The sequence below is a fragment of the Callorhinus ursinus genome, unplaced genomic scaffold (assembly GCF_003265705.2).
Source record: "Callorhinus ursinus isolate GAN/ISIS: 27379988/994484 unplaced genomic scaffold, GSC_fseal_2.0 scaffold82, whole genome shotgun sequence".
Taxonomy (NCBI): Eukaryota; Metazoa; Chordata; class Mammalia; order Carnivora; family Otariidae; genus Callorhinus; species Callorhinus ursinus.
In genome coordinates this window covers 2,817,739-2,883,249 of record NW_027397144.1, presented here as the reverse complement: position 1 = coordinate 2,883,249, position 65,511 = coordinate 2,817,739, and the positions used below count along the sequence as shown (strand labels likewise).

The window sequence follows — 65,511 nt, the reverse complement described above, 5'->3', positions numbered from 1 at the left end:
TAAATAAAATCTTAAAAAAAAAAAACTTTTAGTAGCCACATTTTAAAAAAAGTAAAGAGGAACAGGTGAAATGAATGTTAATAATATATTTCATCTCACCCAATAGATCCAAAATAGTATAATTTCAACATGTAATCAAATAAAAAATAGATTGTTTACATTCTTTTTTTTTAAGTCATCTCTACAACCAACGTGGGGCTCATACAACCCCTAGATCAAGAGTGGGGAGCTCCACCAACTAGAGCCAGCCAGGTGCCCCTGTTTACATTCTTTCAGGAAAAAAAAAAAACCCACACTTAAGACACATCTCCGTAGCCCCGTGTGACCAGTGGTAACCTCCCTGGAAGGCTCAGGTCTAAGCAAGACCCGATTTTGCCCACTTATGACTCACCTCTCTCTCATCTCCCTAATCCCAGCCCTATCAGATCCTGTCTTTACTTAAAATGTTGATATTTTGGGGGCACCTGGCTGGCTCAGTCACTGGAGCTTATGACTCCTGATCCTCAGGGTCATGGTTTCGAGCCCCACGTTGGGTGTAGAGATGACTTAAAAATAAAATCTTTAAAAAAAATTATTGATATTTTCTTCATCGTGGATTTTTCACATTAATTTTGATTTTCAAAAATACTGCACTCAAGGGCCACCTGCTGGCTCAGTTGATAGAGCATGTGACTTCTGATCTTGGGGTGGTGAGTTCAAGCCCCTCATTGGTGGTAGAGGTTACTTAAAAAAACACTGCTCATAAATCTTATTTAATCTGCCCCACAAAACTTGCACAGAATATTTACAGCAGCGTTATTCATATCAGCCCCAAAGTGCAAACAACCCAAATGTCCATCCACCGATCAATGGATAAAAAAATGTGATGTATCCCATCCCACCGCATAAAAAAATCACAAAGTAGTGATACATGTTCTGACATGAAAAAGCCTTGAAAAGTGAGTGAAGCCAGTCCCGAGTGACATTGTAGTCTGGGATTAGGGGGGCCAGGGGCTAGGGAAGGTGGAGGGGAAATGGGGGATGACCGCTGATGGGTACCAGGGTTTCTTTTTAGGGGGATGAAAATGTTTTAAAATTGATTGTAGTGGTGGCCGCACAATTCTGTGAATATACTAAAAACACCAAATTGTATACTTTAAATAGGACAATCATAGGACATGTGGATTTTATCTCAATAAAGCTGTTACAAAAATGTTTTGGGGCGCCTGGCTGGCTCAGTCAGTAGAGGATGTGACTCTTGATCTTGGGGTTGTACGTTCAAGCCCCGTGTTGGGTGTAGAGATGACTTAAAAATCTTAAAAAAAAAAAGTTTCATCTTATGATTACTGAGTGTTTGGGTGACCCTGTGAATTCTGGGACCCAACCCTGCAGAGTGCCTCACTCTCCTTAGCGGGCAGGACCCTACTGCTCCTCCCACACCAAGCTCAAGAAGGACAGCTAAGGTGGGGAGAAGGCCCCACGGTCGGCAAGGAGGGAGGCCTGCGCAGAGAGGTGGTAAAGCCGGGGAGACGTGGCCAGATGTGCCCACAACACCCCTTGTCCTGCCAGAGGACGTGGGTTTCCCTGAGCTGCAGGTTCCCAAGCAGGCGAGGGCAGGGGGCAGGAATGCTGGCTTTTCCTGGGGTTTCCACAAAGCCTGAGTTCAAGGACCCCTGCCTGCCGGCCTTACCAAACAGCCTGACTCAGTTTGTCCACTGTGTGCATGTGACCCACTGCTGTCCCGGGAGTGACTCAGGCGGCCTGGAAGCCCCTTGGCGGGGGGGGGGGGGGGGGCGGACATACCCGGCTGCCCACGGTGACTTCTCACAGACAGGGTGGAAACAGGCTGTGGCCTCCGGGGCCGGGCAGGGCTCCTGGGGGTAGCCCATCAGGGTCTTGGCCCCACATCCCAACCTCCAGAGGGCCTAAAGGACCGGAGGAGGGGGTGGGGAACTCTTCTCAAAGGGCCTTTGTGGGAGCGGCTGGGGGGGTTGCCGGGGGACCCCACCCTGCGTGACTCACGCCTCATTGCTGGGCAGTGACTCACGCCCAGGCCCCCCTCTGGCCCGCCTGCAGCAGGTGCTGCCAGCTCCGGCCTCAGGATGGGGGCCTCTGCAGCCGCGTTCATGCCATCCTGCCCTGGGCCTGGGACCCACACCCATTTCCATGGGCCCCTGCCCTGCGCTGACCTCCTTGCCCTACCGGGAGGGCTCAGACCACTGAGAAAACTTCCTACACTCCCTCCCCTCCTTAGGGGGCAGACCCCCGGTACTGAGATGTGCCAGCCGTTGTCTCACTACTGAGTCATGGACCCTCGAGCCACTCGAGAGGTAGGGAATTCTTGCCACCTCCTTTTAAGACGGGGAAACAGAGGCTCCGTGAGATTATGGAGTTTGCCCAAAGACACAGGAGATCAAACCGAGTCGGGGCATACCACAACTGCTGCCCTGGAGTGTAACAGGGTAATAATCCCAGCTGCCTTGTGCGCCAGTGGAGGGTTATTGCATCCTGCAATGTCGCCTCCATTTTAACGACGAGCAAACTGAGGCAACGAACGCACAAGTCACAGACAAAGAGTGAGAAGCTGGGTCAGGATTCGAACGGAACCCGAAAGCTGGGGCCTGGCTCCGCCGCTTCCCCATGGGCCTCGGGCACCCACTTGGGTGCTGGGACGCCCCCGCCGCCGGGCCCCTCCAGCCGCGGGGACCGGCAGAGGCCTGGCCGCCCGCCAGGCTGCCGGGCGCGTTGCCCGGCCGCATCACGCCGCTGTGAGTCACCGCGCGCGCCGGCCCCGCCCCCCCGCGCTAACAAACAGCGCGTTGCCGGGCAACCGCCGCCGGGGGCCCGCCCCGTCCGCACGCGAGAACCCGGTTCGAGCCTCCTGCCGGGTGGAAGCTGCGCGGGGCTCCGGGACCTGTGGCCTTACCGAGATTAAGGACTCCGATCGGGCCTGCAGTCCTGGTGGGCGCAGACACGAGGGCTCAGGAGACAGCTGTGGTTCAATGGGGGTCGGGGGACAGAGGGTGTGTCGCCGCAAGCCAGACGCTCCCTTGGTTTTCCGGAGGCGGTGCCGGGGTCAGGGGATGGCCCCGTGCACTCGTCGTGGGGTGAGAAGAGCCCTGAGGAGCCGGGCCGGAGCTGTGACCAAGGGGTCGAAACCAGTTTTGTAGAGGGACTTAGGGTGCCTGCCTGGGGTTGGGGGATCAGGAGGGCTGTAGTGGGATATTTTGGCTTCTCCTCCTCTTCCCCGCCACCCTCCCCCCACAAAGGGGCTAACACTTAATACATTCTGTCTTCCAAGCTGGTCTACACCCATGTGTACCTACGTGTATTAACTAACTTAATGTTCACAATAGCCCTCTGACAGTTCACAGGTATTATTCCCGCTTTACAGAGGGGGAGACTGAGGCACAGAGGCACAACTCTTTGCCAGAGGATGCAGAGCTCCCAAGTTTGAATCCAAGCGGTTCACGTGGGCTCCCATGGCTCTCTCAGCCAGGTGCATGCGCCATCGTGGCCGTGGGCCTATCTGGAGGAGTCTGGAGCCTAGGTATGAGCCCCAAGCCCACCTCGGAGTTTAGGTGGGACATGCAAGGGTGTGGTGGGGGCTGTCGACAAGACAGCTGAAGGCCTTGCCCTCCAGAAGCTGTACCAGGCTCCCTCGCAGACTGCCAGGCTATTTGAGGGCAGGGAGAAAGTTTCCAGAAGCCAGTTATCACTCCACTCTGGCTCCCCAGGACCCCATCAAGCTGCCCACAGGAGACCTGAAGGGTGGGAAAAAGAGCAGGTACCAGCACCCGAGCAGGGTGGGCTGCACATGTGCCTCTTCCTGCCCCCCTCACCTCCACTGGGAAGTGACCATCTGTCCTGAAAGGGATCACCTCTGCATCATTTAAGATAAATATTTTACTCAAATGGTTAAGTGGGGAGACAAAAGAGTACAGGGTTCCTGGAGAGTCTAAAGTCAAGAGGGTCATGGTGGGAGGTAAGGAAGGCTTCCTGGAAGAGGTGATGCCCTAGGCTCTGCAGGATGCTCCTGAATGGGCAGGTGAGTGTGACCGGCTGGGGAGAAGTGGGGATCTGACAAGCAGCGCCTGTGGTCAGAAGAGGTGGGGACTATGGAGGAAGTTTTTGCAGGGGATGGTAGAGGGAAGATGTGATTTGACTGTCTCTGGAGAAGGGGTGGAATGGGTAAGGGAAGAAGCAAAGGAGACCGGGGAGGTGTCTGTTGGGAGTGTTTTCAGGCCAGAGATGATGGTTGCCAGATTTAGCAAATAAAAATACAGGAGACCCAGTTGAATTTGATTTTCGGATGTAGAACAAGTAAGTTATTTTTTAAGTATAAATATGTCCTAAGTATTGCATGGGACATAACTTATACTAAAAAAACGATTCCTTGTTTATCTGAAAATCAAATGTAACTGTCTCGTGTTTTATCTGGCAAGAGTACTCGAAGGTCTCAAGCCCCCTACTCCCTGCCTCCCCAGGGATGGGGAAAAGAGAAGAGCTAACAATATTGAGCAAATGCACTTCGAGGTGAACACTATCGTCCCATTTTACAGATGGGTAAACTGAGACCCAGAGAGCTTTTGGTAAGTCGTCTGTATAGTTGTGAGTGACAACCCCCCTCCCCCCCGCCGGAAGCCAGGCGTGTCGGTTGCAGTCCACCAGCGGGTTAGAGCTGGCACACCCCCTCCTCCACGGGGTTGGGAGACCGGGCCTGGGCACGAAGGTTCCCTCGGTTTCTGGTGGCCCGAAGGCCCCCTCCCGCAGCCCAGGATCCGTGCCACCCCCCCCCCCCGCCTTGCGCCCCTCCTCCCAGGACACCGAGGCAGTGGGAGGGACGGGAGGCGGCCTCAGGGGGGCTCCTCTCCCCCGCTGCGGCTCGGCCTCGCCCTCCTCCAGGCCGGGAGGAGCCGCCGTCTGCGCCCGCCGGCAGGGGGAGGGGGAGGGTTATTTTTACCTCCCTCCAGGCAGCCGGGGCGACAGGAAGTGAGCGCGCGGCCCGCCAGATGTGGGGAGCCAGGCAGCTGGGAGCAGCCACAGCTGGACTGGCGGCCGGCCGGGTCGGGGCGGGGGGCGTGGGGAGGCGGGGTGTGCGGAAGGCGGATCCCAGCCTCGGGTCCCCCCTTTGTTCCCCGCCGCCCTAGCCTCGCGTCCGAGGTCCCCCCTCCCCCCCCTCCCCCCGCTCCCCCCGGTGGTGGCTTCGCTGTCCCCCATCTGTGCGCCGGTGCCCTCGCTGCTCACGGACTCTCGGGTCCCGGGCGGGAGGGGGCGGGGATCCTGCTCCCCGCCGTGGGGACCCCCCGGGTCCCAGCGGAGTGAGGGGTGGGAGGGGGAGACGGCCCCTCGTCGGCCCCGCCTGCCACCGCCATTGTTTACCCGTCGGCTGCCTCCTAGGAAACTTAACCCGCCCGCGGTAATTTTATTTGGGAACTTCAGCCAGTTGCCATAGCAACCCCCAGTGACGTCAGAGGGGCTGGGGCCCGAAATCCCCGGGAAAGGGGGGGGATGGGATTACGGGGGAGACCCCCAGGAGGGCCCCTCCTTAACCCTGCGCCTGCCAGGCCCCAGGCAGAGGGGAGAAGGCAGCCAGATGTGACACCTCTTGGGCGCCCCCATTCTGGCGCGGTGCCAAGTGAGGGTGGCAGGCCAGGCCCTGATGTCATCCGGTGCTGGGTGGGTGGTGAGTCAGTCCTCGGATGGGGGCTGGGCCGGGCCTGGGGGCTATTCCTGTCTGACTCACCCCTCCAGTGCCCCGGAGCAACACCCAGACCCTGCCCTAGGGATTTCAGGCGCCAGGCTGGGGGGTCCCCACAGGTCCCTGGGGCCTCTCCTACTCTGAACTCTAGGTGGGTAGGCAAGGGCTTTCCAGGTGCTCCCCCACGGGTCTAGGGTGGGCTGAATGGAGGGGTTAGCGGCAGTGAATTGGGGCCGCCTCATAATGTCTTTTTCCGGATGTGGGGAATCGCGGGAGCCCCAGTGAGGGGGCAGGTGGTGGGATCCCTGCTCACTCCGTAACACCGCCTGTCACCAGGGCGATGGGAGGCCGGGGCCCAGACTGGCAAGGAGGAGTGCGAGCGCCAGGGGGGCTGGGCTGGGAGGAGCCACCCTAACCACAGTGACGTGGGACTTCCTCGGCAGGGCCTGTTTGATGTCTCTGTGTGCAGCGTTGCCATGGGCCCCGGCAGGCAGCCCTGCGTGTGAGCTGGGGTGACCTACCGGGCAGCTGGGTCTGTCAGGGTCCCTTGACCCAGCACCCCCATCCCAGGCCTACATGACTGCGTAGACCTGGTATACCTCTGTGCACATGCTTATCCAACTTTGACCCACCCCAGGCCCTGGGCCAGGACGTATATTCTCATCTCTCAGAGCCTTGTGACAACTGCAAACTGCACATTTTCAAGATAAAGAAACTGAGGTTCAGAGAAGTGTGATCACTTGGCCAAAGATAGTCAGCTAGAAAGTCGGGGAGCAAGCATTTGAAACTCAGATCTTCTTCCACTCTGCTCCCCTCCTCCCTCCATCACGCTGGTCTCCTCATTGTTTCTCAAATCCTCCAGGCATGTTCCTGCCTCGCACAGGCTGTTCCCTCCACCTTGGACTTTTCCTACAGATGTCTGCATGGCTCCTCCTTCACCTCCTACCAGTCTTTGTTCAAATGTCACCTCCTCCTCATTTTTTTTTTTTAGAGATTTTATTTATTTATTTGACAGACAGAGACGCAGCAAGAGCAGGAAGACAAGCAGGGGGAGTGGGAGAGGGAGAAGCAGGCCCCCCACCGAGCAGGGAGCCCGATGCGATGCGGGGCTCGACCCCAGGACCCCGGGATCATGACCTGAGCCGAAGGCAGACGCCTAATCGACTGAGCCACCCAGGCGCCCCTCACCTCCTCCTCATGCAGCCTTTCCTGACCTGGCCCCCACCGGCTCCATCATCATCTCCTTTGCCCCCTTCTGTTCTCCCTTAACACCTAGCACCCGACACACAGTATATCTTTATACCCATCTCTCTGTTTTTGTATGTGTTTATTTCCCCTACAGATGTCAGCCCCATGAGGGCAAAGATTTTTTTCTGGCTTGTTCTCTGCTGTGTCCCCAGTGCCCAGAACAGTGCCTGGCACACAGCAGGCACTCAATGAATGTTTGAAGAATAAACAAATGGGGGTGTGTGATCCCTGTGCCACTTGACCACTTAACCTGGCCTCACCCTGGCCCTGTACCCCTACCCCTCCCTGTCATGACAAAGGATCGGCTGGCCAGTTTGGAGAGCTCCTATCCTTGTTGGCTGCTGTCCCTGGGTAAATTGGTCAGCCCAGGACCAGGGCATGTGGGGCAAACGTCGGGGGATCCAGAGGGAGGGTTGGTGGCACTGGGAGCTCCCTCCAAGCTTGTGCGATGCTTAGTGAGCTGGGGTGGTTTGAGCCACGTGCAGGTAATGGCGTATACAAGGTCGTGGCACAGGTATCACTGGAGGACAGCGTGGAGGAGGCATTTCTCCTAAATATGTGCCCAACCGGATTACTGACAGGAGAGGGATGGTTCTGGATGGGAGGCCTTGTTCTGGGGTCTGAAGGAGGCATTCTGGAGGGGCAACGTGGAGGGGGTGCCCTGTAGTAATTTTGGTCGCTTTCTATTTCTGCAACGACAAGCCTGTGTGTGTGTGAGACCCTGGACCCTGAGAACTCCATTCCCCTGTTTGTAGCTGCTCAGGAGGCCATGTGGCAAGTGCCCCACCCTTCTCTGGGCCCCGCCTTGAGTTGGGGAATTCTGTGCCACCCCAAATCTTCCCCCAGGGCCCCACAGGCTGCTCTGCCCCCTCCTGCCCCAACCTGCCAGATCCTGCTGCTTGGGCCAGCCTGCCCCTTGGGCCCCACAGAGAAGAAAGACCCAGGAACCCCCCAGGCTGGGTCCCATGGGATGGTAGCTAGGTGTGGCTTTCACCCGCCTCTCCCCATCCCACTAAGATCCAAGGTGGGAGCCTGCTGAGCTGAACCAAGGAAATGAAGGACTCTGGAGGAATTCTGGGGTGCGAGGTAACCCAGAGGCATCCAACCAGTCCTCTGGTCCCCTGCCTGGGCCTGCTGCTGGGTTCCCCACTCCCCAGCATTACTCTTATTGCCCAGGAGGAGGGTGGTGAAGAATCTGACCCCCAGCCCCAATTATATGACTTCAGAAATGTCGGGAGTGGGTGGAGAGAAACAGTCCCCCAAAGCAATGCCCACACAGGTCTGAGAAGGGCCCTTTGGCTCCAGAACCCCACCCGCTGTGGTGGTGGTGGTGGTGGTGGTGGTCTGTCGGCCAGCAGCTCCTGTCCCATCTTGTAGAGGGCAAAGTGGCAGTCAGGCATGCCCGAGGAGGCTGTCTTGGCGGCAGAGGGCACCCCGCCCCTCCTTTGCTTAGTTTTGTTCCTGGCCCCCCACCTGGGCACAAGGCCAGGCCCCAAGGCAGGGCCCCGTCCTGGGGAACAATGCAGCCGTGTTTCTCTGGGTGGAGGGGAGGTCGGTGGAGGATGTGGTGGGACAGACGCAGGCAGGGAGGGAGGGAGGGATCCAGGGACGGACTCTATCCCAGGGATACTCCAGGAGCTGGGGAGTTTCCCAGAGCCCCTGGGTAGATGGGGGGGGGGGCGGGCACAGCGATGCTGGGAAGCCAAAGCGGGGAGGGAACCTTGCTCCAGGACTGGGAGCAGAGTCTTCAATGGCCGCAGGAGACGGTTGGGTGGGATAAAAGGAGGGACTTCCTGGGGTTGAAGAAGACGCTGTGGAAGAACTGGAGGAAGTGGGTATTGGTGTTTGGCAGGAACCCAGAATACCCAGGCCCATTGGCAGGAACCCAGGATACCCAGGCCCATGCCCTCCCAGGGAAGGTACACCGTAGCGGTGTGTCCTCGGTCTGGGGCCGCGCCTCCCACCCCACATCTCCCTTGCCCCTGCCCACGGCCTCCTGTGTTTCTCCTCCTGCGCAGGGGCAGGACTTTGCCAAGAGGGGTTTGGGGGTGCAAGGGGGATTAGGACCCCTGCTTCTGTCCTCCCTCCCCGCGGGGAGAGCCTTCGCTTAAAATCTGGGGCTGCTTCCAGAGTCCAGGGCCGGGAGGGGGAAGCTGGGCTGGGTTTGGGGCCCCAGGTAGAGTCGGGACAAGGAGGGAGAAAGTTGGGGCTGAGTTGGGGGACCGGAGAGAGAAAGTGGGGGCGGACCGGCTCCGGGGGCACATGACGGCGGCGCCCGCCCCGCCCCGCGCCCGCCCCCTGTCCGGCCGGGGGGAGGAGACGGGAAGGTTTTAAAAGCGATTCGGCCCCGCGGCGGGCCGGCCAGTGAGTGGGATGGAGCGCGGCCGGCGACCGACCCCGGCCCGTCTCGGGCCCGCCGCCCGCCCACGACTCTGCCGCCGGGCCCCGGGCGGCGGCCGGAGCCCCGAGTGCCGGCTCCCCTCCCCCGCGGGTGAGTCGGGGAGGGAACCGGGAGGGAGGCGGCGGCGCCGCGGCGGCGGCGGCAACTTTTCCGCGCCGGACTCGTGGGCGGAGTGGGGGGGGTGCGCCCGGCGGGTCCCCAGCCCTTCGCGAGGGGGAGAGCGCCGCCCCGCCGCCGGTGGCTGGTGGGGGGGGCAGCGGGGATCGTGCATCTGGCGGCGGCGGCGGCGGCAGAGTCCCGGGGCGCCCCCTACGGAGCGGGGGAAGGGCGGCCCAACCTTTACCCGCTCCCCGGGAGCCCACTGGGGACCCCTAGCCACTCCCCCCCCACAGGAGACCCATGAGACCCATCAGAGCGTGGTGGGGAGGGCGGGTTCCACAGAGACTGGGGCAGGTCAAGGTGGGCACGGAGTCCGCGGCAGGGTGGGAAAGGGGAGGGCATATGTCCGGCTTGGGGTTAGGAGGGATGGATATACTGTGCCTGGACTCCTGGGGTACCTATCTGGCCTTTGGTGGGGATGGGGTGGAGAAGTGGATGGGGGTCTCCCAGAGTTCCATGGATGGTGGGTGACAGTGGTTCAAGTTCTCGCCATATCAGCCAATGAGTGGAGGGGAGGCCTGCCATTGAGGAGATGGGGTGGGGGCCCAGCATTGTAGCCCCAGCTTCGTGGAGACTGGGGGACCCCTCTCCTCCCTCCTGGCCCCTCCTGGCCCAGGAGAGAAGAGCTCATTCAGGGTCCCTTCGGAAGGGGGCCCGGGGTTTGGAAGACTCCTGGAGGGCTGACTCCCAGCCTTGTGTCACCGCAGTCCTCATGCCCTTGGGCTGTGGGAGGGTGGAAGGGCCCAGACTAAAACCTGAACCTTGCATTCTAGCCCCACACTGACCTCTGACCCCAGCACTGGACTTGACTGCCACCAAAGCCCCCAGCCCTACACTGACTTGCCTACCCAGCCCAGCCAGGCCCAGCCAGACCCCGTGGCCTCCTGAATGCCTTGAAGGTGCAGTTGGCTCTGTCACCTGTCCCCTCCCTGCCTCGGCCCTAACCAGCTGCCCGCTTATGATGACGGGTGGTGGATGAGGGTAAGGCTGGGGGTGTGTGTGTGTGTGTGTGTGTGGGACCCCTGGCATGAAGAGTGTCCTCTGGCAGCCCTGCCCATGCCAGCCGGAGCTGGAGGGCAGTACCCAACAGGTGCCCCGGCTCAGAGGCGAGGTGATGTGGGACACACCCTGTCCGCTCGCCCACGCACCCTGCCCGGGCCAGCCCGTGCGCATGTGTTCACACGCCGCCGTCCTGGGAAGGCACGGGCCCTGGGGCCGGGTGCCAGCTCTGTCCCAGCTCCCAGAAGGGCGCCCATTGGCCTCTGCCCTTGCAGGATGTCCTCTGGGAGCTCCTTCAAGACCCCAACTGGCAGGCCTCGTCTGTGGGCCTAAGAGGGGGCCCGAAAATAGCTGCGGGCCTGGCCCAGGGCTGGCACGCGGAGCACATGCGTGACAGGGCGTGTCCAGGGGGGTCGGGCCTGTCTGTGCTGGCCCAGCCTCCAAGTCTCCGCAGACCCTTGCTCACTGGAGAGCCACAGCGGAAGCGGATGCTCCAGGGTCCTCCCGGGGACCCCCGTACCCACCCCTGCCTGTTGTAAGTGGAGGCCAGATGTTCCGTGGAAGCTGCAGCTGCTGGGCAGATCCCTGTCTCATCTGCAGTCCCAGGGTGACTGGCCCTATGCTCAGGGTGGGGAGAGTGGGGTGACCGGATTGCTGTGGACTCAGGTGGCGCTTTGATATACCTTAAGGCATTTTTCAGAGTGTGCCCTTCGCCTTGGGAAGCTGAGTAGAGGGGGTTCTGTTTGCGGTGAAAGAAACCGCCGGGAACCCTGGGGTGGGGGTTCTTAAGAAAACACCTTTCTTTCCCGCCCCTCACTGGGCTGGCTGGCCAGCCCCTTCCCATTTGGATACACTTTCTGCCAGGAGCAGTCCTGGCTTTACCTTAGATTTACTGCCTGACCTTGGGCCTGGCTCTGAATTCCTGCGGGCCTCAGTTTCTCCATCTGTAAATGGGGAGCGTCGGAAAGCAAGCGGAGAGAAGCGCACTTCCCCTTCCTGTGGCAGATCCCTTGTGGGACGCTCTGGCCACCTTTCCTCCTGCCTTCGGGTGTCCTGGGTGGACAAGGAGGTGTGTCTGGAGAAGGCTGGTCACCTGGGAAGGACGTACACGGAGGGCAGTGGGCGTGGGCGTGTGGGAATCCTTGGGCAGAGAAGGACGCCGCCATGCTGGGCACGGCTGAGTCATGCTCCAGCGGCGCCTTGCCCCAGGGTGCTGGAGCTGGCGCCACCCTGGGTGTGGTCACTGAGCTGTGGCCCTGGGCAGAGCAGGCCTGGGTGGTCTGGGATGGGGGGCCTGGGTGGTGAGCCGCCAGGAAGCTGACTTCTGAGCCTCTAAGACCCTTGGCCTTCCCCTGGCCTGGGTCTGGCATCACCATCCAGGACTGTGGTCACCCACACCCTTAGAATGCTTTGGGGATCCTGGGGGCCCTAAGCCTTGGGCCTGGGAATTTTGGGGGTGTTGAGGAAGGAGGACATGATCCAGAAGACAGTGATTTGCCTTGAGGCCAGGGGCCCCCCAAAACACAGGCCAGGACCGGGACGTGGACCCATGAGGACACGGCAAGGGATGAACATGGCAGAAGGGTGTGCCCCTCAGTTAAGGGCTCTCAGTGTGGACGTTAAGGGGACCCCGGGAATTCTGTGACTGACTCTAGGGGGATTAAAGTTTAGGGCAGGGGTTGGAGTTTGGTGTGGCGTGGCTGGGCGCAATGGGGGCTGGGATATGACTTGCATGGTTCCCCTATTTATAACAAGTGATTCAGTCCTCACTTACTCACCCCTTCCTGGGCCTGCCCCCTCCCCCCAGCCCCGGGTGGGCAGCGGGGGCCCACCCACTTGCCACTGTCCTGCCCTCTTCCACCCAGGTGCCAGCCTCTGAGGGCTTCCCATCGGGCCCGTTGTTATGGTCGCTTTGCTGGGACTGGGGTAATGGATGGGGGGCTGGTGGTCAGGCGGCACTTGGCTGGGCAGCCCAGGTTGGCGGCTGGCTCTGGGCCCGGCCCAGGGAGCCTCTGCGGAGAGTCTAGGCCCATTAGGCAAAGCGTTAGTGACAGGCTGGGAGGGCGGGCGGTGGCGGGCAGGGCGGGGCCTGTAGCCCTTGGTATTTTCCGATCCCAGCTGCTCCGAGAGGGTGGAAAGTATTTGGGGACCAGGCTTGGGGGCGGTGGTGGTGGTGGCGCCCCCGGCGGAAGCTGCCCCTGATTCATTCTTGGAGCATGGGGTTGGGGGGTAGCAGTACGCCTGCCTGCTTCTGTCTCATGCCTCCACGCCCTGTCTGCAGAGCATACTCCAGCATACATACATACATACATACATACATACATACATACATACATCGGTGTGGCTCGGGGCCTGCTTTGCTCCCTCGGCCCAGGGGCCCATCTTCTCCCCAGGCTTCCAGCTGCCAAGAACTTGGCCTTCCCTGGACACCACCTCTTGTGAGCCCGAGAGGCACACCATTGGTAACGGGGGTCCTGGCTCGTGGGCACCTGCGTGGCAGTGCCCCATCCATGAGAGACCCAGGCCTTTTGTGCCTTTAGGGATGGGGAGTGGCCTTGGCCCCGGCCCGGGGCTCTGTGCAGGGGAAACCCCACAGGAAACGGGCCTGGCCAAATGGCCGCCCTTCCCGTTCTCGTCCCTGGGACACGAATGTGCTGTCTCACTTCCGGAGGCGGCCCAGGGAGGCCGGCCGCCCTGCAGGGCCTTGTCTGCTCCCGGTTGGTGCCCCCAGACCCTGAGGGGACAGGGTTGGGCTGGGGCCTGCTGGGAAAGCGGGTGGCCAGTGTCTGTGTGTGCGTGTATAGGACGGGTTGGGGAAGAGAGCAGGACATCGCTCTCCACCTGTCTCCCAGTGGTGGATGCCACCAGCTCTGAGCACTGGGGTTCCACCAGCGTTCAGAGTCCTCATTTCTACCGTCTTTTCTGTTTCTGCCTGATGATAACAGCCCAGCCCCATCTTAATTACACGTATCACTTCTGAGATCCTTACCACGACATCCCTGCTTTGCGCATGGGGAAAGGGAGGCCCAGAGAGGTTGAGTGACTTTCTAGGAGTCACCCAGCTAGGAAGCTACAGAGTCAGGGTTCAGATCTGCCCAAACTGGCTCCAGAGTTGGGGTGTCCTAGCCACAGGGCTCTTGACATTAAGGAGATCTCCATTTACTGAACATAGGGCGGCTTCATGGGCTTGTGACCATGCAGCTCACAGAGTCTCCCTTGCTTAGAACGACCTGAAGCCTGGATTAATGTTCTGCTGTCAGCATCTTGACATTCTTAACTTGTGAAGAATGGGTCCCCCAATTTCATTTTGCACTGATTCCTGAAAGTTCTGGAAGGCAGTCCTGGTGCTGGGCACTTGCTGAAATGACATATGCACTCTCGGTGAAATCTCCCTGTGCTATGCAGTTGAGGCCCTTGGCTCTGATTTACAGATGGGGAAACTGAGGCTTGGAGGGCATTTGGGAAATTGCTGAGTGGGGATTTGCACCTTGAGCCTGGGTGTGGTGCTCTTGGGGATGTGTGTGCCCAAGGGGAGAGCTGGACACCCACTGCAGGCATCTGCTCTGCTGGGGTGCAGGCTGAGGCCTGGCCACTGAGGAGACGGGGCCACGGGGGGAGGCCCTGGTGGTTTCCTCCTGCCCTTCAGGCTTCTAGGAAGTGGCGCCAGCTGGGGTGAGATCACTTCCTCACCCGCCTGCCCGCCACCCCCTCGACTTCCTCTCCTCATGGCCCCATTTAGCCCGCCCAGGGCTCGCTGGTGGGGGGGGGGCGGGAAAAGCAGGGGGACCTGGCTCTGGGAGTCTCTGCAGCCTCCTTGGCCCAAAGGGATTTGGGCATCTCTGCCTCTGGGACTGAGGGCAGGGCTGCGGTGTGGGCGTGCATCCTGATGGTACAGCATTCTCTTCCGTGGCTGCTGCGTGCGGGGAGGAGGGCTTCCCACCGTGGGCAGCAGCAGGCAGGGGGCACCTGCAGGACAGACGTCTTCAAATCTCATTACCTCCTTTGCTCTCTCTCCCCCCTCAGGTGCCAGCCGCTGGCCCCACCCGGTGCCCCCCCACCCCTGTGCCATGGCCGGCTGGGGTTCCTGGGGATGGGATTTGCTGCCTGTCACAAATCACATTGCCAGGGATTTCCAACCGACCCTGAGCCCTGCCTCTGGGGCTTCCACCACCGCCACCACCGCTGAGGACACTGCCCGGGGATGGGGGTGGGGGTGGGTGGCACAAGAGGCCCCAGCTGTCTGCGTCCGGCCTGGGGAGCAGGGCTTAGCTGCTTGTGAGCAGAGTCCACACCAAGTCGTGTTCACAGTGGCTAAGTTCCGCCCCCCGGGACCCCGCCTCCTCCGGCTCTGCGGCTGTGCCTGCCTGTCCCACTGTGGGGGCCTCCCTGGGCTCTGCCTCCCGTGCCTACTGAGCTGAAACACAGTTGATTTGTGCAGACTGGCTCAGTTCAGCAGGAACAGGAGTCGAGCCCCCTCGGAGCCTGTGGCACCTGCCTTCCTTGGGTGGGCTGATGCCTGGGGGGTGGGGGTGGGGGGAAGACCCAGACCTGTGTCTGGAGGAGGGACTTGGGGAGGGATGTAGCCTGGAATGGGGTAGGTGGACCCAGCTGTCTGCTGCAGGCCCCCTCCCCCAACAACGTACTTGGGGAGGGCCTCCCCCTGCACAGTCCTACCTGGAGCTGGGCTGTACTCCTGGGGAGAACGGGCAGGTGGGTGGTTGCCCCTCCATGAAAAAGGGCAAAGCTGTGTCTGCAGCCCCCACAACCCCCCACAACCCTCCCAGCCTGGAGCCTTTCTCTCCTAAGCCTGGTGGGGCATGGGCCAGGCCTGTGCCTTCCCAGCAGCCAGTTACTCAAGAGGAAGCTGCCTTGGGTCCCCAGACCGTTAAATGCCAACTCCAGCTTCCGGAACCAGGCTGGCCTGACCTGAGTGGGCCTGGCCCCTTCTCCCTGAGCCCTGCAGCTTCCTAACTTGGGGGGAGGAGCCCTGACACCCTCCTGGCACATGGGGCAGGGAGCAAGGTCCCTGTGAGTCCAGAAAGGACACAAACGGGCCTTTTCAGTCCTCAGGTGGTGCCAGGCTGTCCAAAAGTTGAGACTGTCCAGTATCAGATGGGATGGGGCTCTTTTTGGAGTGAGACTGGGGAAACAGAGAGCAGCCCCCTAGGGCGTCAGAGCTGGCCCAGCATTCCTGTCCCACCTGGGGTAGGGGCGGACATAAGCTTGGGGCAGGGGTCTGTGTTGTGTGTGGCTCCTGTTGTCCAATTAAAATAAAAGCTGCCCCCTGCCTCATTCCTGAAGGTCTGATAGTTTGTGAGTTTGTGGTTTACTCCTTCCTCCCATCCCTGCAGTTTTGGCCTTTTGGGTGGGGAGGGTTGATGGCCCTGAATTTACTGTTCCTGCACCCTGAGCTCCTGACCTCACAGGATCTTCATCTCTGTCCCACCTGTTCTGAGGAAGGCCACAATTTAGTCACACAGGCAGAGAAGGCTGGGTGACCTTGAGGGGTGTCCTGGGATTAGGGGGTGACCCTGAGGGAAACCCTGACTTTCAGGGCTAATGCAATGACAGAGAGCACTGTTCTGGGAAGGACCTAGATGGGGGTCATCATGAGGAATGACCCAAGCCCAGGACATTGACCCGAGTGTGCCTGGCCCCAATGGAGGGGGGCGTCGAACCCAACCTCTGGTGGCAGCCAGTGGTGACCCTGAGGGAAACACTGGGCATTCAGAGAGAACTGGGACCTGAGGGTCCTGAGCTAGTGATATTTGGGGGTGGCTGAGACATAAGGGAGAGCTCTGGCCTCAGGGAAGACTTGGGGTGCTGGTATCTGAGAATGCCGGCAGGGAACTTGGGCTTGAAGTGTGCATGTGTCACGAAGGAATCCCCGGGCCCAAGGGGGACATTTTTCGATGACTTTGAGAACTGAGGGGCACAGTAAAGGGGAGAGGCCCAAGCCCGAGGACGGCGTCTGCAGGCAGCTGAGACTACAGGGTGAAGGAAAACGCCAAGCACGCCGGGACTGCCACCTCTACCCGAGCAGGCCTCCAGGCGGCGCAAAGGAGCAGGCCGGCCAGCTGGAGTCCGCCGGCACATACCTGCGGGAAGGGGCGAGGCGGGGCGGGAGATGGGTCCATGTCCAATTGGCCCTCTTTGGCGGAGGGCGTCGCCACGAGCCAATCGCTGTGCCCAGCGCAGCCGATACTCCGCCCACGACTGCGCGCGCCACCTTGGCGCCCTCTAGCGGCCGGCCCCGCCCACTGCCCCGCCCCTCCGGGAAGCTTGTCCTCGCCTGCCCCGGCCCTGACAGTGACCCAGACACTTTGTTCACCCGTCTGTCACTCTCCAAAGACAGGCAGATCCCAAGGGAGGTCCTGCTTCTCAGGGAGCCAGGGAAGGAAGGCAACCGAGGGCCTTCTTCGCAGTCCCCCAGGCCACACCGCTCCCTCTATTTGGGGGCCTCGAAAAACCTCATCCGCGGCGTAGGAGTCCAGGACCGCACCCGGGCCGCGCCCCTCACTGACCACGCCCACCCGTCCTAGCCAACGCCAGAGCCCGCCCACCAAGGCCTAGCCCAAGCCCAGGATTCCCATCTTTGGTGGGTGGGGAGGGGTGTGTCTTCCCCTCCCAGGTGCACCGAGCACCTGACACGGCCCCCGTGCTCAGCAACTTGGGAGACAAGTACCCCCAGTAGCGGTGTCTGGAGCCAGGGCACCCCCTAGTGGCCACTGCCAGCACTGTAAGGGCCGTGAAGCCTGAGGTGGCCAGGGTTAGTTGGCTCCAGCATAGTAAAGCTCTGTCTCTTCCTAAGATTGGTACCCTTTCCTTAAACTTCGGAACCCCAGGTTTCTCCTCTGTAAAATGGGAAGGATATTCCTCCCGACTCGTAGGGCTGTTGGGACAGGCGTTGTAACAGGTGACAGTTATAAAGCACTCCTCTTGGGGGTCAGCCCTGAGTATCTCCACTACAGCCACTGGGTGAAACCAGCAGTCTGCACCCTTCCATCCCTCGCGTGAAGTTGTGCCCCGAGCAAGTAAGGCTGGAGATTTTCTGTGGAGGGATCAGGGAGCCCTGGTCTGGGGTGGGGGGAGGGGACATACCTCAGTCTCAAAAGCTGTGTTCAATATTTAAAAAAAAAAAAAAGGAAAAAGGAAATACAATATACAGTTCAATAAATAGAAAAAAAGTTACAAAATGACATGATTTTGTCCTTAATTACAAGAGGAGAAAAGACAGAGGGGGTGATCGGGGTGGGACACTCTCCCTCCTCGTCCCTGGGCCAAGGTGGGGCAAGGGAGACCCAAGAGAGACAGCAGCTGCGATTCAGAGCCACAGATAGGCGAAACAGAGGGAAATATGGAAAGGGAGAGTAAGATGAAGGGCTGGAGCAGGGACATGGAGGAGGAGGAGAAAGGCAGAGCCAGAGCCAGAGCCAGAGCCAGAAAATGCCAAGATGCCAACCTTTCTGCTTTCCAGATCTGGGGTGGGGGGTCTCTGGCTCTCCTGGGCTTGTCTCCCCCCAACACCAGGTTTGGAGGACAGCATGAGCCTGGCTCAGTTCCTGAGTTGTATGTCCAGTGACTAGCAGGTAGGGGGAGGGACAGGAGTGACCCCTCAAGCCCACCCTGGGACCTTGGCATCCTCGGGAATGGGAGTCCTGGCGGGACTGGGGGGGGGGGGCGGTGAGGTATGTGGCTGAGGCCTGAGGCCTCTTTAAATCCTTCAGTGGGGATGAGCCATTGGTCCCAGCTGGGCAGCCTGGCAAGGGCATAGGGCTGCGGAACGGGGCCCCTGAGGCAGTGAGGGGAGGGTATAAAAGGAGATTTAGACGCCCTAACACAAGTCCCCTGGCCACCCAGAGTGGGGTGTGGGGAGGGTCTGCTACATTGACTTTAAGAGCCAGTTTCTGGAAAGTCCTGCCTTGCAGCCCCCACCCCCAGTCCAAGCCAGGCCTGCCAGTTTGGGGAGGGAGAGCTTGCCTATTGCTTTTGGGGTGCCCAAGGCGGGTTCATACCAGCTGCCCAAGCACACACCCCCTTCCAGGCCTCTGGGTGGTGGTATGGCTTCTGATCCTTGCGTCTCGCACACTCGCTCGCACACTCCTAGGCACGCATGTGGCAGGACGTCACCCCCCCCCCGGGGTGGTCCCCCCTCCAGTAGGGCTCGGGGGGATGGCAGGTAAGACCACCTAGCTCCGGCTGGGCTCCTTCCCTGACTTAATACTGAAATGCCACATGGGCCCCCAGTGTTGAGGCCCCTGATGGAGGCTGGTGCCACAGAAGCGGGGGCCAAGGGGGTCCCCGACGCGGCCTGCTGCCCCTCAGCCGAAGCGCTCCCGCACCAAGAGCATGAGCTTCTTCTTGCCCTTGTAGGTCTGTTTGAGGTTCTCCAGGAACTGGGCGAACTGCAGGTGCCCGTCAGGCGCCAGCAGGAAGGTCTCCCGGGCCTGGCCCAGGAACTCGATGAAGTCGCCATAGTGCCGCGGGCTAATGTGCGTGAGGCGGGAATGGCTGGTGGCGATGTAGGCGGCCACTGCGGCGTCCAGGAGCTGGCAGAGCGGAGCCCGGTCGGCGCCCAGCGGCTTGGTGGCGCGGCGGGCCCCCAGGGGCCCCAGGCCAGGTGCCGCGAGGGTCCAGCGGCGCAGGATGTCAGAGAGCATGGGGGCGCAGTGGATGCTGCGGATGATGAGGGGGACGATGGCGGAGAGCTCGTGCCGGCCCAGCGAGTGGCTGAGCGAGCAGGCCCAGAGCACATCGTTGACGGCGGGGTGGCTGTCCTGGTTGAAGGCGATGCTGAGCTGTGCCAGGGCCAGCGTGGCCAGCTTGTAGGCCCGCAGCGGCAGGCCGCGCTGCTCCATGTAGCGTGCCACCGGGAAGAGGTGGGCGTGGCCCAGGCCGCCGGCCGCCGCGTCCAGCACGATCTGGTAGGCGGCCTCGAAGGCTGCGCGGTTCTTCTCACACAGGGTGAGGGCGGGCAGGGCGCAGTTCTGCGGGTCTTTCATGGCGCACTGCAAGGCCAGGGTGCGCGCACAGGCCCAGAGCTCCTCCCGCCGGGCTGCGTCCAGCTGCAGCCGCGACAGCGTGGCGTGCGTGGTGCCGGTCACCGCCACGATGGTGGCAGCCTCCACCGGTGTGAATAAGGAGTACCAGTTCTGCATGATGTTCATCAGGGCTTGCGGGCCTGGGGGCGGCAAGAGGGCAAAGCTGGCCAGGAAGGAGGGCAGGGCCCAATCGAGTGCGCCCGGGTTTGCCCTCACGCCGCCATCCCCGCCCGCTGGGGCTGAAGACACAACCCCTCTGCTTCCGCCCCCAGCTTGACACAAACTGCACTTCATCTTCCAAAGTGGGGGGGGGGGGAGAGTGCGTGGGGGGGGTTCTATGTACCGCTTCAGGGCTCCTGTCCCTTCTCCAAGCCACTTCAGCCTGGCCAGCTTCCAGGCCTTCGACCAGCTCTGTCCCCCGCAACCCGCCTCCCCACCAGCATAGCCCTGACCTCGGGCTGGAGCCAGGGAAAAGGCTCTGCTTCTCTCTCCACAGGGAGAGGGGTGGCAGGTTCCCTCGGGGACTCACCGATCTCTGTGGCACAGCTGACCAGCCACCGCACCATCTCCCGCCGCCGCCAGGTCATGGTGTTCAGGGTCATCCGCATCACCTGCGGCCCGGGGAGGGGGAGAGAGAAGGGGATCACCCAAAACCTCGCGCTGGCCTACAGAGGGGATCAGGGATCCTGAGGGGCCCAGGAGACTCGAGCGTTAAGGGCTGAATCGGCCGTGAGCCACGTGATCCGGACAAGTGGCCTCACCTCCTGGGCCTTCATTTTCCTCCTCTGTAAGATGGGGATTCAAAACCTCTACCTCAGGGCTCTCTTCTAAGAATTCAGTGCAAATTTTCAGGTAAAGATCTTGCACAGGGTGGCTCAGTTGGTTGAGTGACTGCCTTTGGCTCAGGTCACGGTCTCAGGGTCGTGGGATTGAGCCCCACGTCGGGCGCCCTGCTCAGTGGGGAGTCTGTTTTGACCCCTCCTCCCTCTGCCCCTCCCGCTCGTGCTCTCTCTCTCAAAAAAATAAAATCTTAAAAAAATAATAAAATAAAAAATAAAGTTGTTTTAAAAAAAAGATTTTTTTTTTTTTAAAGATTTTATTCATTCATTTGACAGAGAGAGAGAGAGAGAAAGCTAGAGAGGGAACACAAGCAGGGGGAGGGGGAGAGGGAGAAGCAGGCTTCCCGCGGAGCAGGGAACCTGATGCGGGGCTCGATCCCAGGACCCTGGGATCATGACCCAAGCCGAAGGCAGAAGCCTAACGACTGAGCCACCTAGGCGCTCCCTTCCAAAAAAAATATCTTGCACAGTATCTGTTGATTCAAAGTGCTCAACCCATGCCAGCATTACTGTTACTGCTATTATTGTGGGTGTTATCCTGAGGCTCCGTGGTGCCTACCGCAGACAGCAATCCAACCTGCCCCTTCTCTCTGGAAAAGTTCCATGCTTCATGTCAGCAGATTTCCCCCTGTAGTCCCCAACAAAGCACCTGCCCTACAGGTCCCTACCTTCTTTGGGTCCTATCCCCAATAAGCACCCTCCCTGTTTGCCTCCCCCGAGATCCTGTCTGGTGGACTCTGCCTACTGGAAGCTCCTAAGGAGTGGTTCACCTCTCTAAAGATCCCTCCCTCATCTCACCTCCCCCAGACCCCCTACAATGATTCCACTTCCCCACAGCAGAGTGTTCGGGACTAATTCTGCCTTCTGCAGGCCCCCTGGAGGCAGGTTCTACCTGGGAAGGTCCCACCCCATCCTGCAAGCCTGCCCCAAACTGTTCTCCATTCTTACTTTACTTTGGCCACACTCTGAGGCCCTGCCCCCTCCGGGTCCCACACCCTGCAGCTGACTCCTCACCTACAGGCAGCACCCATGTTGGTCTCTGACTTGCCCCAGCAGGACAGCCCTTGCCCGGCCCCTGGCGAAGGCCCCAGCTCGCAGGCCCTGCCTCAAGGACTTTCAACCACAGACCTCATCTGCAGAGGCGGCTCCTCGCCTTCAGGACCCTCCCCCTCAGCAGCAACTTTTTCTTCTAGGGCCGGTCCCCCACAGGCCCTGCCCCCAAGCAAGCTCCTCATCCGGAGGCTCTGCTCCCTGGGCTTCAGCCCAACCCACCCAGTGGGCACACCAGCTCCGGGCCCCACCCCAAGGCCAGCACCCTAGGCCCGGCTTCTTCTTGTGGCCCACCCCCTCACCTACAGGACCCGTGCCCCGCATCCTCCTCCTCAGCCACACCCCCAGGAGGGGATGCTCACCTTCAGACTACCCGGGAGTCCCTCATTCACAGGCCCATCCCCCACTGGTGACCCCAGTCCCCCATTCCCGGGACCCTTACTCCCAGGGGTGCCACTCCCGCTGAGGCCTGTCCTCAGGCAGCACCCCCCCTCTGACCCTCACCTGCAGGCCCAGTTCCAGCGCAATGCCCAGCAGCGTGGTGTCGGGAGGCGCACTAGCCGGGGTGGCCGTTTTGCAGGCGTCCTGCGCCAGCTTGAAGAGCAGGGCAGGCGAGTGGATGTTCTGCTGGATGGAGCCCAGTACTGCATGCAGCCACTTGGGGTCTCCTGGGGTGCAGGGAAGGAGGAGGGCATGGTTGGCACAGTCGGCACACTGGGCACCAGGCCTGCTGCTGCCTGACCTGTTCACCCAGGTTCCTCCACCCAGGTGCCCACATGTGAGGAGGCAGAGGTAGCTGGCAATGGCTCGGGGAAGACCCAGACCACTTCTGGCACTCCCTCTCTTCTCTCCTCTCCTCTCCTTCTTACCACCCAACAGGAGGAAGCCACCTGGGGACCCCTAACTGTCAAGGGCAGTGATTCTGGACCCAGAACACCAGGGTTCAATCCCCGTCCCGCCATTCACCAGCTACGTGACGCCGAGCGAGTCACTTGACCTTTCTGTGCCTCAGCTGCTTTATCTGTAAAATGGGTCAGACTGGCGCAAGGGTACCTGCCTCCCAGGGCCACGGTGAGCCCGTACTCGAAAGGCTTTCATGGGTCAAGAGCTTTGATTGCTATTATCGCTGGCCCAGAGCCTATAGTTCTGTCACTGCTCTCCTTCGCTCCTCAAACATACTAGGCACGGCCCAGCCTCGGGGCCTTTGAACTGGCTGTTCCGTCTGCCTGGAATGCTCTCCCGGCCTGGACAGAGCCCTCCCCAAATTCACGGGGAAGCCCTCATCCCCAGCACGATGGCATGAGTGTCCTGAGAAGAGGAAGAAATCGGGAGCGCTCTCTTTCTCTGCCTTGTGAAGAGGGTGGCAAGCCAGGAAGAGAGTCCTCCCTGGGAACCCACCACACCGGCACCCGGACCTTGGACTCCCAGCCCCAGAGCAGTGCTGTTATGGTGGCCTAAGGTGACAGGGACACAGGTGCAGGCAACAGCTCCGCCCTCTTGGCTTAAGTGTTTGTCTGCTTTTCCCCCTCCACGGCCCTTGTTCCCTGCTGGCTCACTGCGCGATGTCACTAAGTGTTTGGTCTTGTTTAAGGTCTGTCTGCCCGCCCCCAGAATGGAACACCACAGGGCACAGGCCTTGGAACAGTGTTGGTCACTCCTCAGCACCTGGGACAGTGCCTGGTCCATCTAGAAAGTGCTCAAGGAAGACTGGAATTTGATGAAAGGATAAAAAGGAGAGGGAAGGGATGAGGGAAGGGAGGAAAGAAAAGGCAGGGGCGGGGGAGCGGGGGAACGGGACAGGGGGCAGCCTCCGTCCTCACCCTTGGCAGCTGTCAGCATGGCAGAGGCCAGCTCGCACTGGCGCGTCTCCAGGTGGCCAAGGATGAACCAGCGGGGGAAGCGGTTGCTCATGATGGAGTCCAGTGGGTTGGGGTGAGCTTCTCCGGCTGGAAAAGCTGTCTCCAGTACAGGCAGCCTGGTGGGGGCGGAAGGGGGAGAAGCAAGCCCATGCTGAGAGGAGGCTGGGGCCTCCTGCCTCAACTGGAGCCTCCCTGCTTGGGCCAGCAAAGCCACGGGCATGCAGGAAGACGGAAAATGTGTGTGCCAGATGTTCACTGGAGTACTGTTTGCTCATCACCTGGAGGTTGATTAAATAAACAACGCTCTATTCACGCACCAAGGGCTGATAAAAATGTGAGGAGACTGTTTGTGTCCTGATGCAGCCCCCAATAGTCCTTCTGTCACCCCCCTTCCCATTCTCACTCTGCTCCAGCCACTGTTCCCCTCGATGTCCCTCAAAGACAACCAGGCACAGTCCTACCTCAGGGCCTTTGCATATGCTGTTCCCTCTGTCAGGAACACTCTTCCCCAGACGTCCTTGCAGATTCTCCCTCACCTCCCCCGAGTTTCTTTTTTAAAGATTTTATTTATTTATTTGTCAGAGAGAGAGGGGGAGGGTGCACAAGCAGGGGGTGCAGCAGACAGAGGGAGAAGCAGGCTCCCTGCCAAGCAAGGGGCCCGACGTGGAACTCGATTCCAGGACCCTGGGATCATGACCTGAGCTGAAGGCGGATGCTTAATGACTGAGCCAGTCAGGCACCCCTCACCTCCCTCAAGTCTTTACTCAAATATTTTTCAGTGGGTTCTTCCTTGACACCCCCACATGTGAAATTCCCATTCCCAACTTCTCCCATGCCTTTTTTTGCTATAGGTCACCACCTGACACACAACATAGTTTACCTATTAATTCTTATTTAAAAGAACTTATTATTTCATCTCCCTCACTAAAGTGTCAGCTCCATGAGGGCAGGCATTTGTGACCATTCTGTTCACTGCTGGACCTCCAGCAGCAGTACCCAATGGGTGGATAGACAGCAAACATTTTTGGAATGGCTTTACACGCCCACTAGGGGTATATTGCTAGACAGCCCACTCGATGGGTCGTCTAGCCCATATATATTTTGTATGTAGAAAGTTCTTCAAAGTTGTTAGATGTGATCAACAGCATGCAATAGGAGTCAAGACTATTCTGGTTTCAAATATTATCGAAATTTCCTCGACATGTGACTCTGGACACACCTTAAGCGTGTTTATGTGTAAAATGGGGGTAAACATGCTTATTTCTCTAGGTTGGTAAGATTACATGAGGTAGGGGCACCTGGGTGGCTCAGTCGGTTATGCATCTGCCTTTGGCTCAGGTCATGATCCCGGGGTCCTGGGATGGAGTCCCGAGTTGGGCTTCCCTGCTCAGCGGGGAGTCTGCTTCTCCCTCTGCCTCTGCCCTGCTCGTGCTCTCTTTCTGTCTCTCAAATAAATAAATAAAATCTTTAAAAAAAAAAAAGAAAGATTACATGAGGTTAATGTGAGTCATGGATTTGGACCAGGGATCAGCACCATTTTTTTCTTTTTTTTTGCACACGTTCGGACAGTAAATATTTTCGGCTCTGTCGGGGGGGGGCATTTGGTCTCTGTCACAACCATTCAGTTCTGCCTTTGCCACGCAAAAGTAGCCCCAGACAATACATAAATGAATTGAGTGTGGCTGTGTGCCAATAAAACTTCATTGCCGGACACTGAAACTTGAGTTTCATATTACTTTCCATGTGTCACAGAATATTCTTTTGATTTATTTTTAAACACTTAAAAATGTAAAAGCTTGATCTGATCTCATGGGTTTAACACGTGGCAGGCCACATCTGGCCCAGGGGCTGTCATGTGCTGGTTCCTGGCTTAGAAATCACAGCTCTTCACAGATTACTCATTCCAAATATTCTGGAAAGATGCACGCTAAATTGTTAATAGGTATCTCTGGATGATGGGATCAGAGACCGGGGACAGAATTCACCTTATTTGTTGGGCATGGTGTACTACCCAGGGGGCCTTTAAAAATTCTGCTTCTGTGGTCAGTTGGTACATGAGAAATGATAAGGTTATTCACAGCAACATTTTTGGGGAAATAATGTCAATTGTCTATCAACTCTAAATTGGTTCTTTTATGATACATCCTTATAGCAGTTCACATGCTATGTGATACAACCAAACCTTTAAGGTGCCAAGTTCACTGAAAATAAGGTGCAAGGAACAGACACAGGATGCATCATGGGTGTAAAAGGAAGATCAGCCTTGAATTTCCAGATTTTGGGTTTGCAGAAATCTTGATTCTTGTGGGATAGATAAGGAGAAAGTGGTGACATTGCTGGTCTCCAGAGAGATTTGGGTAAGCGGGGACAAAAATGTTTGGACAAGAGCTCTGATTCTGTGCCATGTGGATCTCTCTCAAATTCAAAATAATAATATATGTGTTTACTTCAGAATCAAAAACACAGGGCAACATGGGATGCCAGCCTGGGGGAGACGGAATCAACCAGCTTGTGAGTTTCTGGCGGGAGGATGGGGCTCCAAGGGCGACTGTCACCCTCCAATCCTGCCCAGTCCCCTGGGCCGAGTCCCCAGCGGCCCATTCTCACCTCATGGCCCTCAGCGCGAGGCGGTAGGCCAGGTCGGGGTCGTGGGGCAGCAGCGCCATGAACAGGTAGCGGGCACAGGTGTGCATGGGCACGCTCTCCCGGAAGAGCCCTTCTCCGAATCCGCTGAAAGGACCCCCTGCAGGGGCATCCTGAGCTCAGCTCCCCCGGCGAGGGCTCATCACCACCCCCCCCCCAGGTCTCCTCACACCCCAGGCTCTGAGGAGGGCATGGGCTGGTCCCCTGATAGATTGGCTGGCGCTAGGGGCTAGAGAGGTGGGCGGGGGAGGTAATGCAGGACTGAGACAGAAAAGCCCTGGAAAATCCGAAGAAGAGACCCTGGGCACCCCTTGGTGGGCGGGGGGGCAGGATGCAGATGCAAGGCGGGGCCGGAAGATAGAGGTGGGGCTACACCTGCTCCAGGGGTGGGGCCTCGGCAAGGGGTGGGGCCTCGGCAAGGGGTGGGGCCTCGGCAAGGGGCGGGGCCTCCCCCGCCCCCCGCCCCCGGCCCTATTGGTAGCAGGCACTTTCTAGGGCTGATCTCACCTTTAAGGTAGCAGCGAACTGTAAGGGCCAGGAGACACGGCCTCCTGATCCAGCAGCCACCAGGCCACTAGAGGGCAGGGGCAGGACCCCCCCACTCCCCACCCCCCACCCCCCACCCCGCTGGCTTGGGCCGGGCCTCACCTTCCAGCAGCAGCCCCGCCTGCTTGCGCAGCACCTGCACCAGCCGCTCGTCCAGCTCCACCTCCTCCAGCAGGGAGAGCAGCTGCTCCTCGCTGCGCACCACCTTGTCCTGCGCGTACAGTCCCTCGGGCAGGGCCCGCTGCTGCCCCAGGCCCAGCAGTGCCACCTCAAGGGCCAGCGCCAAGTAGGACTCCCCGGGGCTCCCGGGCACCGGCACGTGCTGGTAGGCTGTCTTCCGCTTCTCGGGGCCCGAGTCTGTGGGAAATGGGTTCCAAGGCTGCTGGAGGGGGGGCGCCCCCTTCCGGGGACCCCGGGGTCTCTTCAACTCAAACACGGGGACTGGGGGGTTGGGCTTATGGGGAACCCAGCAGCTCCCAGCACTGACCAGACACCTTCTACCAGCAGAGAAGTGGGTCTGTGGTGGCCTCGCTTTCAGGAAAAGTGAAGTCTGTTGGCTCCAAGTGTGGAGACGTCACCAAGGATAAGAGTGTGGCCCCACTTTCTTGGGGGTACTGGGCTGGGGCGGGGGAAGGGGAAATGTCCCATTTCCTCGCAGGGGCCCCAGTGCGGGTACCTGGGTAAAGGGTGAGGGTCTCCTCCTCCAGGCGGCAGGCTTCCAGGAGCGCCCTGCAGAGGCAGCCAATGGGGTCCAGGGGGTGGCCCACCCATCCTTCCGTGTTGGTGATGCAGGTGTTACCTTTCTGCAGCAGCTCTGCAGGCAGTATAAGGGGCTCAACGCCTGTCCCCCACAAGTCTAGGTGGGGGGGCGCTTCTCCCCTCGAACCCCAGCCCAGCCTCCTAGTGCCTGCCCACCAACCGCCCACCAGGCGGTCATCCTCTCTGCCCAGGAGCTCTGTAGCAGCCCTCACCTCCACAGCTTGGCCTCCTGTCCCACAGCCAGACCCTGGCCTGGCAGGGACAGAGGGGGTGAAACTGGGCGCTTCGGAAAACATCTAGCCCCTGTCTTTCTCCTCCCTCCCACCTCTCTTGAGCCCAACTGGCTTTCAGGGCCCCATGTGGCCACCTGCGCCACCTGAAAGCCCATTCTCCAATCTCCTCCCATAAGCTGGCCGTCTCCTGCCTCTGGGCTTCTGCCCCTGCTGTTCCTTCTACCTGGTACATTGTTCCTCCTTCTTCTTCTCCTGGGAAACTCCTGTACGTCCGTAAGATCTCAGCATAGCTCTCACCTGTTCTGGGGGGCTTTCCCTGTGCCTCTAGGCCAGGGCAGGACTCTGCTGGGGTCCCAGGTCCCCCAGGGTCCCATGACACCCAGGGTTCAGTTTCCTGATAACTGACCCATCAACCCAGACAATGAAACTGGTGGCCTCCCTCCTGCCTCCCCATAGCTCATCCACAAACATGTTCTTTTTTTGGCCCATACAGTGTGGCTTTTTTTTTTTTTCCTCTAACACAAATTTGAATTTGTTTCCCATGTTTACAAATCAGTAAATTGTACATCGCATAATACAGATTTTTGGCCTGTCTTGGAAAATTGAAAGATCTGGCCACACTGGGTCCCCATTCCTGAAAGACTTGTGACTGGCACCCACCCCATACCACAGGGGCTGGAAACTTAGAAACTACAAGTCCCAGGCTCCTTTGTGTGAGATACGGAGGCTGGGACAGGAGGCCCTGATTCTCCTGCAGCCTCCGTGAGCAGGTGTGTGGCTGTCTGCAGGGCACAGACGGGAGGGTTTTCGAGCAGATTCCGAGTATTCTCTTGGGAGCGGCGCCCCCTGCCAGGGCTGCAGGCTGCTGAGCTCACTGTCAGCAGTTTGCTGCAATCCCTGTGCTTCTGAAGTTCAAGTTCTTGAGCCTGAGCAGTGGCTTCTCTGACTTTCAATCCTACAGCTCTTCCGGTACTTTTGTGAGCCCTTGATCCCCCGTATTAAATTCTTTTTGGCTCAAGACTCCGGGTGGCCTGGCTTTCCTGATGGGACCCCGAGCGGAACCCACAGACGTCAGGGGTGCCACAGCGCCCATCAGTCGGCATCTGTGCCTACGGCCCAGGGGCGCAGGGCGGTCGGGGCACCCACCTTTTTTCTGCTGCTTGTAGCTCTCGAGCTGATGCCGCCGCTGTAGCCGGAGCGTGTTGATGATGGCACCTGCCAGCCGCAGGGCCTGGCGGGGGTATCCGTGGGCACGCAGGGTGTCCACGCGGGCGCAGGCGGTGGGGAAGGGCTCGCCCAGCCACAGTGGGCGGCCCTGGGGGTCAAAGGTGGGCTTTTCACTGCCCATGGTGCCTGTGAGGCTGGGGCCGTAGGAGTCGCTGGCCAGGATCCTCTGCAGGTGGGCGTCACTCCAGTGCAGCGACCCGGCCTGGAGGGCGCGGCCGAAGACGGTGTGGCGGGAACCTGCAGCCGCTGCCTCCTCCTCTTCCTCCTCCTCCTCCTCCAGGCCTGTGGGAGGGGCGCCCACATGGTCTGGTTAGGGGGCCCTAGCGCTCGGGCTGAGGCCAGCTCCCCTGACCGAGCGCCAGCTTGGGACTAGACTCCCCTGGGACACACAGCGATTGCGGTGTGTCATCTGCCCAGATCCTTTAAACAGCCTTTCAAAGATGCATGTGTGCGCGCGCTGCGGGAGCTATTATAGCCCTTCGTGTCAACGGACAATGGAGGGTGAATAACTGTCCATATGTCTGTCCATCCTGCCCCCTCCCCAGACTTCATCCCTCTTCTCCTCCCTCCATCTCTCCCCACACCCCATTCCTTTCTCCTGTCTGTCTCTCCCTTTCTCTCTCTCTCCATCTCTGCCTCTCCCTCCTAAATATCTTTTTCCTTTTCTCTCAGTCCCCCCCCCCCCATCCCTGCCTCCACGGCCAGGAGGAGGCTGAGTGGGGGGACCAGCCCAGAACTACCGGCATCTTAAGCCTTTCACTTCAGGCACCTCGAGCTGCCCGCCGCCCTGGCCTGGGCACTCACTCCCTCCTGGCGGGGAGGACAGGCAAAGGCCGGGGGCCCCTCTCCCACCTGGGCTGAGGGCCACGGTGGGCTGCAGGCTGGGCCCGTCGAAAGAGTAGTTGCCCTCTTCCAGCGGGCACACATCCAGCTTGTCCCATTTGCCAAGCAGCTGGAGCCAGCTCACCCGCTCCTCTGGTTTGCAGTGGGGGCTCAGGACGACACACACCCACAGGGCCCCTGGGGAGGGAGGGCGGCCAGTGAACATGCGCATGAGGGAGACTCGACATTCACGCCAACAGTAGCCACACACACGTGTGGAGTGCCTGCTGTGTGCTGGGCACTGGTCTCTGCTTACCCCTCATCTCGAGCCTCTGAGGTTGCAACCAATAGTCTCTTCACGTTACAGCACAGAGAGGCAAAAGCAGTTGCTCAAGGTCACACAGCTGGGGAAGTGGGAAGGCAGGATTCGACCCCAGGCTGTCAGACTCCTCTTGCTGTTTTCTTCCCCCATAGCACTTACCACCCTGTATTACAGGGGTCAGCAGACTACTGCCCGTGGATAAAACTGAACCCGCCACCTGGTTTTGAATGGCCTGCAAGCTAAGATTTACTTCTCCATTTCTAAATGGTTGGGGAAAAATACATCAGAGGAATATTTTATGACTTGTGAAAATTACATGAACTTCCTATAAATAGTGTCTCTAAATACGATTGTATTGGAATGCCGCCATAGAAGCCGTGACAGAGACCAATGGCCCACAGAGTCAAAGGGACTGACTACCGGCCCTTACAGAAAAGGACGTCTATAGTAGTGTCTTGTCTGTCTCTGCCGCCAAGTGTCAGCTCCGCAGCTCCGGGAGCGCAGGGGTCAATCCCTTGTTTCCTGCCCAGCCCCCCCCCCCCCCCCCCCCCCCCCGCCCCGGGCATCAGAGGTGCTAGTGAACATGGAAGGGATTCGGGGGCCAGAGGCTCATGTCGGGGTGAGCACGACCTGGCAACCAGAGCCCGCCGCGCGCCGCGCGCCTCGGGCCAGGCCTTACCCAGCTCATCCCACAGCTGCCGGCACTTGTCGGTCATGCCCGCGCCCTGCTGCCGCCACAGGGCCAGGCGCGGGTCCTGCAGGAACTGCTCGGTCATGAGGATCAGCATGCGCGCCCCGTTGGAGTCCCGCATCCGCAGCATCTCCCGCACCTGTGCCGGGATGGGGGCAGGGACGGCGTGGTGAGGAGGGGGCGGGGCGCCAGGGCCTCGAGTCCCGGGCCGCCGCGTGCCCGCCGTGCCCGCGCAGCACCTTGCAGAACATGGAGCGCAGCTGCTGGCTGGCGCCGTAGTAGCCGCCGTTGGACAGCAGCTGCTTCACCTGCTCCTGGATCTGCTCCTCGTCCAGGTGCCAGCAGTTGGCGTCCTCGATGCCTGCGCCCGCCGTGGGGTCTGGGGCACCTGCGGGGAGGGAGGGACAGTGAGGCTGGGGCTTCCAATTTCCCTCCGGCCCCCTCTGCCCACCCCCGCCAGTCCACCTTGATCCCGATCAAAGCCCCTCCCACCGGAGCCCCGCCAGCTCCCGCCAGCTCCGCGTTCACCTGCCGTCCTACTTGACCATCCATGGGCTCAGCGCATCCGCTTTTGCACACGCGCAGGTCACCCCAACACCCCATCATCCACCCATCGCCGTCCTCAATTATCCACCGCTTATCCATCGCCCCCACCCTCCACCCTCCCCCATCGTCCCACAGCCTCTTGTAGCTCCGGATCCTCCCAAGAGCTCCCGGTCTATCCCCCACCCACCCCCCACCCCTGCCACCCCCGCCCCCATGGGCTACACATACCCTTCATGCCCTCTACCCACCCACACTCAGGCCGGCTCCTGTGCTCTTGGGGCACCCTCACCCTGGGGCTGAAGCTCCCCGTGTCCGGGGCCAGCGAGGTCAGATCCAGGACCTGCCACTTAGTAGGTGTGTGACCTCGACTTCAGGCAAGGGCGCTCTCCCCACCCGCACTCAAGGATCAAGGGGAGGGGACCTGAGGATGCCGCCACCATCAGGTCCCCGGGGGGCCCTTACCATGCACCAGGTTGATCTCGGAGCCCAGCAGGAGGATCTCGTCAGCCAGGCGCTGGGCGGTGGGCAGCACCTCGGTGTGGTGGGCGCTGATGAGGTACTGCACGAACTTCTGCAGCTGGTCTCTGTTCATCTGGGACAGCGTCTCGGAGATGGGCAGCCGCAGCTCCACTTGGCGGGCGTGCCGAATGCGGTACAGCGACAGGGCCACCACATGGGCGCAGTAGAAAAGGTCACGGTTGTCGCAGCCACAGCTCACAGACGTGATCTTGCAGCGGTCAAAGCTGATGGAGACGTGGTAAAGGCGCTCGGGCTCTCCAGGGCCCCCCAGCTCCCGGATGTTTCCGCTCAGATGGAACCCTAAGACCAAAGCCAAGCCAGCCAATGCTGTGTCACCCCAGGACAGGGGTGCTCGTCCATGGTGCACAGCAAGACCCAAGTGCAAATCCCATGAAGTAACCTAGCATGCAAGCCACTTAACCTCTCTGTTCAACGGGAACGGACAGTGACATCTTCCTCATGCGTTTGTAAGAGGATTCAATGAGCTAGTATTTGGTAAGTGCTTAGAACCCTGTAGGCATACAGTCAAATGCTTGCTCCTGTTCTAATTCTGAAGAATATTATAGTGATGATGCTGAAGGTGTTTTTCTCAGCCCTTGGGTTACCGTGAATACCGCCTGGGCTCCAGGAGTCCCGTAACTTCCTGGGAAGATGCCCAAGGCCTCCTGCGACACTTGGGGGTGAGGGGCCAGGCCACTCCATCACCCCTCCCTGGCCCCTGGGGAGCCCAGATGCCAGGCTTATCCAACTGGTTGGGCAGCTCAGGCCCCATCTGGCCCTGACTGCGTCATGCAGAGAGACGGCAGCTTCCTCATACCGGCTGAAGATGGCCAAGCCTGTGGTGGGCTGGGCCATGTCCAGGCAAGGGGGCCCCCAGGCTGACAGGGTTCAGGGAAGGTCATCTTAGCCAAGCCCCTGCCTCCAGCTAGGAGGTGTACTCTTCCTGGGCTTACTCGCTTTCTGGCTCAACCTCTACTTGTCCCCTTCTGAGCCCCACTCCCTGGGGTCTAGAATCCTCTCTCGCCTCTAGTTCCAAACCTCTGCCCCCTACCCTCCCTCACCTGGACCCCACTGGGTCTAAGACCATCCCTCATAGCTGATCTTAAACTTCTACTCAAGGCTCCCACCTAAGCCTCTTTGCCTTAGATGTGAGACCATCCCTAAACATCTGGTCCCAACTTCCACCCGAGTCCCTCTGCCTGAGGTCTTAAGACTGCGTCTCACCTCCGGCTTGAAACCTTGGCGCCAGAACATCACCGGGTCCCTCCGTTTGAGGTCTGAAACCTCCTCTCACTTCTGGTTTACAAATTGCTCCTCAGCCCTCCTCCCACCACTTCTACTCCCGCCCACCAGGCAAGCGGTCTTGAGGACTCTAGGACCACCCTTGCCTTTAGCTCAGAATCCCGTACCCAACCCCCATAGTGGCCCTCCACCTAGGATCTAGAAATAGCCTCAGTCCTCCACCCTTAGCTGGCTCTTGCCACCTAAATTCTGGGACCTCCCCTCCTGCTTTCTGGTTCACCATCCTTCCCCCAAGCCCCGTCTAAGCCCGCTGCCTGGGGTCTAGGCAGATCTCTGATCCTAAGCTCACAATATCTTGTAAAACCCTCTCTGGGCATTGAAGCCAGAGGTCTGGAACCACCCTCCCTCGCCTTGGCCCAGGCCCCCCTCTACTCCCTTCTCCTCCACGCCTGCGCTGGACCTCCTGGCCTTCCTGGCAGAGGTGGGGGCAAGCACTCACCCACTTGCAGCACTCGGTCTACGGCCCCGCTCTGCAGCAGGTGCAGCCCGCGGGTGAAGGGCACCCGGGCGTCATGCTCGCCCTCCGGGGGCTGGTAGCCCAGGGACGAATACATACAGATCTCTCGTTCGCTGCGTGGGAATGACCAGAACACAATGCGCTTCTGGACCGGCTCTGGCACCCGGGAGAACCGCTCTTCCACCTGTGGGAAGGGCGGTGGCTTAGAAACCCGGCTTGAATCCTGGTTTTGCCACTTAGGAGCAGTATGACTCTGGGCAAGTCACTTTGCCTCTCTGAGCTTGTTTTTTCAAGTGTGAGGTGGGGATGTTAACAGCACCTGCCTCCTGAGTATCGCACTTGCAATAACACCTGGCCTGTACTCAGTGTTCTAGAACTTTGTGCTACTTCCCTCCTGGATGTCAGGTCTGGGGTCCTGATGTAACATAGTCTCACCTCCCAGGCTTTGAAGGGGCAGGAGAAAGGGAGACAAAAATGATAAGAATAGTGGTCAGGCCTCCATATTCTAAGCCTACACTATGCTAAATGCTTTGTGTATGTGATTCTCCATAATTTTCATAGTAACATCTCAGTGATATTAGTAATCACCGCATTTTGCAGCCTGGATACTCTGAGGCTCAGAAATGGGTTGAATTCACTTGCTCAGTCTCACAGCTGGCAAGCTTGGACTCCCAAGACAGGCTCCGTTCTCAGCCTCCAAGGGCCTGCAGGAAGGGAGGGATGTCTTCACCACCCCTGTGGGCTTTGGGCAGTGAACCAAGCTGGTTGAACCAATGTTCCAATCTGGGCTTGCTACTCACTGGCTGAGTGACCTTGGGCAAGTTTCTCAACCTCTCTGTGCTCCAGTTTCCTCAAAGTGGGAGGGAGAACAACAACTCCAAAGGGCGGCAGAGGATTCCAGGAGCTTCTGAGGGCCAAGAGCTTTCCTAGCACCAGGCCTGATCAGGGCGGGTACATGGGAACCATGAGAGATGGTTTCAGGATTATGCTGGGTGTCTCACGCACAATAAAGGGGCAGCGACCTCCCAGAGCTCCCAGGCCTGGGTTTCTGGGGGAAGTGGGAGGGACAGTGACTGGCTTAGGCCTCAGGGACAGTTGGCAGATGACTAAGGAGGGATTTTCCAGGCCGTGATTCAGAGCCTGCCCTGTCCACACTTGGCCCAGATTCATCGGTCCCAGCAGGCTTCCTAACTCTGGAGAGGCTAGGGAGCAAAGAGCACCCTCCAAAGCCAGATAGAGGACAGAGCCTATGGGGACTGCAGAAGGCTTGGTCAGAGCCAGGCCACATCTCCACTCCCCAGAGGCACACTCTGAGGCTGGAAAAGGGGACTCTAGCCGCCCCAGCCCTGAGGCATTGTGGCAGAACCCCCAGAAACTACAGAGGTAGGGTTCCAGGTGCACCTGTACATGGACTATGACCCAAGCCTTGCCCTTGCCGCCGACCTATGGAAGGACTAGAATGGCTGGGGGACAGAGGGAGGGTGAGCATCGGGGAAATAGGAGGAATGTAGGAGGGTACCCTGACACTGGAGGGGTTGGGCAGCCCCAGGTGGGAGGTGGTCCCAGAAGTACTGAGGGAGGGGAGCAGGACTCCAGGGAAGGATCTGGAGGAGGGGAGTTCCCCAGGGGACAGGTGGGTTCTGGAGGCATGGGTCGGGGACAGAAAGGAGTATCTTGAGGCTGGGGTCTGTAGAAATGGGGGAGTTCTTCACTGGGGGTGTGGGGCAGAGATCTGGAGTCTCTAGGGGATGAGATGGGGGTGTCCCCCCAAGTGGGGGTGGCTTGTAGAAGTCGGAAAGAGAAGTGAGGATTGAATGAGGTGCCTTAATTGGGAGCTGAGGATGAGGTGGGAAAAGAGGGTACCCAGGGTTGTGCGAGGACCCTGGGGCAGGAGAAGAAGGAAGTGTCCTGAGCTAGGATCTAGGGCGCTGAGGGCATCCCTGTGTCTTGTGGGGTGGAGGGCAGGGATGGCAGGAGGAATGGGGGTGGGTCACAGGGCTTGAAGGCGTGAAATGGGAGGATGAGAGGGTGTTTCCGGGCGGACTTAAGGATCCTGGAGGGAACCTCTGGGGGTGTCTCGTACGCGGGCAGGTCCGGAGGCTGGGGGTTGGGAGGGGAGGAAAAGGCAAGTCGGGAGAAGGGGTTGGGGGTGCGTCCCTCCCCCCCCCCCACCCCTCGTCACCTGCTCGAAGGCCCAGGTCTCGGCTACTCGCTTGGCACTGAGGTCCAGCAGCGCCTCGGGCCGGCCCCGGCCGCGCACGGCCCCGGCCCCGGCATCGCGCTCCTCCGGTCCCGCGGGGCAGCCCCGGCTCCGCTTGGCCGCGGGGGGGTCCATCGGCCGGGCCGGGGCCGGGGCGGGGCCTGTTGGGGGGTCAGTCCGATGCCCGCTTTGCGTTGCCTGCTCCCGCGCCCCCTACCCGCTTTCCAGTTCGTCTTCCGCGCTCGGCCGCCCCGGGACCCCAGCCGCACCCACCCCCGCCCGGCGCCGGGCCGGCCGGGTGATGCGGCCCCTTTAAGACTCTTCACAACAATGAAGCTGCCTCAGTCGCCGCTTTATCCTCCGCCGTCGTCCCGCCCCCGCCGCCCGTCCCCATTGGGCCCCCCTCGGCCTCCGAGGCTCTCCTCCGCTATTGGCTACACCGCCAGACTCGTCGCCAAGTTCTCGTTGTTCATTCGTTGGATATGCTGCCTGTCCTTTGCGGGGAAGCCCAATCAGAGCGCTCATCGGGCGGTGCTGTCAATCATGGGGCGCCGGCGGCCAATCACGGTGGGAGGACCCCCGCGGCGCAGGCCTTATGCGGAGTTTCGGGGCGGGCCCTGAGTTCATTCACAACATTCCTCTCCCGCCCCCCTCCGGCTGGACAGCGCGCCCCGGGCAGCTGGGGCTGCGCCCACACACGGCTTTGTTTACCGAGGGTCGCTTCCGGGCTCCGCAAGGGGACAATCAACACGGCTCGGCCGGGAGCGAGACTGAGCGGCGGGATTCCAAGGCGGCAGCTCAGCCCCTCCTCCCTCTGGGCTGCGTGAGGCGAGAAACTCTCTCAGCCTCTCTGTGCGCGGAGTCAAGTTCTGATATTTGGGGGCGTGGCGGGGATCACAGGCCCCTTGTAGAGCTCTTGGGGGCTACAGACCTGTTCTCTAGCAATAGGGCCCAACCCATGCCCCAAGCTGAGAACCCTCAATCCATTCTGTGCCTTGAATATTACGTTGAGTCATATGAAATTGCTGATTTTCCGACCTACTAAGATGGCAATTTCATAAGATTCAACTAATACTTGTCACATCCGATCACCTCCACAATTGTTTTTCTGACCCATTTTGTCCAGGCCAGTCTCTCCTGCCCGGAAGCCGCCCGTGGTCTTGATCGCCGGCCCCGCCCCGCCTCCCGCCCCGCCTCCCGCCCCGCGGCCCACGCCATCCTTCCTCTCCCCCTGTCCGTGGAAAATCCTACATTTCCTCTTAGCCATACTTTTCTCCAGGATCACTACATTTCTTTATCTGGTTCGGCAGTTGCTTAATTTCGGTCTCTTCCCTCTCCACTGAGACCCCCAGTGGCAGTAGTATGTGTAATCCGAGCATTGCTTTAGGGCCCGCACACGAAGAGCGCCCGGCATACAGCAGTCATTCAATGTGTAACTTAGTGACTGAATCAACTCGTACTCTGCTCCCATTCCGCTGAAACGTCTACAAAGCAGGAACAGCCCAAGTTGGTCCTAAAGTGGCCTGATGGCTGCCCCCAGTCTCCCCACCGCGTATGGAAACTCAGCTTTTTCCTTCCAGGAATTTCCAGCTGCACTTTCTGGCGGGTCCCCAGCTCACCATTCAGGAAACTCCCACCAACCTGTGCTGTCCAGTAGGGTGACCACTGGCCACAAGTGGCCTTTGTGTCCTTGAAATGGGGCTGGGCGGAATTGGGTTATGCTGTAAATGTAATTTTCAAGGACTTAGCTGAGGGGAAAAAAAGGTAAAATAGCTCATTAAGAATTTTTGATATTGAAAAAAATTTTTTATCTTGATTACATGTCGAAATGATAGTATTTTAGGTAAGTTTGGGTAAATAAAACACATTATTCTAATTAATTCCACCTGTTTCCTTTTATGTTTTATATTTTATGTGGTTATCAGGATGTTTAAAGTTATATACGTGACTTGCATTGTAACTTCTGTTGGACAACGGCGGTGTTGAGACAGCCTGCCACAGTGACGACAGAAAGGACACGGATAATGGCAATGGCGTACTCACTGCTCCCACGCATTTATCACGCTTAAGCCTTCCACCAGTGCTGCAAAGTGGGGATCGCAGGCTCCATTTCTCAGATGAGGAAACTGAGGCTTGGAGAGCAAAGTGCTTGCCTGAAGTCACCCAGACTGGGAAGCCCTAGACTTACGCCACGTGCCTTTCTTGCAAAGGATTGGAGGCAAAGACGGACGGATGGGGAAGGAGTCACTGGCGTGTGGGGAGAGGCAGGGAGGACTTCAGCAAAGCCCGCGTGTCAACTGCTCCCCTCGCAAACAGGACCGCGGGGGTGCCCTTACCAGCAGTCCTCTTCAGCATCTGGTGTGTGGCTGTGTCAGCTAAGCCCGGGTCCCGGTCCCCGAGGATGCTTCAGTGGGTGTCCCGAGATGTTGAAGTCACTCAAGGCTGCTCTAGTCGGTTGACTACTGGAGGAGGAACTGAGACTGGGCTATTACAGAGTGAGGATGTTTATTGTCTAACAATAGATGCTAACACGGTCATCATCCCCAGCTCCTGGGTGAAAAAACAGGCACAGAAATGTCAGGTGACATGCTCCAGGCCCCCAGCAGGGTTAGGATAGGGCCAGCATTCAAGCCCTGTGGGTGGGCTGGGTCTGTCGCATTGGCTGGGAATCAAATGCACAGTGTTTGGGAAGCACCAACATTCTATTCCATTTTCCTGATTTTACGAATGAGGGGAATGAGGCCCCAAGAAGGTCAGGAAGTTGCCCAAGGCCATACAGTGATCTCTGGGGAATCTATGAGGTCAGAAAGGCCCCGGGAGTCTCTCTCGGCCAGCTCTCCTCCTGGGAGAGGTTGGGAGCAGAGTTTCAGCCATCCACATGTCCTGCCTTCTCCATGCAGCCAGTGAGCTTGGGCTGCAGGGAGATGGAAGCCGCACTTACCCCGCCAGGCCTCTGTGAGCTCACTGTCTAGGCATCCACAGCTCCTGATCCCAAACCCACATGTCTTTGAGACCCATGGGAAATAGGGTGGCCCTGGAGCCTCAGTTGGAGGGGAACAGGGGCCCCCAGCTCTGTGGCCACCCCACCCATTTCCAGGGTCCCTGTCCTCTGCCAGCTGCGCCCCCCCCCCCAGCCCCCTCCCCCCCCACAACCCCTGCCCTTGCTGACTCAGGCGGGAAACCAGCCCGGGCAGTTTCGCTTCCTGGTTCTGATGCAGCCCCTCTGGCCTGCCCAACTGGCAAGATTTACTTCTTTCATTTCTTTTTTTCCCTTTTGGAACACAGGTTCATGGGCTGAGCGTCAGGGCCCTGCCGGGAGAAGTGGGCATTCAGGCGGAGGGGGATGGTGGAAGCAGAAGAGGAAAGGCTTGGGAAGGAATAACCGTGTCTCAAAAGCCGTATTTAGTGGCTGCCCTGGCCGTGCAGAGAGGGCCAGTGTGACAGGCAAGACAGGACAGGCTGAGTGGCTAGTCTTGGGCTCCACTCTTCGGACAAAAGCAGCCCTTACAGCCCTCACAGCCCTCAGGCTCCAGAATTCTCCACACTGAGCGAGGGGTGTTAGGATCCCCATTTAACAGATGGGCAAACAGAGGCTCAGAGAGGGGACAGGACTTGCTGAAGATCACACAGCCAGGAAGTGGCAGAAACTGGCACTGAACTCAAGGTATAGTTATTTTCCAAAGTCTGGGGCTCTTGGCTTCCGCACCATTGGTGGGCTTTTGTGGGCAGCTGGAAGGAACAAGCAGAGGGAAAAGTCATGCGGGCCGTGAGGCTATTTGGGGAGGCCGAGGGGGTGGGGCCGAGGGGGAACAAGTGGGTTGACATTCCAGACCTCATACCTGTTGCGCCTGAATGCCTTTCCTCGCCCCTGGGGTCCTCCTCCAAAGGGCTGGTGTCAGAGGGACAAAGGAGCCAGTTTACAGGAGTCCCTGGCCCGCCTGGGCGCCGCGGGACCCAGTAGGGTTGGCCTGGCTTCCAGGTACCCTGTCCCAGTCCCCGCTCTTCCGAGATTCCAGAAAAAGGTTAACAAATAATTTCCAGAAGAGGGAGAAATCATGATTCCCGTAGACACGTAAAGATGGACACGTGTTCACGTTTTTATTGAACTCATGTGGGAACCAGGCAGATGTCATACGCGGCTCAAAAGAGAATCTGGAGAACAGGCACTTTTACATTATCAGACTATTTGTGCAAATAAACGTGCAGATGGGGGCAAATTGTTTTTTTCCATAGGGAAGGAGGACTGTCAGCGAAACCCCTGCTGGCCGGGATGGAATTTGCATGTCTACAGATAAGTGGTTTATATTGCTATCAGTTGCTTACAATTTACAGAGCTGAGGTCGAAGACAATGCTATGAATCAGATAACCCGGAAGGGCGTGTTGTATAGAGATGATGCCCTGAATAATCAGAACTGATTCACTGAAATGCAAGATTTTCCTTGCAAAAAAGGGAAACAATTCATTACTTCCTTCATTCAATGAACACCTGTTCATTAAGCGCCTCCTGCGCACTGGCCTAGGTTTTGGAGACACAGCAGTGAACAAAGACGCAAAGGAGACCAGTCTAGAGCGAGTGCCGAGTGACCGCTCCTGGGGCTGGAGGTTCGGGAGGGCAGAGGGCTCTCGGAGGTGACATCCGGGAGGGGGAGGGAACCACAGCAGGAGGCAGGACAGAGAGGAGGTGGGGGTTTGGAGGGGGCAGCCTTGGCGGGTTTTCCTGGTTTTCTGTTTTCCCCACTACAATGCCAGTTCTCAGCTCTCCTGAGCTGAGGTTGGCACGGGGCAGGCATACAGTAAATGCCCAGTGGGCAGAGGGGCTCCATCTCAAAAAGCGGAAGCCCCTCGCTGCCTGCTTAGGGGAGACATTGCTATGCTGTGGGCAGATGGCACGGGCGTCGGGGTTGCCCCAGTGGGGCTCAAGGAAGGGCGCGTGCGCGTGTCACACCCCTGAACGCAGCCCTGCCCTCCAGTCCTCCAGCCCCTCTTCCCCCACCCCTGCCCCCGCTGAAACCCCAGCATCGGGCCTGGGGAAACCCCAAGCCAGTCTTTCCATTGAATTTGGGTTCTGCTGCCACAAGTTCTGATTTTTCAAGATATAAATTAGGATTTTTTTTGGTGTGAAATTGCTCACATATAAAATCCATCATTTAAAAACATACAGTTCAGGGGCACCTGGGTGGCTCAGTCGGTTGAGCGGCTGACTTCTGATTTCAGCTTAGGTCATGATCTCAGGGTCATGGGCTCGAGCCCCAAGTGGGGCTCCAAGCTTGGTGGGGGTCTGCTTGGGATTCTCTCTCCCCCTGCCCCACCCCCCTGTACTAAAATACATCTTAAAAAAAAAAAAAGCGTACAGTTCAGTGGCATTTCACTGTTTTGCAACCATTACGTCTGTCTAGTTCCAAAACTCTTACTCCAAAAGATGACCCCAGCATCCATTAGCAACTCCCCCTCCCCCGCTCAACCATGGACCCCCGTATCAAGGTCTGTTCTCTTGTGGATTTGCCCTTTCTGGACATTTCACATCAATGGAATCCTACAGCACATGGCCTTTTGCGGCCGACTTCTTTCACTCAGCATGTTTTCGAAGTGCATCTATGTCGTGGCATGTGGGCGCTTCATACCTTTTTACGGCGGAAGCACACTCCTCGTACAGACATACATGCTCCCCACTGTCTGTTGACGGCCACCTGGGTTGCTGCTATCTTTAGGTGACGTGAACGTCACGTACAAGCTGTTGTCGAGTCGAGTCCCTGTTTTCAGTCCTTCTGGGCATGTGGCTCGGAGTGGAATGGCTGGGTCAGGCGGTAATTCTAGGCTAAACTTACTGAGGAGCCACTGAACTGTTTTCCACAGTGGTTGTCCCCTATCTTGTAGAAAAATTTTAGTTCAGAAATTTTTGACCACTGTGTGGGACCCAGAAAAGCCGACTGCGGTGGGTTCGCTGGCTGGGAGCCAGTCACTCACAGGTGTGGCTGCCTGTACCCACAGGTGCCGCCACCTCCCCCAAGGCAGCAGCTCAGTGTCACCCCGACTGCAGCCTTGTTCCTGGGCCGTGACCCGCTCCCCACACCCCAGCAGGGGGAGGGCAGGAAGGCTGTCAGATTCTTGGCTGATTCACAGGCACGACTGCCAACCGGGAATGACGGAGGGCTCCAAGAGGCAGAAGGAGAGGGTCTCAGTCTGGAGGAGACAGCAGCTGGTCAGTGGGGAGTGGGGACCCTGCAAGTGGCTGTGCAAATCCCTGCTCGGTAACGTTGACATGGCCTAACTGGGCCATTGCAAGGGAAGCGCTAGAATGGTGCCTGGACCACTGGTGGTACTACATAAATACAAGCTGTTAGGGCTTTCAAGATCAAGGTGGCCCTGAGCAGTTCACAAGTGCTGAGAACTAGCACTGAGACCCCACCAGGCGGTGTCAGCATCTGTCCTATGGGTGGGAGAGTCGTTCCCTAAGATGCCTGGCTTGTCTCTGGCAGAGGTGGTGACCTGGGCACGCAGGCAAGTGAGGGGGTTGGTGGGAGTCACCCAGGGCGGGAGGGGCGAAGACTTGCCTCCAGCTCCCGGGCTGAAGGTGCAGAAGCCCATTTGTCCCTCCGTGGGCACACGGCTGGTCTCTGGTGGGAACCGCTGGGACTAACCCAGTTGGGACACCTGGTCCCCACTCACAGGAGCATGGGAACGCAGGAGGAATCACAGTCATGTTTATTGCTCTGGGTTAAATCAGGGGAGACAAGACCAGAGGAGGGGGACGCAGGAAGCTGGTGAACATTCCTTCCCTTCTGGAGTCCTTGGCACCCTGGGAAGCTGACCAGTGCACTCCAGATCTGCTGATCACCTGCTCATGGGCTAGGCCCCCAATGCAATTTGAGGTGCATGTCACCCGAGGCTGTGGGGAGCACGGCTTCTCACAGTGGGGTCACCTGCATAGGGCTGAGCACAGAGGCTGTGGCGATGGCCTCCAATGGGCTGGGGTCCTTAGGAAGGTGTCTTGGTGGAGGAGGAAGAGGCTGCCTCCTTCTTGGCGGGAACCTTCACCAGCGCCAGCTTCTTGGGCAGGCTGCTGCTGGCTTTCATTACCACGTCGTGTTCGATCTTCTTCCGGATCCCGACCTCCAGGTCCTGGTGGGGGGCAACCACAGGGCAATGAGACTCGAACCTGAGGTGGAGGGAGGGGAGCGCCTGACCCAATGCCCTCTCTCTGGCGAGCATGCACAGGGGGCTGGATGAGCAACTCCCCCTGAAACAGCACCTGAGGGTCTGGGGTTTAAGTCTTGTCCTGCACCCTTCGGGGTGTTACACACAAAAAATCCTGTTCTCATCTCTGGACCTCAGCTTTTACACCTCTACTCATCTCCATTTTACAGATGAAGAAACAGGTTCCTGCAGTGAGGAGGCACTTGTCCAGGCTTCCCCAAACAGGTGAAGGATGGGAGACTGGAACCCTGCATGCCCAGAGCGCTTGGTCTCAGCTTCCAGGCAGCAGTCCCTTCCTGGCCCATGTCATTTCCGCCTGGCAGATGGGGGAACTGGAGCTCCGAGACACAGAGACGTGAGCAAGCAAAGGCACAGGGGTTTGGGTCCCAAACTGGTAGTTTATTTTTATTTTATTTTTTAAAAAGATTTTTATTTATTTATTTGAGAGAGAATGAGAGATAGACAGCATGAGAGGGAAGAGGGTCAGAGGGAGAAGCAGACTCCCCGCTGAGCAGGGAGCCCGATGCAGGACTCGATCCCGGGACTCCAGGATCATGACCTGAGCCAAAGGCAGTCGCTTAACCAACTGAGCCACCCAGGCGCCCCCAAACTGGTAGTTTAATCATATTTCCCAAACTGCCCTGTCCTGCCTGAGTTCCAAGGACCATGACCACCATGACTGTCACATACCTGGGTGCAGGGGACACAACAGCAAACAAAACACAGAAAAATCTCTGCCCTCTGGGAGCTGGCACTCAGCCATACCCGTGCGTATGGAGACGACATACATGCCCACGACCCACTAGGTTAAGGTGAAGGTAAGCGCTGCTATCCAAGAAAGAACATGGGACGAGTGAGGGATGCGTGTTATCGGAGACAGCTGCTCAGAAGCACCACCTGCAGTCCGACTAGACTCTGAAAAAGGAAGCTGTGTGGATTTCTGGGAGAAGAATCTGGGCAGAGGAAACAGCCAGTGAAGTGCTGAGGTGGGATAAGAACAGTTAAGGGGCCAGTGAGCAAGGGGGAGAGTAGGAGGAGGGCAGGGAGGTGACAGGGGCAGATCATGCAGGGCCCTGCAGGCCATGGAGAGGATGTGGGCTTTTCTTGAAGTAGGGTGGGAGACACTGAAGGCTCTGAGCAGAAGACCAGACTTGGGTGCTCACTGGCGCCCTCTGGTGGCTATGAGAGGAGGCAGGCGATCCAGGAGGATGTCCCTGCACTGGTCCAGGGGGTGGCTGATGGGATGGGACCAGGTAGGGGGGAAATGGGTGGATTCTAGATTAATACTAAAAGCAAAAAGAATGGGATCTGACCCAGATATGAGAGAAGAGGGGAATCAAAGATGATCCCAAGTATCTGGAAGGACAGAGTCTTGCTGAATCAAGACTGTGGCAGGGTCAGGTCTGGGAGGCAGAGGGGAGGATCAGAAGCTTGGTTTTGGATATGCTGAGTTTGAGAAACGAAACGATTTGCTCAAGATTACACATTAGTTAATGTGGAGTACAATTGGAACTCAAATCTGACTCCAGTAAAACCAGTTTCAAATTAAACTTCTTTGTAAACTCACCCCACCCACCTATATAAAGAAGCTACATTTAAACACAACCACAAAAATGACAACCAACGCAGCTAACGTTCACTTGTGTCCTGTGCTGTTCTCGGCGCTTTACAAGCCCCATGGCATCGTATTGTGCGCCGGGAACTTGCGCTGCCCCTGCGCCATGATCTGGCACGCGCCGGAAAAGGCGGGGTTGGAAGCAATCCCTACAACTCTGGGAGAAAGGTGCTATTACTATGACCATTTTACAAGTTAGAAGACTCAGGGTGAAGAAATACTAGCTGTTGGAGCTGCGACCGCACGCAGCACTGCCTTTCTGCAAAGCTGGGGTTTCTACTTTGCCACGCCACCTCCCCTCCCCACTTCTATTAAAGAACGGTAACAGCGAGAGCAGCTAACGTGCGTTTCACGCTTTCTGCGCGTCAGGCCTTGCTCCTTCGAGGCCCGCTGAGTGTGGTATGTGATGTCCCGTTTCTCATGGCACAGGGGTCGAAACAGACTCAGAGAGCTGAGTTGTCCAGGCACCATCCTCCGCCCCTCACGGGCCTCCAGGCTCCTTCCCTCGCCGCTCGCACGCCCACACTCACCTTCTTGAGCTTTCGCTGCTGCACGATGCGCGACTTCTTGGGGGCGATCACACGACCTGGGAAGAGACGCGCTAGCATGAGGCCGGGGAGCTCCAGGCCCTCCTCGCCCCCCAGAACCCTGACAGCTCCTCACCACCCTTCCTCGGGCCCCGGTTCCGCTCTGAGGCCGCTGCCGCTGCTTTGCTCTTCCCCGGCTTCCGCGCCTGGAACTTGCGCTGCCCCTGCGCCATGATCTGGCATGCGCCGGAAAAGGCGGGGTTGTAAGCAATCGCAGCCGGAAAGCGCAAGGCACGACGGGATACAGCGGGGCCGCAGGGCGCAAAGGCTCACGGGACACAACGTGGCAAAGCATTAAAGAGACAGACGCCCAGAGGAGCGGATCGTACGCAAACCTTCGCAAAAACTTCCAAGTAAAGGTTATAATGGTAAGATAACATTTACTGAGGACTCATTTGTTTTGTAAAACAGTTTTATGCCCTTTGTACATAAAATTTGGTCTAGGACTAGGGTGAGGTGACTGAGGCACTCAATGGTGCAAACTCTAAGGGTGCCTAAAATTCAGTAATCAATATAAATAGCATTCTCAACATTTAAAAATAAAATTTTAGGGCGCCTGGGTGGCTCAGTTGGTTGGGCGACTGCCTTCGGCTCAGGTCATGATCCCGGAGTCCCAGGATCGAGTCCCACATCGGGCTCCCTGCTCAGCAGGTAGTCTGCTTCTCCCTCTGACCCTCTCCCCCTCATGTTATCTCTCACTCTCTCGAATAAATAAAATCTTAAAAAAAAAAAAAAGAATTTTAGGGGTGCTGCCTGCCTCAGTCAGTGGAGCATGTGACTCTTGATCTTGGGGTTGTGAGTTTGAGCCACATTTTTGGGTGTAGAGATTACTTAAAAAAATCGGCGCCTGGGTGGCTCAGTTGGTTAAGCGACTGCCTTCGGCTCAGGTCATGATCCCGGAGTCGCAGGATCGAGTCCCACATCGGGCTCCCTGCTCAGCGGGGAGTCTGCTTCTCCCTCTGACCCTCTTCCCTCTCGTGCTCTCTCTCTCTCATTCTCTCTCTCTCTCAAATAAATAAATAAAATCTTCTAAAAAAAAATCGGAGGTGCCTGGGTGGCTCAGTTGGTTAAATGTCCGACTCTTGATTTCAGCTCAGGTCATGATCTCAGGGTTGTGGGACTGAGGCCCGTGTCGGGCTCCATGCTGAGCATGGATTCTGCTTGGGATTCTCTCTCTCTCTCTCTCTCTCTCTCTCTCTCTGCTCCGACCCCCAGCTCACGCTCTCATTCTCTCTAGAAAAAATAAAAAATAATTCAGGAAGCTATTATTTATTTATCTTGATTACTGAGCTCTTCGGTGTCCCCTCTACAATTCTGTACCGCAGGCACTGCCCTAGTTCTAGCCCTGAAGCAACCTACGAGGGCAGTGCTAGTATCGTCCCCATTTTATAAATGAGAACACCAAAGCATGGAAAGGGGAAGTGACTTGGCCAAGACCACACTGTAGAGAAAGGGGCTGAGCTGGGTTTTGAACTTGGGCAGACTGGCTCCAGTTATAGGGCTCTTAAGAGCCATGCAAAGGCCCTGTGTGCTCTCCCTACTCTAGGAAGAAGGGTGGTTGGGGAAGAAGATCAATTTGGGGGCAAGCCATTCAAGAGGTTTATTATAAAACCTAAGGGAATGGGGGCAGACTATGGAGAGTCAGGTTGGTTACTTCTGGGGTCCATCTAGGGGTCCCTACCCTCAGGAGACGGTGGCGTTTAGGGCTGCCCGGAGCTCCTCAGGGGCAAAGACCCCCAGCTCTGTGATGATGCCGCCAGTGATGAGCTCATGGGGGGTGACATCAAAGGCAGGATTCCAAACCCCAATGCCTGCAGGAGAGAAAGGGGAGGCAAGAGCAGGTATTTAGCTCTGTGCAAGTTCTCAAGCTCTTGTCACCTGTCTCCCCCACGGTGGTTCATGAGTTGGGGAATCCTTGACAATCTGGGGATGCTCACTCTGTAAGTGCATGAAGGCATTACCTGGGGCTTTAGCACCCAGTAACTAGTTTAGACCCCCACCCCCCATTCCTGGGCTGTCATTGTCCAAGAAGTCTTAGAAGTCTTATAGACGGGGCGCCTGGGTGGCTCAGTCGTTCAGCGTCTGCCTTCGGCTCAGGTCATGATCCCAGGGTCCTGGGATGGAGCCCCACATCAGCCTCCCTGCCACGCCCCCTGCTTGTGTTCCTGCTCTCGCTCTGTCAAAGAAATTTAAAAAATCTTTAAAAAAAAAAGAAGTCTTATAGACATCTTACCCCACTTTTGCCGGCTCCAAGGGTCTCTGTAAGAAGTTCTAAGAACCCACCTCAGAGCCTTTGCACGGGCAGTCCCCTCTGCCTCCAGTAGTCACGTGACTCACGGTTTCATTTCCTTCAGGTCTTTGCTCACATGTCACCTTCCCGGCGAGGATTTCTCCAATCACTGTGTCTAAATCTCCCGCAACTGACACTTCCCATGCCCGTCCTTGCCTTGTTTATTTCTCCTGCGCTCACACCCGCTTCTAACATACACTGTGGTTTTGTATTTATCTTGTTTGTTGTCTATCTCTCCCACTGGATTGTCAGCTCCATGAGTGCAGGGGCGTTTACATCTTTTTCACTCCTGTGTCCCTGGCACCCTAGCACAGCATCGAGAATCGGCCAGGTACTCAAAAATATTTGCTGAGAGTAATAACCTTTTACACGAGAGGCTGCAAACTGGTGGCCTCTGTTTTCTCTGCTCACAGGGATTTTGGCCAGTGCTCATTATGCCTCCCGGAAAGCAGGGGCACCAAAAACAAAATGAAGGAAAAAAATTTATAGAATTAATATATCTATTTTTAAAATGCTGTAACGAATTGGAGTACAAAACAACAGAATGTTGGGACTTCCCTCTGCTTAGCTGTACAGTGTGATTTTTGCCTTAGCTCCATACTTGGGACTCTGAGGTAGCAGCCCCACAGTATTTTCGGTGCTTAGGGATCTTAACTGGGTCCTTTTCATAAAAGATTTCAACCATAATTGTTACCATCTAATGAGCGCTAAGCAAGGGTCAGGCACTGTCCTCCACATCACGTGGGTGCATTCACTGACAACCCTGGGGTTTGTAAGCTGGGCCGTAGTAAGCGCTCATCTTACAGATGTGAACACTGGGGCCCTGGGGGATGCAAGAATGCAGGCATCTTGCGCATGGCAGCCAGGTGGCGTGAGGAAGGCGAGAACATCAGTGTCTCTCCATAGGCACTACGCAAGGCAGTATTCTCATTTCTTCTTCAACGGAGGAAACCCAGACGGAGAATAGCAGGACAACTTGCCTTAAGTCTCCTAACTCATTAGTTGTACACTCTGACCTTGAATCTGACCTTCAAGGTGCTTCTGTTCCAAGAAATGGCTGGAAAAAGCTGCTTATGCCCCAGAAGGCTGATTCTACCCTAAATCCACCAGCCCCGTGAAGGGGCCACGGTGCCTAAAGGGGGGTGCCCAGGCACTGTGGTGATCCCTCTAAGGGGAGAGCTTACCGGGGGCTGCAATCCTGACCCCGTTGACGTCGGTCAGTTCCTGCCCTGGGCGCTCCTCGATGACGATCTCCCTGCCCGTCTCCAGACGGAGGTCACACGAGGAGCTGGGGGCAGCCACATAGAAGGGGATGCCGTGGTGCTTGGCGGCGATGGCCAGCTGGTAGGTTCCCACCTTGTTGGCCGTGTCACCGTTGGCAACCACGCGGTCGGCTCCCACGACGACAGCTGGGGAGCAAGATGCTGGGGTCATAACCTGGCCCTGGACGCCCGGAGCCCCACCCCCCGGCGCCGCGCCCACACACCTGACACGCCCTGGTGGGCCATGGCAGCTGCTGCCATGCTGTCTGCGATGAGAGTGGCAGGGATCTGCTCGTACACCAGCTCGAAGGCAGTCAGCCGGGCTCCCTGGTTGTAGGGTCGGGTCTCCGTGCAGAAGGCATGATCCAGACGGCCCAGGGTGTGCAGTGAGCGGATCACACCTGTGGGGCCCGGCCCACCAGGATGTCAGGATGAGACGGAAGGTGACACACAGGCAGGGTGGCTCGTTGTTGAGAAGCACAGCTCAGGGGCACCTGGGCGGCTCAGTTGGTTGAATGTCCGTCCCTTGATTTCAGCTCAGGTTGTGATCTCAGGGTTGTGGGATCGAGCCCTCCATCGGGCTCTGTGCTGAGCGTGGAGCATGCTTGGGATTCTCTCTCCCTCTCCCCCACTGCTCTCTCTCTCTCTCTCAAACAAATATTAGAGATTTTTATTTATTTATTTGACAGAGAGAGAGAGAGAGAGGGAACATAAGCAGGGGGAGTGGGAGAGGGAGAAGCAGGCTTCCTGCTGAGCAGGGAGCCCAATGCGGAGCTCGATCCCAGGACCCTGGGATCATGACCTGAGCCGAAGGCAGACTCTTAATGACTGAGCCACCCAGGCACCCCCAAATAAATAAAATATTAAAAAAAAAATAGAAGCACAGCTCACCAAAGGCTCACTAGGCACAGTCCCATCCCCAGGCCCTTGCAGTGGCTGTCCCCTCTGCCGGGTACATGGGTCCTCAGAACATCTTCTCGGTGAGGCCTTCCCTGATCCCTCAGTCTCCCCCAGCAAACCCCACACCTCCGACCCCTTCCTGGCTTTCTCTTTAGTACTTACCACCTTTGAACACAGCACACATTATTTATTGATTGGTTGTGTTTGTTTCTCCTACTTTCCTAATCTTCGGGGCAGAGATTTTGTCTACTGTGTTCAGTGGTGGGTCCCCGGTGTCCAGAACTGTGCCTGGCACACAGTAGGTGCTTAGTAAGTGCTGAGTAGATAAAGGAATGCACGTATGCAGGAATGGTGGGGCACTCTAGTTCTTAAACAATGTTTGTTTAGTGAATAAATCGGTGTCTTGCCATCAAGGCCTCAGTCCCCAGGCACAAAGGCAGGGCCCAGGCAGGTAGTCAAATCTCTTGGTCAGAGCTATCCCAAGCTTTCTTTTGGGGAGCCCCTCCCTTCTCAGTCCTCTTGGAGTTTGCATCCTGCGCATTCTCTAGGCACACGGGTTGGGCTGGACCCACTGATTGATCCTGGATAAGCAAGTGACCCCATTAAAGCCCCTGAAATACAAGGAGCCTTTTCTGGCACTGTCAGCTTAGAGACTTGGCTCTTCATGATCTGAACCCTAGCAGCCTCCCTGCTGACCTGTGGAGCAGAGAATGATGCTGCCAAGGAGGGAAGAATTTAGGAACAGGGACAGATGGCTCCTGATGCCACTATTTGACCCCCGGATCCAGCCATACCTAAAGATAACACCCTAAACACTTGTGTACAAGAATAAATTCACATCTTTTTGGTGGGTAAAGTGGTTAGGGTTTCTTTCTCTAGCATCCAAAAAGGCCCCTTCCCCATTCCCATGGATGCCCACTCACCCAGAGCTGTGCCATAGCCAGCAGTGGCCAGTGCACCAGTGTTACAGTGGGTCAGCACGGTCACCTTGCCGCCCCCAGGAGCTGCCCGCTCCAGGAGGTGGCGGGCTCCTAGGTCCCCGATGCTCCGATTGTCCTTGAGGTCTTTCTCCAGCATGTCCTCAGCGCAGCGTATCACTCTGGGGCCGACAAGAGGCTCTCAGCACCAGCCACCAGGCCTTCGTGCCCAGGCTAGCCCCTCTTCCCTTGCCAACACTCCTGGGCAGCAGCCCTCTTGCTCAAAGCCTCTGCAGGCTTTGGGGGCGGACACGCTTCTGTTATTGTCACCTGTCACGCCATTTGCTCACACAACACGTTTACCTCGTGTGTGTGGGAGTGCAGAGCAATGAATAGGACAACAATCTCTGCCCCTGTGGAGCTCACAGTAGGGTGGGGGAAGCAGGTGGTGAGCGGTTAATGAAGTGAAGGAGAAGGCAGCCGAATCGGGGGACAGAGCACAGGAGATGAACTGTGTTATGTGAGGCGGTGGGAAAGGCAGAAATTTGAAACCTGATGGAGAGTTAGCTCTGTGGATAGCCGCCTGCAGAGATAGCATATGCCAAGGGCCTGAGACAGGAGTAAGCTTGGTGGGGTCAAGGAACCCGGAAGGTAACCACAGAGCTGCAGCAGAGGAGAGTGGAAAAACAAAAGGGCAGGGAGGGGATCAGGACAGGAAACAAAATTCCTCAAAAGCAAAAACCAGGAGAATGCAGTGGCTCGGAAAAGGACCTCTAAGACAGTTGGGGCTGGGCGTGTTCTGGGGAGGGAGAGTCAAGGGACTGAGTGCCAGAACCTTGGGACCCAGCTGTCCGGGCGGGCTCTTAGTCCTGCTTGTGTGGCCTTGGACTGATGTGCCGTGCCTGCCTCAGTTTCCCTATATGTAAAACGGGTCGCTCTGCGAAAAAATGAGTTAATAGCCTCCACGTGGAGCAGTGCCTGGCACAAGGTCCCCCTACCTCTCTCGGACCGCCTCCTCCGTGGCGCCCTCGCGCTCAGCCTCCAGGGCTGCGGTCTCGGCCAGGTGGCGAGCCGCGCGGGCCATGTTGACAGCGGTGGGCCGGGCGGTGACCAGGAAGCTCAGCGCGTCGCGCACGAAGGCCACCAGCGCGGCGAGTCCCGGTCCCCCCGCGCCCGCCTGCAGCTCCACGGCGAGGCTGAGGCAGCCCACGAGCGCGATGGCCGGGGCGCCGCGCACCTGGAGGGGGGAATCCTGGGGTCAGGCGGGGGCTCCCCCCCCCCCCCCCCGGCCCCGCCGCTCCGCCGCGTGGCCCCACCTTCATGGCGCGGATAGCCTCCCAGGCCTGGCGCACCGAGCCCACTGCCTCGTAGCGACTGTGCTGGGGCAGGACCAGCTGGTCGAGGATCTCTAGCGAGCCCCGAGAGTAGCGGATCGCCTCCAGGGACATGGTGTCACCGCCTCGCTCACAGCCACTCAGGAAGCAGTGGGGGCGACCCGAGCACGCTGGACTGGCCCGGAACGCGAGGAGGGGGCGGGACCGGCGCGCTCCCGCCCCCAAGGAGGCGCATGCGCACAGCAAACCCGCAGGACCCCGCGACTAATCCCACCTTACTTTTCCCGGTTAGTCTGGGCAGTTAGCCGCCTCCTGGAAACCACCGATGGCACCGTTTATGGAGCAACTACTGGATTCTAGGCCTTGTGTTTAGCCGGAGAGAATTAGGGCCTCATAGCGTGATCCCCCAAGTCACCCTTAGGCGCCTGACTTTGGCCAGAGCGAGTGCAGAAGGTGGTCTCAAGGAGAGAAAGGCCCGAATTGGGGGATTCCAAGGACTGAGGGGTCTAACTCTTGCCCCGAAACCTTCCCATCCCGGCAGGGAGCAAAAGCCGGTGGGCTGGGGACAGCCACTGGGGCTACCATCTCCCCTGAGGGACAGGCACAAATAAGAAGTTGGCCAGAACCTCAGCCCCAAGAGGGCCGTGTGTCTGGTTCACCACTGTATCCCCAGGGCCTAGGTTAGTGCCTGGCACACTGCAAACACCCCACCAATGCTTGTTAAATGATCTTCCTTGTCCACGGTTTAGGGGGAGGGGGCAGGCAGCATCTCTGGGTGGATGCCCTGCTGTTTCTGAGCCCTTTTCTGCTCAGTTTGCCAGTTCCCTTCAAAAGATGCATCATGGTAGGGAAGGGGCAGGGGAGCTCGTTCACGACCTTCCAAGGCATCCCTGCAGGCTGGGGATAACGAAAACCCCCACACTTGCGTACCCCAGGCCCAGGCGCTTCAGGCACCACCTATGTTCCCAGCACCCCCCTCCACCGCCTTCCCTGTGGGGTTCCTGCAGCCTGGTTCCCTTTCCACCCTTCGCCCTCAGCCTGTGCTGCCTTCTCTGGGAAGTCGGCTTGGACTGCAGACCAACCTGAGCCTCCACCTTGAAACCCTCATCAGGCCGGGTGGGGATCATGGCTGGGGCCACAGGTGCGGCAGCAGCATCACACTGGCTGATGAGGGTCCCCGAAGCTCAGTTGGGTGGGGGTGGGAGAGACAGCCCCTGGGCCCATCTAGCAACCTGAGGCAGGGACAAAGAAGCAGGGCTTTAATGTTGGGATGTTGTCCCACAAGGCACAAACACCCTCTCCAGGACCAAATAAATATCTTCCCCGCCGCGGGAAGGCGAGGTCTGGGGAGGGGCAGCGTCTGAGCTCTCCAAGGGCTGGTGGGCAAGCAGGGCTGCAGTCTGAGTGGCCTCCTGGGCCCGCCGCAGCCTCTGGAGCAGGTCCGGTTCCCAGAACGGCTCACTCGCTCTCGGAGTCGGAGTAATCAGCCACGAGAGAGGAGCTGAGGGTGCCCGGGTGTGGCGTGTCCTGGGGGGTGGCTGCCTCCGGAGAGGAGCCTGGCGGGGACCGGGGCCTGTCCCGACAAGTCCCTTCCTGCCCCCGAGGTCCCCTGCTCTTGAGGGTCTCGGCTGTCTCCGGAGAGCAGTCTTGGGGGCATGTGGGCCCATCCTGGGTGTTCCCCTCTGGCACCCATGTTTCCCCAGACTTGGGGGTCTCTGCTGCGTGCTGGGGGCTCTCTGAGACCTCCCGGGACCGCCGTCGCACGATGCCCAGGTCTCCCACGGTGATGGCGGAGCAGGCCGGTGCTGATCTGCGGTTCTGGGCCAGCTTCTTCAGGACGCTGCCAGCTTTGCTGCTGCTGGTGGCGGGTCCCGGGGCCGAGGGGAACCAGGAGCGGCTGATGATCTCTGTCCGCTTGAGTTTCTGCTTGTCCTCGTAGGCTGGGGGTTGGGAGGGTTGGGAGGGAAGGGAGGGAAGAGAGGGAAGGAGGTCCAAAGCTGCCCCCTGCCTTGGCCTGCCCACAGCCCACTCGTGGCCGGGGACCCCCATCTCTGCCTGCCCAGTCCCCCCCCCCCCCCCCCCCCCCCCCCGCCTGCTGGCTCCCCACGCACAGTCCAGGGTGTGGAACTTGAGCAGGGCGGCCAGCCTGCGGTCGTCCTCTGTCTCAGGCACCAGTGGGATGGCCAGGCTCGCCTTAGCCTGCAGCGCCTGGTCCCTCTCTTCTTCTTCCTGCATGGCTTTTTTCTTTTCCTGTGTGGTGGGGGACGGGGTGGGGGAAAGGTATGGTGGGTGTCAAAGACCTGCCTCTTCCTTGCCCGCTGACCTGGGCTGTGTCCCTCCGCTCAGCTTCCTCTTCTTCAAGCTCGTTCGAGGAAAGGGCCTCCCACAGGGCCCAGGATGCAGAAGTCACTCAGCAAGTGCAAGATGCAAGCATCATTAATAGGCGCACTGTTCAGTCCTCTGCTCATCCGTCCCATGAATATTCACAGAACGGCCAGCTTGTACCAGGCCTTGTTCTAGGCACTGGGGATGCAGCAGTGAGCAGACACAAACCCTTGCCCTCCCGTGGCTGACATTCTAGAGGGTGAGAGAGACAAAGTGGCGAGGAGAAAAAGAATGCCGGGAAGGTGGTAGGGAGCGAGGGGTTCAACCGTAAATGGCGGTGCAGGATGGCGGGAAGGGTCAGGCAAGGTCTCCCCGAGAAAGTCACATTTGAGAAAAGATGTCTGAATGAAGGAGTTAAGTGCGTATCTGGTGGAAAAGTGTTCCAAGGTAGAAGGAACAGCCTGTGCAAACACCCAGAAGCAGAGGCGTGCTTCGGGTGGCTGAGGAACAGCGAGGAGGCCAGTGTGGCTGGAATAACGTGATTGAGGAGAAGGTGGAAACAGTCGGGAGGGAGGAGGTGAGACCATGCAGGCTGTGGGCCGTGCGGAGGGCAGTGGCTTCTATTTTAAGTGGGAGTCAGGGAGGATTCTAAGCAGAGATGTGAAATGACTCAGGTATTCACAGGTGCCTCCTGGTGGCCATGTGGGGAACAGACTGTGTGTGGGGGTGGGGTGTGGGGGTGAGCGCCTGGAGACCAGGGCTGAGAGACTGTGCTGGTCCACGCAGGAGATGATGGGAGCTGTGGGAGTGGTCAGACCCTGAAAAATTTGCCAACAAGAGACAGGGGTGAAGGGGGAGTCAAGGTCAACTCCAGGTTTTGGGGGCTAAGCCCCTAGAAGGACAGAGATGCCTCCATTGCCGACAAGGGGAAGATGCAGGTGGGTGGCTTAGGGCCAGATGGCGGCTTGTATGTTTGAGGGTCCTTAGACACCTCATGGGGAGACACCCAGAAGGCAGGGGACACATAGCTCAGGGCACAGGACCGGCTGGAAGTGTATGTTTTTGATAACAAATAATTAGTAAGAAAACTAGCCGTTTTACTCTTAATAATGACCACAGAACAATCAGCAAAGGAAACAGGAAGGGACAGGAGCTGTAGGATGGTGACAGCCTGCGCTCCATGGCGGTTGCTGGGGAAGCTCCTGCCTGCCTGGGGGGCACAAGGCGCCCCAAAGAGTGAGGGAAGAGGGAAGGTTCTCACGTCCTGCAGGATCTTCTGGTGCCCTGCCAGATGCCTGAGAGGGTGAAAAATCCGTTCATGGTACACTCATCTGACCCTGGGCCCTGACTCCCTGTGACGTGGCACCGCCCAGTATCTTTGGTACAACTTCAGAAGCCATTGTGGTCACTGACAGCAGGGCCCTGGGGTGTCCTCGAGCCAGGACTGTGTCCCTGGGGACAGGGGTCGGCATTTGCCCCTGTACCCTTGGTGACTCTCCATGCCAGGGCAGGGGTCTTGGCCAAACATTCGTATACTGAAACGTGCACGATTACATTTCATTGTAGGTGACTTTCCCTTGAAAGAAAAAAAATTTTTTTTTTTTTTTAACGACAGGGCACTGCAGAGATGATTTTGGCAATTATGTAGGGGTGGGCTGCCGATCTATGTAGGGGTGGGCTGCCGATCTATGGACTTCGTTTTGGGATAGATGAGTGGATCCATGAAATGTGTGTTATGAGCTGAGCAGCAGGTAAGTGCGTGGCAAGCTGGGGCTCCCCGTGGGTGCCCTGAGGTAGGGACGTGGCTCAGAGCTAGGACGTGGTATGGCGACGGCTGCCCCTGCATTTTCCCCCTTCCGATGTCAGCGACGCCCGCTCCCTCGTGGTCCCGACCGCAGGCAGGCGCCCCCACTCACCCGGAACCTCTTCCGCAGCATGCTGTTGAGTGCAAAGTCATCCTTCCAGGCGCTCTGGGCCTCCTGGATGTGGCTCAGGGTGGGGAGGGCCTTCTTGAGTGTGCTCCGGTCAGCCTCACCGTGCTCCAGGCGGAACATGGCGTCCGTCTCCAGCTTCTGCTTCTTCTCGTGCTCTGTGATAGCCAGAAGGTGGCAAGGCCTTCAGGCTCCCGCTCGGCCTCACGGCTGGCCTTGGGGCCCACGCCCCGTGCTCACCTGTCGTCAGCACCTGCTCATTATCCACCATGTCCCAGCGCTCCTCCTTGCGCTGGGCGCCGCTCACGATCACGTAGTCACAGTTGGCGGGGTCCGTCTGCATCTCGATGTAGTTGACACAGAGGTGACATTTCATCCGGAACCTGGGTGGGCAGAGGGCGGAAGTCAGGCCACCCGGCACCCCCGCCTGCTTCCTTCTGTTTGTGCGCGTCACGTGACAAGTGCTCACTGAGCACCTACTACACACCAAGCTCTGCATCTGGGATTAGGGCCGTGGGTGAGACAGACACCGTCCTATCAGCCCAGAACTGACATGCTGTCTGGTGTTTGTTCATTTTTCACTCACGCGTTCAACAAACCCCTCCCGAGTCAGGCTGCTCTGTGGCAGGCTGGGCGGCAGCTGCTGGGGACACAGCAGTGAGGGATGCCAGCCTGCTCTTGGAGGGACTGACATTCTAGCAGGGGCCACACTGGCAGCAAATGCACGAGCAACCAGTGTCGGGTGGTGAGCGCTGCTTTGGAAAAGTCCTCTCTCAGAGGTGATGCTGGAGCAGAAACCCAAGGAGGGGGTCCTTCTGGGGTGTGTGAGGGACCTCGAGGGGGAGAGTGGGCGGAGGTGAGGATAGGGAGGGGACCAGGCCGAACGTGCAAGGCCTTGTGGGCCATGGGGAGGGCTCAGGCTTTTAGTCTGAGGAAGGTGGGAGCCATGGAGGGTTCTAGGCAGAGGGGATGTGCCCCGATTGACAGAGCAGGACAGTTTCCAGGAACGGACCACAGGAAATGGCCATCACGGAATGGCTGACCTTCTAGTCGGACACCACTGGAGCCCCCTCGCCCTGCAGCTATCTGATGCATCCCTCTGAGACACCAACCAGGCTGCCTGTACCTGTAGATTGGGGTTGTGTAGTAATTGCCAACCTTCTTCTTTTCTGCATTGTAGCGAACACCTGGGAGAAGAGGGAGAGAATGGAGGCTCAGCATCCTTTTCCTGAGTGGGGGGCAGAAAGGGATGGTATTCCTCCAGGGACACCCCTGGAGGGCCCTAAAATTCAAGGTGGGAAAGAGCCATGTCCAGGCTCCATGACAGGTGCTCAAGCCGCAGGGGAGGGTGGGTGGGCAGCAGGAGGGTCCAGGTTCAAATCCAGACTCCACTACATTCCAGCTAGGCAACCTTAGGCCGGCTACTTTGGCCCTCTGGGCCTCAGTTTCCCCATCTGTTCAATAGGGAAGACTCTTAACGCCTACCATGCAGCGCTGTTGTGAGAATCACAGAGCTAATAGTACTCACAGATCACTTAGCATAGGGCCTGGGACGTGGCAGGTGCTCAAGAAGGGTTGGCTTTTATTATCAACGTCTGTGTTTTTTGTTTTTTCATTGATTAGATGATATATAATCTTGATCTGCTTAATCTTGCTCATTGGGTGAAAACAGCTTCAACTACAAAAATAGAGCTTGGGCTGGTGGGTGGTGTGGCCTGAGTTTTCCTTTCCTGGTGGCTGCTTCAGTTCATGACCCTGAGGGTAAACCGCCTCTGGTGTCAGGCTGCACCCTGTTTCTGTCCCCTGAGCACCTGGTGGCCTTTGCTGCAGATGCCCCTGGCTGGGTCTGATCAGGGGACCTACTGGTGAGAGGGGAGTGTCACTCATCCTCCTCAGCAGTGGGGTGGCCCAGCCCCTCCTTCTGCTCTTCCGTGGTCCCTGTGAGAGAGGCTGGACCCTCATGCCAGGAGCCACCACTCCTATTTACAGAGCGAGCTCCTGTCCTGGGCCAGGCACTGCATGAAGAGCTGAGGGTCCCTGTATCACAGAGTTGGAAACGGAAGCCAGGTGGGTCAAGTCACTGGCCTGCGCTCTCAGAGCTGCCCATGGGACCATGGACCCATGTCTGTCTGTCTGTCCATCCAACTGCGGCATGGACAGGGGTCCAGACGCTAAAGGTAACAGCAAGGGCAGTGGCAGTTTGAGTTTATGAGCCCTCACATGTGCTGTGTGCTATGTACTTTGTATGCCACACAGGTGGGGCACTCATACCATCTGAACTTATGGCTGGGTAAACTGAGGCACACAGAGACTAAGTCACCCACTGAGGGTCCCCAAGCTAGGAAGCGGCAAAGCCGGGCCTCCTCACTGCTCTCCACAACCCACCAGTCACTGGGATGCCTATCTCCTCTCCGATTCCTGATCACAGGCCCCGGGGGGAGACGGTCTCTCACGAGCCGGGCGGGGAAGGGGCTCGCTGTCTGCGGGGCTGAACGGTCGGGGGTGGGGTGAGGAGAGGAAGGGCAGGCGAAGCTCACCCATGCCGATGTGGTTCTTGCAGCCGTCACACCAGATGTTATAGGGCATCTCAAACCTACGAGAACAGAAAACGGCCAATCGGCACCTGTCTGCCTGAGCCCTGCCTGGGTCTGCGCGCCCGTACCTCCTGCCACAGCCCGCGGCGTGCGGAGGACAGACAGCAGTGGGCATTCCTACAGCCAGGCCGATCCTGTCACCCTGCTCTCCCACGGGCTCACCCCATCCGGGTGAGTCTCCACCAGTGTGGCCCTGTCTTCACGCCTCACCCTGTCAGCTAAACCAACTGGAGCAGAGGAGGAAGCGAGCTGAGCGGAGCAGTGGCCCGACCAGAGCTTAGCAGGGTTGCTGTACGGTCCCTGGATCTCTTTCCATGGTTCTATTTGCTACACTGATCTGGCCGTCCGTGTGCAGGAGTGACAGAGCTTCCATTTTAAAAGACCACAAAATGATGAATAATGAGGCGAAGTAAAGACACTGTGGTATGAGCGGAGGGCCCCACAGACAAGAGTGGGAGCAGCTGGTGTGCACAGACCGTGGCGGTTGAGCATGGTGGGCTCTGGGGCTGGAGGTGCGGGGGGTGTTCCAAGGCGACCTTCAGCTCTGTGCCCCCCGAGGCCATTGCTGGCACTCAGATCTGGATTCTTTTTCCATCAACATTCCGGCCTCCCATGATTGTCGTTGGATCCTCCACTCAGGCCCAGGCTACACCGCAGAGACGGAGGTCAGAGTCCATGAAGCAGACAAGGGCTCATCCTTCAAGGCACCACAGGCTGGCTTCTGCTTCCTGTTGTGGCTGGGCCACTGGGAAGCGGGCCACACACAGAAGGAGAGCCCTGCGGGAAGGGCCACTGTCCTGGCTCAATGGCGGTCATGGCTGGGATTCTTTATCCTCCCCGTATCTGTGCCCTTTGCAACGTGACTCTGCAATGCTTCCTGTCAAGAGGTGGATGAATTACCACCCCCCCAACCCCCCGCAACACGACTGGCTTTGGGCAATGAGACAGAAGGGATGACGTGCCCGCTCTGGGGCTTGGCCTCAAGAGTCCTCGCATGCCTGTGCTCACTCCCTTCTGGAACCCGGGCGCTGCCACGTGAACCAGCCCAAGCTAGCCAACTGGAGGATGAGACACATGTGGAGCAGGGCCCAGTCGTGCCGGCCCAGCCAGTCTCCAGGCAGGTGACCCCTGAACAGGTGAGAGAGCCCAGCCCGAGTCAGCCAAGTCCAGGCAAGGCCAAGAGAGGCATCCAGCGGAGCTGCACAATTGTGAGCAACACACATTACGTGTTTATCATTTGGTTACATGGCAATAGCTGACGGATAGAGCAACTTCCTGCTTTCTGGAATTAAGACCCTGCGACACTGGACAAAATCAGGGGTGCTGAATTCTCCTAGAGCCCGATGCCAGGTGGCGCAAAGTGCAGGGGTCCCCAGGTGGTGCTGGGGCCTTACCTGATGATGAGGATGCCTTGCGACAGCTTCCGAGCCCGCTCCCGCAGCGGGTGGCTGTTGTGGTACCGGTTGAGGGAGCCATGCTGTGGGGAGAGGACAAGGGAGCGATTAGCACAGCCACGCCCGCTCCCCCCCGGCTGAGAGGCCGCCTGCTCACGTCCTGCGGCGGGTGCCAACAGCGAACCACGCGGCACTAAGGCCTTGGGGAAGCAAGTGGGGTTGGAAGCAGGAATACATGAGTTTGAATCTTTGCTCTTCCATTTAGGAGCTGAAAGAGCTGTGTGACCCTGGGGAGTGATGTTGCTTTTTGCCTGCCAAGCCTCTGTTTCCCCCATGTGTCGACTGGGGACGGTGACTGTAGTCGCCTCTGGTGTTGTGAGGATGCTGAGGTGGGGGGACAGCACCGGTCAGCACTTACTGGGCACTTCACGGGCCTCATTTTTTTTTTTTTTAAGGTTAAGATTTTACTTTTAAGTCATCTCTCTGTCCAATATGGGGCTCGAACTCACGACCTTGAGATCAAGAGTCACAGCTCTACCGACTGAGCCAGCCAGGCGCCCTGCGTCATCTCGTTTTAACCCCTTAAGGATCCTGTGACGTTGGGCTGATTTTTAGTTCCCCCTTTTGACATATGGGGAAACTGTGGCACAGCGAGCCCAGTCACGTGCCCGGGATCACGTAGCTGGGACAATTTGTCCCCAGGCCCTTACATAGTGCCTACAGTGTGGGACCACAGCTGTGACCGAGACGGATGGACATCTCTGCCCTTAGGCAGACGTTCTAGAGGGGGAGAGGGACGATATCCAAATGAAATGATGGTGCATCAGGGAGTTGTAAGGGCTACAAAGAGAAATAAAGCACTAGGTGATGCGACAGAGAACAAGATGGTGGTCAGGCAGGCCCTCCGTGGGGAGAGACCTGAAGGGAGGGAAGGAACCTGTGGTTAGAAGAAGGGATTCCAGGCAGAGCGAACAGCTGAGGGAACAAAGAGGAAGCCAGAGAAGGTAGAGCTGGGAGAGCGAAGGGGTCTGACACAGAGCACGTATGCTGGACCTCCTCCTGACCTTTGCCGCAAACACGCCAAGCTGGGCCCAGAGTAAAAGGTCACTGATGACACAGCCACATTTACCACTGGGAACAAAGACTGTCCTGAGCCCCATGTGACAAGTGCATGGCAGCAAGCCCTCAGAGGCCACCCACGCTCTGCAGCCGTGGCTCTGACCCCAGGAGCGGATGATGTGCTCTGCGGCCCCTGCTGTGGAGTCTCTTTGCTAGTGTGGACACGGGAAAGGGAACCTGCCCTTACCTTTTCAGGATTGAAATCCGGAGGGTAGTACTTGTTTACACCTTTCCTTTCACCCTGGGAAGCAGAAGAGAGACGTGACTCAGAGAGGGTGTCCTGGAGGAGACCTCGTCGTGCAGCCTTGAGGGGCAGCACCCGGACGAGGGAGACTGAGGGACATCCAAGAGAAGCCCTGGGCTCTGAGGGTCTGAATGGAGACTGCGACTTGGGGACTGGTGAACCACCATCATCACTGTGGAAAACTCCACGAGGATCAGACTCTCCTAAAGCAAGGGCGTTCAGTGTTTTTGGGACCACGACCAACAGCAAGACACATTTAACACTGCCACTGCGCACACGCACATGTAATAGAGCGAAGCCCAGTGCAGGTTTTATGAAAGAACGCTTACCCCGGCTGTGAGGGTCTTGCTTTTTCAATGCTGGCAGCCCCCCAATAAACTGACCTCATCACCCACCAAAGCAGTGGGTCTCAAACCTGGCTGAACATTACATCCCCCTGAGGAGTTTCTAAAATACCCATGCCTGGCTCCCACCCCCAGAAGTTCTCCTGACAGGGTCTGCTCTGGCGTGTGGTGCCGGGACACAGGGCTTTTAAAAGGCACCTTGCAAAACGGGTGTTTGAACAAATCCTTCTGCACGCATGCCCACGGCAGCACTAGTTACAACAGCCAAATTGTGGAAACAACTCAAATGTTCATCAGTGGATGAACGGATACGAAGAATGTGGCCGATCCAGACAGGGGAATATTACTCAGCCATAACATGGAACGAAGTTCTGATTCCTGCTGCAATACGGATGAACCTCAAAAACATTAGGTTCAGTGAAAGAAGCCACACACGAAAGGCCACATATTGTATGATTCCACTTACAAGGAATGTCCCAAATGGATGAGTCCATGTAGACAGGAAGCAGGCTGGTGGCTGCCAGGGGCTGGGGGAGGGGGGCTGGGGAGTGACTGCTCATGGGGACGGGATTTCCTTTCTGGGGAGAGGGAAATGCTTTGGAACTAGATAAAGGTGGTGGCTGCGCCACACTATGAACATACTAAACACCACTAAATCATACACTCTACAACAGTTAATGAATTTCACCTCCTTAAAAAACAAAATCAAAAGAAAAGAAAAGAAAAAAGCTGCCTGGATGATTTTAGTGCATGGCAAAGTTTGAGAACCACTGCACCAAAAAGATCATGATCCAGAGTTTGGAAATACCACCTTACAGCTTGGGGACAGGGAGGGAAAGAGCTACTTTGGGGGCCTGATGAAGACCAGAAGAGAAACCCAATGAGCACAAGGCTGTCCACTCACCATCTTGGCAGCTGCCTACCGGTCCTCGCCCTCAACACGGCTGATCTGAAAAGATGAGACACGGATTGTGCAGTGTCAACCCCCTACCCAGTCCTGCCCTCCTGGGGAGCCTGGTGGAGGGACCACGGCTTCCCGCAGAAGATGCTGTGGGCTGTGTGTGGTGGCGGCAGCTTAGACGATCCTCCAAAGAGCGGTGTTTGTCTGTTTAGAAAGATAGTGTCCTGTTCACTCTCCATCCAACATGTATTTCACACCTGACACTTCTCATCCTTCCGGGCCTCCATCATCGCTTACCTGGACCAGCGCAGCTGCCTCCTCCCTGGTCTTCTGGCTCTGCTCTTGACTGCTACAGTCTGTTTTCCCCACAGGGACCAGAAAGAGATCTTAAAATATAAATTCTTCTGCTTAAACCCCTCTAGTGATTGCCATCGGTTGGACAATCAAGTCAACCCCTTCCCATAGCCTGTGGGGCCCCTGCCTGCCTCTCCAAGCATGCCTCTTACCCCTCTCCCTCTCCCTCACTCTGTTCCAGTCATGCTGGCTCCCTGGCTGCCTTCAAAGCCTCAGCAGGTGCAGGCTAACTGCCTTGAATGCTCTTCCACCAGCTGTCTGTTCTCTGTCACAGGCCTCAGCTCAAACATCATCTCTGTCAGAGGCCTCATCTGACTACCTGATCTAAAGTCGCTTCTTCCCTGGGGTTCCTATCACATGGCCCTGTGGCGGTTTACTTGTGTACCGTCTGTCTCCTCCACCAGGTCACACTGTGCTATATCTCCAGCACCTGGGACAGTGCCTAGCCCCTGATAAATGCTGACTGTGTGAACCACTCCCCTAAGAATTAGTGCAGGTGACACAGGTATCAGACACACAGCTTCTTAAGCTGGGGTGGGCGACCTCCCTCCTCCCGTATGTTTGCAGGAGAGACTTTTAGGTCAAATAAAAGAAAGTTCTACTTGACACCAAAGAGAGACGCTACGAGGGACTGAAGCGTATTCTAGAATGGAGATTGGCAAATTTTCTCTATCAAGGACCAGATAGTAAATATTTCTGACTATGCGGACCCAATTGCCTCTGTCCCAATGACTCAACTCTGCCGTCACAGCTAGAAAGCAGCTGCAGACAGTATGTAAATGGGGGTCAGCTGCATTTCATCAAAACTTTATTTATGGACACTGAATTTTGAGTTTCACGTGGTTGTTACCTGTCACAAAATATACTTCCTTTTGATTTTTCCCAACTACCTATGAAGTCAAAACCATTCTTAGCTGTCAGCCTGTACAGAATCAGGCAGTAGCCTGTGGGTGTAGTTTTGGCCTGTGGGTGTAGTTTGTTGGCTCCCTATGCTAGAGTCAGGAAGTATCTAACTTTCTGCCAACTTAGCTGTGTACTGTCTACCAGTTACTGCATGCCAGGCGCTGTACCGACTCCGACATCACTGCCTTGTTTCGTCTGCTTTATGTCACTCTTATCCCTAGTTGATGAATGAGGACATGGGGGCTTAAGAGACTTGCCCAGGATCAGAGGCAAAGTTGGGGTGAAAAGTTCCAGATGTATACTGTTCTGCCATGACCCTGAACATCTATTCACCTCAGATCCTCCATCTGTAAAGTGTGTCCCTGGACCAGATAGTCCCAAGGTCACTTCCAACCTAAAAATGCTTTTGTCAACAAAACAGCTAAGTGCCCACTCAGGCTTTGGGGCGCAGTTCCTTGGGCCTGCAACCCAGCTCCACTCCTTCCCAACTGGGTGACTTCAGCCAGTGTCTTGAGCATCTCTGAACTTATATTTCCTCACCTGTAAAGAGTCTATGATGGTGACAGGACTTTCTGGGATTGCGGTGAATGAAATAAGACATTGGGAAGTGTTTGCAGGGTACCCCATTTTCAGGAGCTGGGGCTCTTACAGGGGATTTACCACCACAGTGACTGGCACAGGTGGGGCTACAGGATGAATGTATAGAAATCTCTGGTCCTTGGTGTTAGGAGTAATTATAAACCCCACTGGCTTAGGGCATAGTGCTTGGATCCCGACTCTGCTTGCTAGCGTTTTGACTTCTGGCAAAGCATTTCTCTCTGGGCCTCAGTTCTCTCATCTATAAAGAGGGTTTATAAAAGTATCAAGTTGATAGGGTCGCTGTCAAAACTCAGTGAGTTGAAGTACTTAGTCCAGCGCCTGATGCAGAGTTGTATGCTGGTACCTTCTATTATTTCTCATGCCAAACCGTTTTACAAGCATCAAAATCTTCACCATAACCCAGTGAGGTAGGGGCTCACTGGTCTCGTTTTTCAGAGAAAAAAACCTAAGGGCCCTTCAGGCATAATATGGCCCGGCGCTGGGGCTGAGGTCGCGGCCGGGGCCCGGGGATTTCAGTCGGGGGTCGCGGCTGGGACAGGAGCCGGCTCCGGACATGGGCCCACAACCGCAGATCCCCCGCGGCCCCCAGCGCGCTCGTCCCCCATCGGGAGGCTCCGAGATCGGGTGAAGCAACGACCAGACCCGGGGCCCTCACCAGGCCTGACCGCCCCTCCGCCCGCGCGTACTTACCTGCCCTCCTCCTGACGTCACGCCGTGCCAGTGCCCGGAAGTGAGTGCTGGGCGCTCAAGGGGGCGTGGCACACTCTTCGCGTAACGCGGACGCTGGCGCGAGGCGGGGCTAAGAGGTAGCGTCGCGCTGATTTGATTGGCTAAATGCCAAAAGGAGTGGACCAATCCAGGCTTTCCCTTCCCAACTGTGGGGCGTCACGATGCTTCCCAGGCCCCGCCCGCCCAGCCTGGCCCAGTGTGAGGCCAGGTTTCCGGGGAGCGCGGTCTGCCTGGGCGAAGTGGGAGATGGAACGTGCTCCTTGCTTTTGAACGGCCAGCGATCTAAGAATTATTTTTACATTTTATTTTTATTTATTTATTTGAGAGAGAGCGTGCACAAGTGTGTGTGTGTGTGTGTGGGAGGATGTGGAGGGACAAGCTGACTCGGTGTTGAGCACATAGCCCCAAGCGGTGCTTGATCTCACGACCT

The 65,511-nt window shown here is 57.8% G+C and overlaps 4 protein-coding genes and 2 long non-coding RNA genes across 9 annotated transcripts; 2 read left to right on the top strand and 4 right to left on the bottom strand.

Moving 5' to 3' along the window:
* The first annotated feature begins 5,008 nt into the window (after window positions 1-5,008).
* Window positions 5,009-7,154, top strand: LOC141371635 (uncharacterized). Its single transcript, XR_012376728.1, has 2 exons — window positions 5,009-5,831; window positions 6,124-7,154. It is a non-coding gene; the product is annotated as an uncharacterized lncRNA (long non-coding RNA).
* Window positions 7,155-9,278: 2,124 nt separating this feature from the next.
* LOC112816476 (uncharacterized) lies at window positions 9,279-15,779 on the top strand. The gene is made up of 3 exons (XR_003206181.2): window positions 9,279-9,419; window positions 10,262-10,469; window positions 14,511-15,779. It is a non-coding gene; the product is annotated as an uncharacterized lncRNA (long non-coding RNA).
* A 1,810-nt stretch (window positions 15,780-17,589) lies between these two features.
* Window positions 17,590-35,906, bottom strand: ZSWIM4 (zinc finger SWIM-type containing 4). The gene is made up of 14 exons (XM_025862979.2): window positions 35,526-35,906; window positions 33,326-33,527; window positions 31,528-31,884; window positions 30,759-30,907; window positions 30,508-30,658; window positions 29,537-29,704; window positions 28,604-28,966; window positions 27,142-27,279; window positions 26,568-26,822; window positions 25,884-26,019; window positions 23,238-23,392; window positions 21,922-22,085; window positions 20,058-20,139; window positions 17,590-19,668 (listed from the first exon to the last, which is right to left on the bottom strand). Exons 1-14 carry the CDS (start codon window positions 35,676-35,678, stop codon window positions 18,809-18,811), a joined length of 3,333 nt encoding a protein of 1,110 aa, XP_025718764.1. The 5' UTR covers window positions 35,679-35,906; the 3' UTR covers window positions 17,590-18,808.
* Window positions 35,907-42,229: 6,323 nt separating this feature from the next.
* On the bottom strand, window positions 42,230-45,148 carry CUNH19orf53 (chromosome unknown C19orf53 homolog). Its single transcript, XM_025863172.2, has 3 exons — window positions 45,017-45,148; window positions 44,884-44,939; window positions 42,230-42,663 (listed from the first exon to the last, which is right to left on the bottom strand). Exons 1-3 carry the CDS (start codon window positions 45,111-45,113, stop codon window positions 42,520-42,522), a joined length of 297 nt encoding a protein of 98 aa, XP_025718957.1. The 5' UTR covers window positions 45,114-45,148; the 3' UTR covers window positions 42,230-42,519.
* Window positions 42,587-51,854, bottom strand: MRI1 (methylthioribose-1-phosphate isomerase 1). 3 transcript variants are annotated; one of them, XM_073887726.1, is made up of 8 exons: window positions 51,626-51,854; window positions 51,308-51,546; window positions 50,316-50,491; window positions 48,717-48,893; window positions 48,415-48,639; window positions 46,622-46,751; window positions 44,884-44,939; window positions 42,587-42,663 (listed from the first exon to the last, which is right to left on the bottom strand). In XM_073887726.1, exons 1-6 carry the CDS (start codon window positions 51,755-51,757, stop codon window positions 46,624-46,626), a joined length of 1,077 nt encoding a protein of 358 aa, XP_073743827.1. In that variant the 5' UTR covers window positions 51,758-51,854; the 3' UTR covers window positions 42,587-42,663; window positions 44,884-44,939; window positions 46,622-46,623. The 3 variants fall into 3 exon arrangements, with proteins under 3 accessions (XP_073743827.1, XP_025718956.1, XP_025718954.1); XM_025863171.2 differs by having other exon boundaries at window positions 51,662-51,854; XM_025863169.2 differs by lacking the exons at window positions 42,587-42,663; window positions 44,884-44,939 and adding an exon at window positions 45,160-45,286.
* Window positions 51,855-52,887: 1,033 nt separating this feature from the next.
* YJU2B (YJU2 splicing factor homolog B) lies at window positions 52,888-65,107 on the bottom strand. 2 transcript variants are annotated; one of them, XM_025863300.2, is made up of 11 exons: window positions 65,043-65,107; window positions 62,793-62,851; window positions 62,499-62,699; window positions 61,194-61,247; window positions 59,888-59,970; window positions 58,437-58,492; window positions 57,026-57,086; window positions 56,140-56,282; window positions 55,885-56,057; window positions 53,755-53,893; window positions 52,888-53,583 (listed from the first exon to the last, which is right to left on the bottom strand). In XM_025863300.2, exons 3-11 carry the CDS (start codon window positions 62,499-62,501, stop codon window positions 53,102-53,104), a joined length of 1,194 nt encoding a protein of 397 aa, XP_025719085.1. In that variant the 5' UTR covers window positions 62,502-62,699; window positions 62,793-62,851; window positions 65,043-65,107; the 3' UTR covers window positions 52,888-53,101. The 2 variants fall into 2 exon arrangements, with proteins under 2 accessions (XP_025719085.1, XP_025719087.1); XM_025863302.2 differs by lacking the exon at window positions 62,793-62,851 and having other exon boundaries at window positions 62,499-62,543; window positions 65,043-65,100.
* Window positions 65,108-65,511: the final 404 nt, after the last annotated feature.

Coding starts and splice junctions, on each gene's coding strand:
- ZSWIM4 (XM_025862979.2), bottom strand. CDS start 35,678: ATGGACCCCCCCGCGGCCAAGCGGAGCCGGGGCTGCCCCGCGGGACCG. Junction 33,528..35,525: donor AGACCTGGGCCTTCGAGCAG/GTGACGAGGGGT, acceptor CCCTTCCCACAG/GTGGAAGAGCGGTTCTCCCG. Junction 19,669..20,057: donor CAGCTGTGCCACAGAGATCG/GTGAGTCCCCGA, acceptor TGCCGCCCCCAG/GCCCGCAAGCCCTGATGAAC.
- CUNH19orf53 (XM_025863172.2), bottom strand. CDS start 45,113: ATGGCGCAGGGGCAGCGCAAGTTCCAGGCGCGGAAGCCGGGGAAGAGC. Junction 44,940..45,016: donor CCGGGGCCCGAGGAAGGGTG/GTGAGGAGCTGT, acceptor GTCTCTTCCCAG/GTCGTGTGATCGCCCCCAAG. Junction 42,664..44,883: donor AGCAGCGAAAGCTCAAGAAG/GTGAGTGTGGGC, acceptor GCCCCCCACCAG/GACCTGGAGGTCGGGATCCG.
- MRI1 (XM_073887726.1), bottom strand. CDS start 51,757: ATGTCCCTGGAGGCGATCCGCTACTCTCGGGGCTCGCTAGAGATCCTC. Junction 51,547..51,625: donor AGGCTATCCGCGCCATGAAG/GTGGGGCCACGC, acceptor TCCCCCCTCCAG/GTGCGCGGCGCCCCGGCCAT. Junction 46,752..48,414: donor GGTCAGGATTGCAGCCCCCG/GTAAGCTCTCCC, acceptor TCTCTCCTGCAG/GCATTGGGGTTTGGAATCCT.
- YJU2B (XM_025863300.2), bottom strand. Junction 57,087..58,436: donor CAAGAACCACATCGGCATGG/GTGAGCTTCGCC, acceptor CTCTTCTCCCAG/GTGTTCGCTACAATGCAGAA. Junction 56,283..57,025: donor TACACAACCCCAATCTACAG/GTACAGGCAGCC, acceptor CTGCCCACCCAG/GTTCCGGATGAAATGTCACC.